This window comes from Balaenoptera borealis (genome assembly GCF_965194805.1).
Source record: "Balaenoptera borealis genome assembly, chromosome: 1".
NCBI lineage: Eukaryota > Metazoa > Chordata > Mammalia > Artiodactyla > Balaenopteridae > Balaenoptera > Balaenoptera borealis.
This window is the reverse complement of record NC_138860.1, coordinates 164,139,443-164,211,531: the sequence shown is the minus strand read 5'-3', so window position 1 is coordinate 164,211,531 and position 72,089 is coordinate 164,139,443. Positions and strand designations below refer to the sequence as shown.

General features: G+C 48.0%; 1 long non-coding RNA gene across 2 annotated transcripts; it reads right to left on the bottom strand.

Moving 5' to 3' along the window:
- Positions 1-35,797: 35,797 nt before the first annotated feature.
- On the bottom strand, positions 35,798-59,019 carry LOC309609503. 2 transcript variants are annotated; one of them, XR_014233436.1, is made up of 3 exons: positions 58,333-59,019; positions 52,733-52,859; positions 35,798-51,187 (listed from the first exon to the last, which is right to left on the bottom strand). It is a non-coding gene; the product is annotated as an uncharacterized lncRNA (long non-coding RNA). The 2 variants fall into 2 exon arrangements; XR_014233437.1 differs by lacking the exon at positions 58,333-59,019 and having other exon boundaries at positions 52,733-55,720.
- Positions 59,020-72,089: the final 13,070 nt, after the last annotated feature.

The following is a 72,089-nucleotide window of genomic DNA, read 5'->3' as shown; positions in this document are numbered from 1 at the left end:
GTTATGTATATCACATTTTTGTTAAGATCACCCTGAAAGGAAAAGCCCATGTAGTTGGGGAGGGGGAGAGAAGATGAGGGACTGTAGATATGACTGAAGGTTTTGTGTCAAAAGAGGCAGCCAAGCTAGAAAAAATGCCCTTATAGACTGAACAGTAAAATAATACATTTTATTTTTTTTAATATTTTATTTATTTATTTATTTATTTGGTTGCGCAGGTTCTTAGCTGCGGCAGGTGGGCTCCTTAGTTGCGGCTCACGAGCTCCTTAGTTGCGGCTTGCCAGCTCCTTAGTTGTGGCATGTGAACTCTTAGTTGCGGCATGCATGTGGGATCTAGTTCCCTGACCAGGGATGGAACCCAGGCCTGCTGCATTGGGAGTGCAGAGCCTTAACCACTGCACCACCAGGGAAGTCCCAAATAATGCATTTTAATGTGTTCAAAAAGGCATGTTTGAGCAGCCAGTCAGGAGACCAAGGTGAAGTGGGTTCTTTAACTTACAGTCATGTGACTGAACAGATGTTGATGTTTAGGGCATTTTATTGGTCTTTGTTCACAATGTTTATAACGATGATGCCTATAAGATGTTCAATGCAAATTTCCTGACGTGAAATAACTGGTTAAGAAAATTTTAACAAGATAATATGAGCTTCTGAGCAAACCACAGTATCGGCTGGAGAAAGTGAACAGATGGAGGTAAAATTCTGCACACTTGCAGAAGTGGCAGGAGCGGGATCAGACACATCCTGAATGAGGCAGAACCATTGCCTCAATTATGGTAATGCTTCCCCTCAAAGGGTCTGCCTCTTGATTCCCTTAGTGTTCTCAGTGGGGAAGCAAAATGGGTAAATTTTGTAATAAGGAGTGGTTTAAATACTTATCTTGTGGAGAGTGCCTTGAAAAGTTTGTCCTAACTCACTAACATACGCCAGTTTTGCAAGGAGAGCTGATGGTCAGTGTTTCTGAGACATCAAAACCTAGTGTGTGCATGCCGCAACTACTGAGCCCACGCAGCACAACTACTGAAGCCCGCATGCTCTAGGGCCCACGTGCCGTAACTACTGAGCCCACATGCTACAACTACTGAAGCCCACACGCCTAGAGCCCATGATCTGCAACAAGAGAAGCCACTGCATTGAGAAGCCCTCTCACTGCAACAAAGAGTAGCCCCCACTCGCCACAACTAGAGAAAGCCCGCACACAGCAATGAAGACCCAATGCAGCCAAAAAAAAAAAAAACCTAGTGTGAAAACATCAATGAGTTGAATGAATTTGTTTTTCCCCCTTCATGATAAAGTGACTTGCAAAACCAGCTTATTGAGCAAGTTTCTTTTTTCAAGGTTGAACGTACTCAATCAAAATCTGTAAGGCCAAACTATGGAGGTACTCTATTAATAATCACACCAAGGCCTGTAATTAATTATGCGGATGCTCAGAACTTCAGGCAAACTGGCTCTCCAAGTTGCTGACATAGCTTTAGGGCAAAGTAATCAAAATGCCCCAACATCTGCAAAAAAGCTTGATCTGATTTTTTCTTCCTTTCTTCGATCATTGTCTTAGTAAGTGAGATTGGACTTCTGCTTCCAGAAAGATGGTGTAGACATACTTTTCCCTATTCCTCCTGCTAAGTATAGCTGAAACCCTGGACATTATATGCAAAACAAACATAAGACTCTGAAAGGTGGCGAGAAGATGACAAGCTGGCTAGGGACTTCAGGACCCAAGGAATGACTCAGATGAGCTCCCTGGATTTTCTTTTTGCCTCATATAACCCACTGGGTGTTGGAGAAGCTGGCAGCCTGGGAATGTCAATGGGTGAAGATAAAAGAAGCCTTGAGAAAAGTCTGCTCTCTTTAGACAAAGGATCAAGAAAGGTCAGCCTAGCAAGACAGAAAACTTCTAGAGAATAACTGCTCTACTCCAACCAAACATCAAAGAAAAAGTTTAGCCCCATTCCCACGCCCACCAGCAAAGGATGAGTGGGGAGCCTAGACTTTCATCCTCATCAGGTGATAATGAGGTGTTCAACCCTCTCCTATCCCCCTCTGGGTGGTGTCAGAAAAGGTCAAGTGGAGAACTAGGACCTTCACCCCCACTAAGTGGTAATGAGGCTTCTCTATGCTGTGTCAGTGGAGATAACATGGGCAGCCTGGACTTCTGCCCCCACCCAGATGTATCAAGGTGCTCCTCCACCTTCCTGCAGAGTTGGTGTCAGAGAGACCTAGTGAAGAGTCAAAACTTTCACCACCATCCAGAATTAATGAGGCTTCTCTACCACCACCATGACCATCACCACCACCACCACACCATCACCACCACCACATCATGTTAGTGGAGGCCACATGGGGAGCAGAAACGAGGCACTTCTACCTCTTCCAGCCGAGGTGGTATCAGTAAAGACCTTGTGGGGAGCCTGAACTCCCACCCCCACATCATGGTAACAAGTAGTCCTTCCCCCACTATGATGTCAATGGATGTTGAATGGGGAGCCCGCACTTTCATCCCCACATGACCATAACAATACAGTACTCTCTTTCCCCCACTAGAGCTGTGTCAGATGAAGCCAGCTAAAATAGATGATTGAAATAAGATCCAGACTCTCATAACAACATACCCAAAATGTCCAGGTTTCAATTAAAAAATCACTCATCATACCAAGAACGAGGAAAATTTCAACTTGAATGAGAAAGATAATCAACAGTTGCCAACACTGAGATAACAGATGTTAGAATCATCTGACAAGGATCTTATAGCAGCCATCATCATAACAATATTTCAACAAACAATTACAAATGCATTTGAAACAAATTTTGTAAAAAAACTCAGCAAGTAAATAGAACACATAAAGAAGAACAAAAAGGAAATTTTAGAACTGAAAAATACAATAACTAAAATTTTTAAATTCAGTGGATTGGCACAATAATGGAATTGAGAGAACAGAGGAAAGAGCCAGTGAACTTGCAAAACAATAGAAATTACCAGATCTGAACAACAGAGAAAATAGACCAAAAATAAATAAATAAAAAAGGAACATAAGCTCAGGGTACTATGGAACTTTAGTAAAAGATCTCACTTTCATGTTATCAGAGTCCTAGAAGGAGAGGGAAAAGTAGGTGGGCTGAAAAAAAATATTCAAAGAAACCATGACTGAAATTTCCTGAATTAGGCAAAAGACACAAACGTACAAATTTAAGAAGCTGTAACCTCAAACAGGAAAAACCCAAAGAAATCCACATCAAGATACATTATAGTCAAATTTCTGTAAACTAAATATAAAAAAAAAAAAAATCTTGAAACAGAGAAAAGAAAAACCTTATCTATAGGGGGAAAAAATTTTGAATGACAGTGATTTCTCATCAGAAACCATGGAGGCCAGAAGAAAATGGCACAATTTTTCGTAGTGCTGAAAGAAAAGAGCTATCACACTAGGAACCTACATCCAGCAAAAATATCCTTCAGAAATGAAGAATATATCAAGATATTATCAGATGAAAGAAAACTAAGAAAATCTGTAGTCAACAAATATACCCTTAAAAAATGACTTGGAGATTAGACAATAAGGAAATACAGAAATGAAACAATAAAATAACGTATCTTGGAACATCGGGGGGAAAAAGAACAATGAAAAGAGTAAAAATATGACATTCTTTTTCTTGAATTTTCTAAGTTACATTTGATGGTGAAGTGAAAGTCGTACAGTGCGAATCACCGAATGTAGAGAAAATTTTTAAGACAATTATATTATATATGGGGGAGAGTGGAGGGATGCAAAGAGAATTATCACTCTCTATGCATCACTCAAACTGACAAATGTTGACACCAGGCGACTGTGATAAGTTATATATACATAATGTGATACCTAGAGCCACCACTTAAAAAAAATTATACAAAGATACACACTCAAAATAGCATAGATGATTCAAAATTAATTCTTAAAAATGTTCAAGTAACACACAGGAGGGCAGGAAAAAGAAAACAAGGAAACAAAAAAACAAGAGAAAACAAACAGAAAACAAAAATAAATAAATAAAATGGCAAACTTAAACCCTAACATATTAATAATTATATTAACTATAAATTATCTAAATATACCAAGTAAAAGATGGAGATTAGCAGGATGGGTTAAAAAAATGATCCAACTGTATGATATCTATAGGAAATTCACTTCAAAAATAACAGTATAGGCGGGTCAAAAGTGAAAGGATGGAAAAAGATATATCATGCAAACTTTAATCGAAAGAAAGTAGAAATGGCTATATCAATAACAGATAAAGTATACTCAGAGCAAAGCAAATTATGAGAGACAGAGATAGACATTATATAATGATAAAAGTGTCAATCCACCAAGAAGATATAGTAATCCTAAATGTGCATGCACTAAAGAAAAGAGTTGCAAAATATGTGGAGTACTACATAAAAGGAATTGTATACCACGATCAAGTGAAGTTTATTCCAGGGGTGCAAGATTTGTTCAATATTTGAAAATCAATCAACGTAATTCACCATATTAACAGGCTAAAAAATGAATACAATAGTCTTTTCAACAAACGATGTTGGAACAATTGGATATTCACAGGCAAAAAAATAAACCTTGACCTAAACTGAGCACCTTACATAAAAAATTAAATCACATGTATCATAGACTTAAAACATGAAACTATAAAAACTTTTAGATGAAAACATAGGAGAAAATCTTCTGGATCTGGGCGTCAGTGAAGAGTTCTTAGACACGACGCAAAAGCATGATCTGTCAAAGAAAAAAGTTAATAAATTGGACTTCATCAAGATTATAAAATTTGCCTTAAAAAGAAAATGTTAAGAGGAAAAAAAGGTAAGCCACAGACCCAGAGAAAATACTTGCAAACAACATATCTGTATGTCAAAGCCTTTCCCAACATCCTTACCAGATAGTAACTTATAAGTTTGGAATATTACTGTTTTCTCAGCATGCATTAAAAAATATTCCTAAACTTCAAATATGAATAAACTAAGGGGGAAAAAAACGTGTCCACACAAAACATGTACACAGTTGTTCATAGTCAAAAACTGGAAACAACCGAAATGTCCTACAATCAGAGAATGATTAAACAAAATGGTACGTCTATACCATGAAATAGTATGCTAAAAAGGAATAAATTATTGATACATGCAACAACTTGGATGGATCTCAAGGACATTATCTAAGTGAAAAGAGCCAATCTCAAAAGTCTCATACTGGAAGATTCCATTTATATAATGTTATTGCAATTACAAAATTATAAAGAAGGAGGATAGGTCAGTGATTGCCAGAGGGTAGAGACGGTCACAAGCAGGGCATGATTATAAAGGGGTAGCATGATGGAGATATTCATGGTGATGGAATAGTTCTGTATCTTGATTGTGGTAATGGTTACACAAAGCTACACATGTGATAAAAATTACACTGAACTATATACACACTCTCTATCAATGTCAATATCCTAGTTTTGATATTTACATAAGGTGTAAACAATGGGGGAAACTGGGTGAAGGGTTCACTAGACCTCTACCATCCTTGCAACTTCCTGCGAATCTTAACTATTCAAAATAAAAAGGGTTTTTTAACATAAATAATACTGATAGTGGATCTGAGACCTTTTCAGACTGCTGTAAGAGTCTAGTAAATTGACCTCTTTGCAAGGTACACCCGTGGACATTTCCATGCATGGCAACCTGAAAATCCTGCCCATGCCACTTCTTTGGCAAAATTCTAGGCATCTTTCTTCAGTAGTTATGCCAATATAGCTCATAAAGCAATAAAAAACATAAACTGTTGCCATTTGTGTCCCTGTGTCTAAGCAAGCCTGAGTGCACATTGTGAGACCAAGGCAGAGAAAATAAATCGCCTGGATCCTTAAATTGATGGAGAGTGTCGATTCATTATCTGTGACATCTATTGGTGGCATCACAAATACAGTACCACTAATACAATTGCAATCTGCTGCCTATATTCTTAAATTGAAAGAAATGCTAAATTTCTGCTCCAGGTTATTTAAAATAAATATTTTTTTCCTGACCAAGTTCACAGGGTCCCTGAATTCTTTCCCCAAGTTAAGAATACCTGAGTATTCTTTCAACTGCCTTCCCACAAGTTTTGATTTGTTCCTATTTTTCATTCCTGTTCAATTCAAACTATTTTTCTATTTCCATTGTGATTTCCTCTTTGACCTGAGGGTTATGTAGAAGAATATTGCTTTGCATCTCCTTCAAACCCACCGTATATCCCTTGCAAATGTGCTTTAGAGGTGAGGTTCTGTAGAGCTTGGAGATAATAGAAGCTCCCTTGGCAAAGCTGACTCAAAAGTGTGCTGGAAGGTTGTCTGAGCTACCGCGGCTAGGACGAAGTGTTTAATGTGCACATTTTATTGCTTTAAAATTTATCATTTTTTTTAAAAAGCAGTAATACAAGCTCAAGCTTCAAATATGCAGTGGCTGGCTGGCAGGAAACCTGGGGCTTGAGCAAAGATTGTCGGGCCAGGAGAGGGTGCCCATGTTTGGTCTGCCCTTTGTGCTGCTACCTGGCTGGCCTCTGTCCTTCTGCTTTCCTTCAAGGTGAGGGGAGCCCCTGAAGGACACCAGGAACACGGCTGGAATCTGCTAGCTGAGCAGGATCTGTGGCCACCCCTAATCAAGCTGCCCTATAACCACTAAAATCAAAGAGACACCTGGGGAGGTGGGAGACACGTGGGGAATCGGGCAGAGAAGACGGGTGTGGATGCCAAAACAGTCTGCAAGGGTTTGGGCACTGACTGTGAACACACCAGGTTGGGAGGGTTTGTCCCCAGTTTGGAAATTCAGGGTGTACTAGTCAGGCTTCAGTTGGGTTATGCAAGATAGATAATGGTTGGAAATTAAATTCAATGGGATTTATTTCCATTACTGAACTCACTGTGGGACAGTGAGTACGTACCACAACTTTCCAGTCCTCGGTTTCCCTACGTGTGCAGAGAGGAGGCTAAAACAGCTACGACGTCCGTGATGCAAACTGCTGAGTAAGTGATGTAGCCACTTTGAGCCTCGGTTCATTCAGACACACATGCTAGGTGATGATGCCTGTCTATGCCCAGGATTGTCGCGATGACCAGGTGATAGTGGGCATGGGAAACTGTGATACTGGGAATCACAGAGATGTGACATGTTTTCCAAGCCACCCCAGCCTGAGAGGTAGGAATAAGCTCACAGTAATAGTGATAAGTTGGCACTTCTTGGCTCTGCCCTCCACCCACTCTAGGAGAATTCCACACCCACACCCACACACACCCCACCTTAAATCCTCCCAAAACCCCCAGGACCTCCCAGGAGCATCTCGTGTATAGTCATACCACTGTGTGGCCTCTGCTACATTATGACTCATTGAAATGATGCCCCCTTTTACTGCCAGCCCCACACATGACAGAGGTGCCATCTACACCCTCTCGGGGCATTGACACTACCCTGTGGGCATCCGCTGTCTGCTCTGAGGATGCCATTATCCAGGGCATCGTTGCTGCATGTAGCAAGGGATGCAGACTCCCCTGCCAGGGGTGCAAAATTTCGGGCTGTGCTCGCTCTCAGGGTCATGCAGGGGCCAACCATGCACTTTCACAAGACCCACTGTGAAGGCCTCCTTAAATTTTACTTCCTAGGTGTCTTGCTTGTGTCACTCTAGTGCCAGTTCTGCCCGTCACAGCCAAAAATGTTGGCCCACGTGATCAGTACCCTGAACGCTCGGCATTTCGCAGCAATCATGGACACAATGGTGACTCTCAGGAACCTGACGTCAGTGACTGACTGTAAGAAGTAAGCCCCAATAGCACAGAGAACTGTATTCAATGTTCTGTGATAAACCATAATGGAAAAGAATATTTTTTTAAAAGAATGTATATATATATATTAACTGAATCACTTTGCTGTACAGCAGAAATTAACACGTTGTGAATCAACTATACTTCAATAAATAAAAAAAAAAAAAAGAAAATTAAAAGAAGTAAGCCCTGGAAGCCACTTTTGTAATGATGCCGCGCCCCCAACCCTAGCTGACTGGGGCAGGGGAGACACCTGATCAAGTAAAACCGGTCAGATCTCTCTCCCAGGAACTTGGAATGAGGATTGTCAAATGCCAGTTGGTTTCTGCAGGTGGCTGGAACTATGCACGTAAACCGGGTGTCTGGGAGGTGTCCTACTACACTCTGGGTATGAGGAAGCACAGCAAGGTGATGTACAGAGAGATGAGAAAGGAACAGAAGTGAGAAGTGGAGGAGCTCCTGATTCTTGGTCCTCTGGGCCCAACTGCATTCCTATCTTTGGCTTCCGGGAGACACCCCGTGGCTTTACAACATCGTTTCCACCCAGGCCAGCCCACGGGGGTTTCTGTTACTTGCAGCCTAAGAAAGTAGAGAAATGGAGTACTTCTCTCTCTCTCTCTTAGTTCAGCCTCCTGGCCCCAGAACTCGAGCCAGGCCCAGGGGCTGTGCTGAGAGCTACTCTAAGAGAAGATGTCCCCGAGCTCAGATCTCCCCGCACAGTCGGCCCATGGCCTCAAACTGATTTTACCGTCTTCTCCTTCTTTTAAATTTATTTATTTATTTTTTATTTTTGGTTGCGTTGGGTCTTCGTTGCTGCATGAGGGCTTCTCATTGCAGTGGCTTCTCTTGTTGCAGAGCACAGGCTCCAGATCGCGGGTTCAGTACCTGTGACGCACGGGCTCCGTTGCTCCGTGGCATGTGGGATCTCCCCGGCCCAGGGGTCGAACTCACGTCACCTGTATTGGCAGGCGGATCCTTAACCACTACGCCACCGGGGAAGCCCTTCTCCTTCTTTTAAGGTGAGTTTTTCCAGGAGGCTCTTGAACGTTTGTGTAGGTAGATCCCCAATCCTCTTTCTTTCTTTCTACTTGCAGTCCCAAATGGGTCTGAATCCCAGGGTAGGGACCACAGCTTAGGCGCTAGCTGGGGCCTGGCCACTGTGCTCCCAGGTTCAAGTGCATTCTCACCCATTAGGATTCTAGGCAGAGTCCCGAATGCCTCTCCCCTTGATGAAATTACCCACTTATACAGCTGCCTGTCTGCCCGCCGGCATGCTGCTGGAATTCCAACAGGCCTGCAACCTGCTCTGAGGGGCCCGGCAGGCGAGACACCAGGCACCAACCATTCACTTAGACTAAGGGAAGCCCAAGCCCAGGCTCCTCCCACCCAGGCTAGGTGAGAAACAAAGAGGGAGGACAGAAGGGGGCAGGGAGAAGTGTCTTTTCCCTTCCCCAGTACCTGGTCTGCCCCTAACTCCCTCACACAAAACACCCCACCCCCTGCAAGTCAGCAGCCCTTTCCCGTGTGGGGCTGGAGAGATGGTGAGAGTAACTGTTACCCAAGTATTTCAATTCTCTATGGCAACTAACAAACCACCCCCTTAACTTAGGGACCCAAGACGTCAGCCATTTTGTCAGGGTTGATGCTGAGGGTTAACTTGACTCAGCTGGGTGGTTCTTCTGCTGGGTGTAATGCGCTCATCTGGGGATTAGGCTGGGCAGGGACACGCAAGCTGGGTCCTTCACATCTCGTGCTCGATGGCAGTGGATGGAAGGCTGGGGTTCTTGTCCCTTTCTGTGAAGTCTCTGGTCTTCTCCTCCGCGTGGTCTTTCTCACATGGTCTCTCTGGCATGGTTACCAGCTCAGGACTCCAAAAAGCACAAAAGGAGAACCTTCAAGACTTCCTAAAGCTTAGGTCAAGACAAGGCACAGCACTCCTTCGCTGTTTTCTCTTTGTTAATTGAGTCACAGGCCAGCCCAGACTCCAGGTGGAAGGGGATATGCAAGGGCACAAGTACGAAGAAGTTTATCAGGCATCATCTCTGGAGACTAGCTGCCCCTCCAAGAAGAACCCCACGATTTGACCTTGGAAGTTTACAAGCCATCTAAAGAGACAAAGACTTGCACAAATACTCAAATGTGGATGCCCTGTCATCACATGTACCTGCTCAGTGGGGACACTTAGATGCTGAGATACCTTCACACACAGAAGAGCATTCACAAACACGCTTGCCTTCACACTAATAGGGCCATGCACACACATACACACACACACCCCGACATCCCATGTTCTATACATCTCTATCCAACCTCTCACTTGTGGGCCTTCAGTTAAGACAGGAGTGATACTGTATATACTCACATTTGCAGCTGAAGGAGCAAACACATTCTGTAACAGACTCAAGATTCAGTTGGGTTGGATGGCTAACAAGATAAACTCCAGTCGGGATAGGTATAGAATGGTCATATAAGTTATCTGCAAATAGGTCACATTTAAGAGTAAAAAAAAACACAAAAACACTCTCTAGGGTTGCTGGGACATGTCACCCTAGAGAGGTATAAAGTCCTGGATGTGGATTTAAAATATCAATTTCACAAGCACAGGAGAGGCTAATGTAAGAGCACCCACAACTGTGACATCCATTCAGGTACACGTTCCGATCAGGAGGCTATTTTAGAAATGTCCCATCTACTCTGCCAACCATCAAAACATATGAATATCTGAGAAAACCTGTACATAGGGGTCCTTGTCAGCAAACACAACCTCGAACTCTCTGCTGCCCTTTCTTTATCAAAAACTTTGCTGAGAGAAATGATATTCATGGTGGACTGCCTGAAAGACAAATTGCCCATCCATTCTTTTAGCTAATCTAAATTCTACCCTTGGGTAAAATTCAGTGTAGTCCATCAGAAAGCCAGGCACGTAACTTAGACTACTTACTCCAGCCTGCCTCTCCTACCCTCCCTCGCTCCTACCCCTGAATCACTTTTTAAATTGTACTTTGGTGCTAGAGCTTTGGAATTATCGCTTTAGTTTGCTTTGGAGCACTATAAGAAATAGCTATATGTAACCTTCTACTGCACTGAATGTGGGCATAGGACCTGGAAATGGTCCATCACTATATCTTACTTATGAAGACCGATGGAGAAATTTTCAGATGTCAGTATCAGAAAAAGTTGGGATTCGGGAATTCCCCGGCAGTCCAGTGGTTAGGACTCCACACATTCACTGCCAAGGGACCGGCAATGCAGCCCAACCCCCCAAAAAAGTTGAGATTCTCCTAAGCAACTGGTTTATTTAAAACTTATGGGCATTGTAAAATTCTTAACAGTTTACATTGTAAACATTTTAACAGTTTGGCTTCCCCTTTTTGCCTTGGCTGTTGGAAAACTCAGAGTGAAATTTAGGGCCCACCTCCAGCAGCTATACAGAACCACATGATGTATATTTCTGCGTATTTCATGGTATTTATGTCACCTTGCCCCAGCTGTCATGAGCATTATATTCGATGCCCCAGTATTTATTCCAGCCCATATGATTAGTAAAAGCCAGCCATGAAAATTCTATTTCCCTTGTGCATGATTTGTTCAGGAGTGGTCAAGGGACCTCTTTCCAGCTAATAAGAAGTAGTGAGGGAAAGTATGCTTGGGGGATCAGGGAAGAGTTTCCACTCTCAAGAAGAGGTGATCTTTCTTCTTCCTTTGGGCATTATGATGTCTGGGTATGATCCCCAGAAGTGCTACCAGTCTGAAGATTAAAAAAAAGAAGAAGATAACAAAACAGAGACAGAAGGAATGTAGGTCCCTGGGTCACCGTCTCTGGACTTCCCGTTACATAAGGTAATAAACGGGGTCATTGTTTAACACTTACAGCCAAAATCAGCCTAAATGACACACCCTGGCTTTGTTCTTTACTCACCTCGTTTCACCCTTGAGCTTGGTCTCTCAGCTCATTTTCTATCATTCTACATTGTAAGTATTTTTGCAGGTCACTGCAAAAGACCTGGATGTCCCATAGTAAACAAATTGTCTCCTCCAGGGCAGAGGGACAGAGAGGAAATGTGTAAAAAGAAACAAATTAATTTCCAATAGTGAAAGGTGTCGTGGAGACAAGCAGGATCAAGGGAGAAGGATGAGGTAATGCAGTTCCTTTAGATGGAATAGTCGAGGAAGGACTTTTTGAGGAAGATGTTTGATCTGAAACGTGAAAGGAAAGAAGGAGGCAGCTATGAGATTCTCTGGAGAAGGAACATTCTAGGTGATGGGACAGCAAGTGCAAAAGCCCTCATGTGGAACAGTTTGATAAGTTGGAATAGTGTTTGTCAAATGAGGAGACAAAACCTATTGGTGGGTTGCAAAATTGACTGAGTGGGTCAAAATGGGTATTTTTCAAATGAAATAAAATGGAACAGAATAGACTAAAAATACATTGCATTGAACCTAGTAAGGATTAATATGTTGTTTAGTTATACTTTTGTTTCAGTTGTATAGAGAAGGATGGTTCACTGGATAGAATATAAAATGAATTTCTTACTGTGAATTGTAGTTTTAAAAAAGAAAAAGAAACCCACTGTGCAGGAAGAACAGAAGAAAAACCAGTGGCTGGGACACAGCGAGCTAAGGAGAGAATCATGACGCTGAGGTTTCTGCAAGAGAAAAAGATCCAGCCCAAAATGAGAGACCTGAGCATTGGGAGGAAAGGCAGGTGATACTGGGATCATGGAAACCAGAGAAGAGAGGCTCCGAGAGGAGGAGTGGAGTGATGGCAAGAAATGGCCATGGGGTCATTTAATGAGCTTGACTAAAGTGATTGCCATGGAGTGACGGGGCCAGAGCCTGAGCGGAGAGGGTTAAAGAGAGTATGAGACGTGAAGAACTGAAGTCAGCAACTGAAGAAACTCTTTTGAGAAATTTTGCCACACAAAAGAGCAAAATAAATGGGGTGGTGGATGAAAGAGGCATGGTGCCACTTGAGAGGGAGTAATTAACCCCCGACCTGGCTTGGTCCTATTCAGGTCCCCTTCAGATCATGTTCCTTTCAGTTCTAGCCCCACATCCCAAGGGACATTGAGAAAGTGAGGAGAATCCTCCAGCATCTCTTTCCTCCAAACCATGTGATCTCCTCAAAGATGTAGGATGGGTGAGTTTTACGATGGAATAGGAAGAAAGGTAATGTTGGAAGAGTGAGCCACTTTTGCTTTAGAGCCACATGAGAGTCCAGGACCAAGACACAGACCAGGTGACCTTGGACAAGTCACACGACACCTCTAAGAGTTAAGCCTTCTCAGTATTAATGGCACGGTCAGACCCATGTTGCAAGAAGAAGTAACGCACAGAAAGGGTTTCACAGTGTGTGAAGCAGTCACTAGGCACACCTTTGTCCCTGATTGTATTACTGCTGGGGCAATGGACATAAGGGGCAAGTATATGGCACAAAAGACACCCCAGAGGCAAGAGGATGAATGAGCAGGCAGCAAAACCAATGTGCATACCCCCGCAATGGACAAAGCTCTCACTCCTTAACCAGACAAAGTGGGTAGCTCAAAGTCAGGATCTTCTCTTGGGTGTGCATCCACACCAACTGCAGAATAAAGCCCAGCTCCTTAGCTTGGCGTCCAAACTCTTCCCAGGCTGGCCCACAGCCTGGCACAACGGTATCATGACAAAGAACACAGCTTTGAGTCATCACCAACAGGTCTTCCCAGCTTTGTAAATTCTGAGTCCCAGAATCCCCGTCAGTACAAGCAGAGGATAATAAACCTCGGGGTCAGGGTGGAGGTGAGGATTAAATAAGATAACTAGGTAAGACATTTGTCACAGTGTCAGGTACACAGTACGTGCTTAATAAATATGTTGTTGTCATGAATGTTTTTGCCACTCCTCCTAAACCAGCCTTCTCACCCTCACCCAAGTCTGCCAGAGCTCTTGGAAATGTTGGCCCTTTGTTCCTGCTCTGTCCTCCCTCCTGGGGTTTCCCTTCTCCCACTTTCCTGCTCAGCAAACTCCTACTCATGCTTTTAGGCCCAGTTCTAATGTCACCTCCTCTGAGAAGTCTTCCATGATTCCCTGGGCAAAATGAATCTGTCAGTATGATGCTCTCAGAGTACTTGGTTTATATCTCCATTATAAGGCTTTTGACATTGTGTTATCAGTAATTGTTTACATGTCATCCTCCCCCTCCCCAACTAGATTCCTCAAGGGTAGGAACTGTACCTTATTTATCTCTGTATCCTCAGTGCCTTGCACAAAAGAAGATGCATAGTGAATGAATCAGTGAAACAGTGCATGGATATGGACAGACGGACAGACGGATGGATGGATGGCTAGATGGACAGTGAGCAATCTTCCTGTCCGCGTCAGCCACACCCTCAACCTTATCCTCAAACGTCTCAGGCTGGCCCAAGACCCAGTGATCACATAGCTCACCTGGACTGAAGAAAAACTATGGACTCAGAAACCCGGGAAGCAGAATTTGAAGCATCCCTCAGAGCCAGAGAAAACCACTCAGGAAGAGCCAGGCTCGGCACAAACCTTCAAGGAGCCTCAATGGGACAAAATGATTTAATTATCAGAGTGTCACCAAACAGATCGTACGCCTCATTTTGGGGTTCTTAATGCTGATAGTAATTAACATGACGAAGATTTTTCTTCTCTCTTCTGTTTATATTTAGTTTAGCCATTCACAATAGAGCTAAAATTATTTCAGCTAATTTTAGGGGCTCTCTCTACATTGCCCCTGCATTTCTTCCCCAGCGCTGCTGCCCAAATGCAATCTTTAACTTCAGAGACAGCCAAATGCAGGACAAATTGGAATCAATGCTGCCTTTGTCTTCGCTAATAAGTGGCTGCCACGCAGAGGAGTGCGGAACCACTAATTGGCTGATCTCAACAGGGAAGACACAATGGTGGCGAGAATGCTGGGGGATTAATTATAGGGCCGCCTCCTGCGAGCCCCAGCTTCCGCTGCTCCTAGCTTGCGGTGCCACAAGGGTGGGCTTCTCCACCCATCTTTAGAAACAGCAAGTTTTCCAGCTGGAACTCTCTGGCACTGGAGATTCAGACCAAACACCCAGCACGCACAAAGGTCAAGGGAGAGAAAGGGGTATAGTGAGCAAGTGGCCACCCACGAAGGAGAAGACCAGAGTGTGTGTGCTGGGCGGGGGGGGGGGTGGGGGGGGGTGGGAAACGAGGGGCACTTCCAGGGGTAGGGAAGATGTGTGTACTAGTTCATGAGGGAGGCATGACTATCCCCCTTCCACGTGAGGAAGTGGAGGTCCAGAGAGGTGCGGGCCGTGCCCCAGGTATGATAGGTTAGCTCTCAAAGGAGGCACAGTGCCCCCAGCGAAGCAGCCAAGCTAAGAGTAAGGACTCCTCTGAGCCTGGATTTGAACTCAACTTCGCCTGTTTGCAAAGCCCATGCTCTTTGCACCACTCTGGAAGTCTTTCCTCCACCATTGGTCTGTGGCCTCTGTGACCTCATTTCATTGTCTTTGGGGTAAAAGAATTACCTCCCAAATGTCCCTGTTGGACTTGAAGATATGGGAAGGGGGAAGGGTAAGCTGTGACAAAGTGAGAGAGTGGCATGGACATATATACACTACCAAACGTAAAATAGATAGCCAGTGGGAAGCAACCGCATAGCACAGGGAGATCAGCTCTGTGCTTTGTGACCACCTAGAGGGGTGGGATAGGGAGGGTGGGAGGGAGAGAGATGCAAGAGGAAAGAGATATGGGAACATACATATATGTATAACTGATTCACTTTGTTATAAAGCAGAAACTAACACACCATTGTAAAGCAATTATACTCCCAAAAAAAAAAAAAAATGTAAAGACATCCACTGAGTGGAGGAGCCCATGCATCATGCATCTGTTAGCCCAGACTTGCTGCTTAAATTAGGCACCTGAAGGGGAGAGCAGGTTCCTGAGGGAATGAGACGCAGGAGTTTTGATATGGGGAAGCGGGCCCAGAGGGAACTCTGGGGTCATCTTGGGAAGGGGGTGGGGAAGCTCCAAAGGGTGGCATCTGGACAGAAAACACCAAGGGGATTGCACCAAAGGCAAACTGGGCCAAATCCAACAGTTCAAAACCAAGTTTGGTGTTCTCGTCCCAAAAGCCACTCTCCCTCCCAATTCTACATCTCTGTTGCTTCACCAGGAAACCTGAGATGGGTCCCTGACTCCTTCCTCTCCTCGACCCTGCCTGATCTTTCTATTCTACCTCCAAAGCCTGCCTTTGCCTCTCCAACCTTTCCATCTTCTTAAGCTTGACTTGACATTTGCCCTGGGTCAAAGTAAAATTGTGCCGGACACTTGCTGAAAATGGCAAGACAGATTTTATTTGGGCAACTGCAGTAGGAGAGAAAGACTTCAGTACAGCTCAACCCCAAATACAGCAGGGGCAACTGGGGATTTATAGCCAGCAGGTAGGGTGAGAGGGTCAATGGATAGAAAATTACCAACAGGAACTTGGTTACATAGCAAAGCTGGGGGGATTCTTGCTAAGGTGATTTGGCAGAATTCTTGCTCCCTGGGCCTAGCAGACCAAAGATGGCAAACCAAGGACTAAGCTAGTGGAGAAGAGGGCTCAGAGGAGCCTGACTAAAGCTGGTCAAGTCCTTATCACTTATCTCTGAGCCCTCTTCCCCCAGGCTCACTCCTCCAGCCCATCCTCCTCCATACACAGTCAAAATTGCCTCTCCAAACTCAGTCTGATCCCAACTCTTTCCCACTTTACAGCCTCCACTGGCCTCCCATCGTCCTCAGGATAACATACAAACTCCTAATGTGATGGGCCACATAAGGCCGGTCAATCATAAACAGAGTCCCTCCCAGAAAACCTGACCCAAAAGGAAAGAGGACTCCTTGGTGGTCATTCCTGATTCCATTTGGGTCCTGGGCCTGGAAGGGTTAAACACATCAGAACAAAACCTCCCCTAGCTGGGACCTCACTATGTTACAGCAGAACTCTTTCGAGTTTCTAAACTCTTCCTTGTGTTTTATCTCCTTGGTTTTCATAACTTCCCTAAGTGAAGAGTGGCAGAGTTTTCTTACCATTTCACAGATGAGGAATCAGGATCAGGGCTGTTAACTGACTTGCCCAGATCACATAGCTAAGAAATGGGTTCAGCCAGCATCCAAACCCAGTCTTTTGGGCAACGTGATGTTGTAATTGCCCCTTTCCCCCACTTGATGATAAGCTTCGGGAGGAAAGGTCCCGTGTTTGTTTGGTTTACCCTTTTGTCCCCATGCTTAGCAGTGCCTGGTATATAGAAACCCTGCATCACTACTATCTGTTGAGGGCTTATTTTGTACTGGTCTTGTGCTGAGTGTGTTGAAAGGTCATTCTTTGCCTAACACTATTATTAATCCCATTTTACAGATGAAAAAACTGAGGCCCTCAAGCACTTAAAAAACTCACTCAAAGTTGCACAGTTAATAAAGTGATGGAGCAGGGATTTTCACCTAGGTCTTCTTGGCTGCCAAGCCCATGGTTTTCATCTGTACTCTGTACTGACGGCTTAATAACTGCCATGTAAATAAATGAAGGACTTGGATTCTTGAATTCTTTCTAGCATGCTGTGCTTTCATCTGAGCACCTCACCTTCTCACTTTCCCCCACACCTGACCTCTGGGCTCAGCTGAATGTAGACACTTTGCAGGCAAAAAAAAAGATTTCCCAAATATTAATGCTTATAGCCAACGTCCTTTGGTAAAGATAATTTCAATGTTTTAAGATATTAATGTTCGGGACTTCCCTGGTGGCGCAGTGGTTAAGAATCTGCCTGCCAATGCAGGAGACACGGGTTTGAGCCCTGGCCTGGGAAGATCCTACATGCCGCGGAGCAACTAAGCCCGTGTGCCACAACTACTGAGCCTGTGCTCTAGAGCCCGTGAGCCACAACTACTGAGTCCGTGTGCTGCAACTACTGAAGCCCGTGCGCCTAGAGCCCATGCTCCGCAAGCCCCCGCTTGCCACAACTAGAGAAAGCCCGCGCACAGCAACGAAGACCCAACACAGCCAATAAATTAATAAATAAATAAATTTATTTTAAAAAAAAAAAGATATTAATGTTCTTTTGACTGGTCTCCTTTCTAACCACTTCTGAGTAAACACATCTATCTAGGTCTGATTGATTCTTGCAGTTGGGCTATATTAACCTAAACTAGGACATTCTGAGTCACATACTGAAGAGGAGAAATGGTTCGGGGTAGGTATATGTGAGTGTGTGTTAATATTTTTTTTAGTTTCCTTTCGTGCTCAACTCCAGAGAAATATTTGAAATTCAAATAATGAGGTATTCATAGTGAGTTGGCTTTCCTTATGCCCAGGGTAAAAATCAAATAAAATGCTAGACCTTTTTTTCCTGCCATTATATGGTGCTGACTTTCCTTTCTCATTATGTTTACCTCCAAAATTTGAATGAGAGTAAAATTTAAAAGGAATTACGACAATTCTTCAGTACATTTGCAAACCAATTAAGAGGAGTCAAATTATGCTCCTGCTTTTTGCAGGGAGCCAGTCTTCCCCAGCTCCCAGGAACGCTGCAGCCCACAGCTGCCTGGCAAACAAAGAACAGCTGTCAAGTCTAGAAGCGGGTTTGACATTTCAGCGCTCACCTCCAGCGGCCAATGCCACAACCACCCCCTCCCCCACTGAATCAACCCCTCACTGGGCAGCTCCGCTTACCTGCCAGGAGCTGGGTCTCCCACAGGGTGTTAATGGTGCCAAAAAGCACACACTGTCTTTGGAGTCAGAGACCTGGCTGTGCAGTCCCCATTCTGCTGCCTCCTGGCTGTGTGACCTTGACAAATCACTTCACCTCTCTGAGCCTCCCTTTCTTGGGCTGCAAAGTGGAAACAATAATGCCTCTCCAGGGGCTTCCCTGGTGGCGCAGTGGTTGAGAATCTGCCTGCCAATGCAGGGGACACGGGTTCGAGCCCCGGTCTGGGAAGATCCCACATGCCACGGAGCAACTGGGCCCGTGAGCCACATCTACTGAGCCTGCGCGTCTGGAGCCTGTTCTCCGCAACAAGAGAGGCCGCGATAGTGAGAGGTCCGTGCACTGTGATGAAGAGTGGCCCCCGCTTGCCGCAACTAGAGAAAGCCCTCACACAGAAACGAAGACCCAACACAGCCAAAAATAAATAAATAAATAAATAATTTTAAAAAAAATAAAAATAAAAATAATGCGTCTCCCAAGGTTGCCCTGAGAACGTGATCTAGAGAGATACGCCTCCCACCTGCCTGGCGCACACTGGACCAGTGGGGTTTACCTTCCTTTGTCGGAGCTCAGAGGGAAGGGGGAAGGTGAGATCATCTATTTATTGATTATCCCAGGCCCCTGATGTGGTTTTTGTCTCAGGCGCCCAGGTCTTACAGGCGAGGAGGTTCCAGCAAGACCTAGAAGTTAGGATACTACCTCCTCCAAGAAGCCCTGCCAGATTGCACCTATATCATCTCCTCTCTCTCTCTTTTTTTTTTTTAATATGAACCATTTTTAAAGTCTTTGTTGAACTTGTTACAATATTGCTTCTGTTTTATGGTTTAGTTTTTCGGCCGCGAGGCATGAGGGATCTTAGCTCCCAGAGCAGGAATACAACCCGCACCCCCCTGCATTGGAAGGCGAAGTCTTAAACACTGGACCACCAGGGAAGTCCCATTTCCTCTCTTCTTAATTCCCGCTGAATTACAGGAATCTTACTCTCTGCTTTGTATTTCGTACCATATGCCTACGTCTTCCCTCTCCACAATGAAGCAATTCCACTAGGGCAGGGACAAAAATATGATGCCTCTTTTAGCCTACCAGAATTTGTTATGGTTTCAGTCAACTTTCTGGCCAGCAGGGCTTTACTCGTGCTGCCCCTTCCATCTGAAGCACCCCTGACTCCACTTTAAAATGGATTAGAATATATGCCTGGACCAGCTATGGGTTCGCCCCTGCAGATTCAGGTGTGGAGAAAATGTCCCACGTTCTGTTTTTCTTTGACTCAGTCTAAACTCAGCCCCGAGCTGAAGCTCAGGGGCTGACCTGGGGGTCTGCCCATCTCTGGACAAGCAGAAGCAATTTATTCCTGAGGACCCAATGTGCCTCCTGCGAGGAGACTTGAACTCAGTCTACCCTGTCCCCATCCCCCCGCCCCCCAACCACCGCCGGCAAGGCTGCCATTCCTGGAGGAGGAGGGAGGCCCCAGAGTAGTGGGGTTTGGACTCTGTGACTTGGAGAGGGAGGTGGCTTCCAGGAAGAGACTAGAACCCACGCATGCTTGTGTGCAGGAGAGCACGGATGGGGTAAGCCTGACGAATGAAGGTCTGGGATGGGGCGGCAGAGCCCTAAGGAGAAGGCAACAACTTAAGCCCAAGCGCTAGAGCAGGGCCTGGCTGACCACGTCCAGGGTCCGGGCCCTGAGGAGAGGCCAGCTTGGGAGGGAAAAAAAGGTTAGAGCACAAAGGACGGGATGCTGCAGGCCACTGGGCCGGCCCCTCCCTTCTCTGTACTTCAGCTTCCCATTCAATGAGATGATTTTGCATAGGTGACCTCCAGGCGTCCTTGTAACTCTAACATTCCTGGATCCAAGAGGGTGGGTACAGCATAAATGAAGGTGTGACTAGTAGGGCCAAGACACTTCCCATTCTCCACCCAAGCAGCCAGATGACCTTGAAAGCATCTTCATGCCCTCACACTCCCAAGGGCTGGGTGCAAAGCATGGTCCAACTGCTTTGCTGCTACTGAGAACACGTGTGCTAGATACTGTGCCAAGGGCTTTGCAAGTATCCCTTGTCAAGGGAGGTGGGCAGTTAAGCTCTGATGGGCCCAGAAATGCCCAGGCATGGCCCCTCTTCTCTTCACAGAGGCTCCGGGCTGATGGGAAGGAAAACAGGTGAAAGACAGGACTGGCCCACCAGGCCCTCTTCTCTGAGTATATGGCAGTCCTTCCTTCACCGGGGCCCAGGTGAAGGGAGGCTCCTGCCCGCCAGCCTCCTGCCCTAGTGTGTTGGGAGCCTGGTCCCCGGGCCCCAGCGAAGGCGGGCCCAGGTCCCCAGGGACGCCCCGGCCAGGTGTGCAGTGCTGTGCTAAGCAACCTGCCAGCCCCAACAGATGGCAGAGCGGAATCGCCATCCGTCACAGCCGTAAGTGGCCAACTCCCCTCCCGGAGCCCCAGACAAATGGCTCCGCTCCTCCCTCCCTCCCCCGGTCCCTCCATCCACCACCCCTGCCAGGCAGCGGGGTGGAGCCATTTACTCAGCGAGTCCCGCATGCAGAATGTGGGGCAGGCAGAGCTGAGCAGCACACGGAGACACATCCATCATCGCTGAGAGCCAGCAGTCCCCTCCACACGGCAGTGCAGAGGGTGCCAGCCGCGTGTGTGTGTGTGTGTGTGTTGTGTGCGCACGCTATCTGCCCAGCAGACCCCAGTGGGCCTCATCCTCACAAGGAAGGGCATGTTTTTGCCCCTCACCAATGGCCTGTCTGCCTGCCTCTGCCCCGGCTTAAGCCCCAGGGAGCAAGACGAGCAGACAACTTGAGGCTCTGGGATGGGCTGGACTTCAGCTTCTGTGCCCATTTGTCCACAGGTTAGGCCCTGTGGCGGGGTATGGGTCAGGCCAAGGGACTACCAAACAGCAAGTCATGTGCCAGGCCTCTTGGCGGGTCATATGGGCGAGAACATGGGTCAGATCACGAGTCACACCGCTTAGGCTACGAGTCCCCAGTTGACAGCCAGAAATTAAAGCCATTGAATGGATTAGGTGACTTGGAATCTCCATCCAAAGGCTCTGCCCTGAGGAGGAGGGAAGCGTGGATGGGAGGTGGTGCCGAATCCCACTTCTCAGCCCTGGAACCCTGGGCTAACGACTGAACCTTCCAAAACCTCAGTTAACAAACTGGACAAACTGAGTGATACCTATCCTGAGGGCTTTGTGTCCACCAGGCACTTAGCTGAGGGCCTGGGCAGGAGAAAGTACTCAGTACATGGCAGTGATGAGCCCCAGGGCACCAAGCGACTAGGGTGCTGGCTAAGCACCTGTGAGGCGGGGAGGGGAGCGGTCAGTGCAGCGGGCAAAAGGGGGGCTTTGGTACCCCCCAGTGAGGGGAGAGGTAGGAGGCCATGTGGGGCAAGAGAGGGGCAGAGCAACAGACATGAGCAACTGAGCCATTGAAAGAACCTGCTAAAGACCCTTAGGCTGGCCCTCTCCTAGTTACCGTGCTCCTGAGTGGCACGTGTGAGGACATATTAAAGCACCTGGGTCAATTCTGTGAATGACCCAAAACAAGACAGGGAGCTCATTCATCTGAATGGCACATCCCAGGCTCACCGCTGATGGGTCAGCACTAAGACAGCCCCTTAATTAGAATAAATCAAACATCCTGCCCCTACTTTCAAACATCAGAGTCTCCAGCACAAAAGATGGAGGGACCTGAATTGGCAGAAGTTCTTGTAAACATGAGCTGACAAAGTCCTACACGTCCTTCAAGGCCCAGATCATCCCTCACCTCCCAGGCGAAGCCTTCCACGGACACCCCCTTCACACATGCTTCCTCCTAGTGCCTGACATGCTGCATCCCACTCCCATTCTCTCTCCTTCACCGTAGGTAGTCTGCTCCTTCTCCTGAGACTGGAACTAGGTCTGATTCACCTCTTACTCATACCCCTAGAGACTAGCAAAATGCCTAACACAAGTAGGGAATGAGTGAGTTAATAAATGAATGAATTCACTGCAGTTTTAGGGGGTCCCAAGCTCTAAATTAGCCAAGAGAGTTATATGGCTCCTTTAAAAATGTGACCTTAGTTAGGCTGCATCAAGAGAAGTATTGTCACCAGAGCAATGGAAGAGAGTGTCCCTCTCTGATCTATGCTACTCAGAAAGAATGCCCAGAAGAGGGAGATGAGAATTGAGGTAGAGTCTAAAAAATATGTGCCATGACGAAAACAGAAATATAGATCAATGGAACAGGATAGAAAGGCCAGAGATAAACCCACGCATATATGGTCACCTTATTTTTGATAAAGGAGGCAAGAATATACAATGGAGAAAAGACAGCCTCTTCAATAAGTGGTGCTGGGAAAACTGGACAGCTTCATGTAAAAGGATGAAATTAGAACACTCCCTAACACCATACACAAAAATAAACTAAAAATGGATTAAAGACGTAAATGTAAAACCAGACACTATAAAACTCTTAGAGGAAAACATAGGCAGAACACTCTATGACATAAATCACAGCAAGATCCTTTTTGACCCACCTCCTAGAGAAATGGAAAGAAAAACAAAAGTAAACAAATGGGACCTAATGAAACTTAAAAGCTTTTGCACAGCAAAGGAAACCATAAACAAGACGAAAAGACAACCCTCAGAATGGGAGAAAATATTTACAAATGAAGCAACTGATGAAGGATTAATCTCCAAAATTTACAAGCAGCTCATGCAGCTCAATATCAAAAAAACAAACAACCCAAACCCAAAATGGGCAGAAGACCTAAATAGACATTTCTCCAAAGAAGATATACAGATTGCCAACAAACACATGAAAGAATGCTCAACGTCATTAATCATTAGAGAAATGCAAATCAAAACTACACTGAGATATCATCTCACACCGGTCAGAATGGCCACCATCAAAAAATCTACAAACAATAAATGCTGGAGAGGGTGTGGAGAAAAGGGAACCCTCTTGCACTGTTGGTGGGAATGTAAATTGATAAAGCCACTGTGGAGAACAGTATGGAGGTTCCTTAAAAAAACTAAAAATAGAACTACCATACAACCCAGCAATTCCACTACTGGGCATATACCCTGAGAAAACCATAATTCAAAAAGAGTCATGTACCACAATGTCCATTGCAGCTCTATTTACAATAGCCACTACATGGAAGCAACCTAAGTGTCCATTGACAGATGAATGGATAAAGAAGATGTGGCACATACATACAATGGAATATTACTCAGCCATAAAAGGAAACGAAATTGAGTTATTTGTAGTGAGGTGGATGGACCTAGAGTCTGTCATACAGAGTGAAGTAAGTCAGAAAGAGAAAAACAAACACCATACGCTAACACATATATATGGAATCTAAAAAAAAAAAAAAAAAAGGTTCTGAAGAACCTAAGGGCAGGACAGGAATAAAGACGCAGACGTAGAGAATGGACTTGAGGACATGGGGAGGGGGAAGGGTAAGCTGGGACAAAGTGCTAGAGTGGCATGGACACGTATACACTACCAAATGTTAAATAGATAGAGAGTGGGAAGCAGCCGCATAGCACAGGGAGATCAGCTCGGTGCTTTGTGACCACCTAAAGGGGGGGGATAGGGAGGATGGGAGGGAGACGCAAGAGGGAGGAGATATGGGTATATACGTATATGTATAGCTGATTCACTTTGTTATAAAGCAGAAACTAACACACCATTGTAAAGCAATTATACTCCAATAAAGTTGTTAAAATAAATAAACAAATAAAAATTTAAAAAATAAAAAAAATTTGCCGTGAAAGTATTCAAGAAATCCAGGGAGAGGAGCCTCAGAGTTCACAAGGGCTGTCTGCAAATACCTGGTAGGTCGTCAGCCCTTTCCTCGACTGCCCTGCCTCATCCCAGCCAATGGAGATATCAGACCTTCCGACATCCCCCTGGGAAGGGCAGAGCAGCAGGTGGAGTCTCCAGGCCCAACGAGTAGCTTGTGGACCAGAGAGTTATCCTGACCCACAGGCAGGCAACTTGGCATGGCTGGGTCAAGCAAGAGAACTGGCAGATCTCCCTAAACAAATAAATCTACATTCCAAATGTAACTTCATTTCAACTTTATATCCCAAACTTTCGTGTTTACTTCAGGGAGAAAGTGCTTATTTTGTCGTTTCCAGGACAATGCAGTTCATAATTTTTTCACATCTTTCCGTGCAGGTGACAGCTTGCTTACGAAACCTAACTCACTGCCATGCAGGGCTCCAAGCTGCACTTTAATACATGCACCAATAACACATCACAATAAGGTTAGAGACAGACACTCCTTCCCTCCGCCCCAAATAGGCATTTTCTGGATCCAGCCATCCAAGAAGAGAGCCATGCCGAGTAGACACCTCCAGCGAGTCCTCTGAAAACCAGCAGTAAGACAGGGCTCCCTGTGTAATTTCCTCTTGGACCGAGCACCGCCTCCTCAGCCCCCTCCCCAACTTAACTGCAGGAAGAATTGTTATGCTAATTAGCATTGTTCACAGAGTTAACAGAGCACAGGGTCTAAATTTAGATCCCCTGTTTCTGAGGGCTCTGAACTCACTGGGAGCTGGCAAAGATGCTGGTGGGAGGGCAGGTCCCTGGAATAGAGGCTGTAGGATGGTGGAGGGGAGAGGCGAGCAGGGCTCCCCCCACCCATCTTCAGGCCTACCGGCATCTTTAATTGGCAATGGACAGCCTGTGGCTCTTGGCAGGGAGGGCTCTGAGAAGGGAAAATTCTGCCAAGGGAATATTGAGCAGAAGAGAAGGGAAACCCATGTGTGCCAGACCAGGTACTCAGGTTACCGCTGGGGAGCCCAGCGTGGTGAAGGAGATCTGGCTTTTGTCCATGTCTGACCCTTTGGCTTACAAGCTGAGTGACCTCAGGGAAGTTGCTGTGCCTCTCTGGGCCCCAGTGTCTTCATCTGTGGTGGGAATCAAAATACCTACTTTGCAGGGCTGCTGTGAGGGTTAAAGGGGTAATGATGCAAAGCCCCGAGAACAACTCCTGGCCTGAAGGTAACAACTGCTGGCCGGGATAATGGTGATGAAGGAGGAGGATTTGGAGGGCATCACCACCACCAGCACCACCCTGGGAGGAAAGAGTTATTAGTCTTGTTTCATGAATAAAGAAACTACAGCTCAGAGAGGTTAGGGAGGCTGCCTGCGGTCAGGAGATGTCAAAGAGATGGTTCTCAAACCAGAACCTGTCTGACTGTGCCTGTCCCAGAGCCCTGAGCCAGGCTGGGGGGAATGGCAGTTCGGCCCAACTCTGGCCCGCCCTCCTGTGTACCCACATGGCCTCACGGGAGTGAAAGACCAAGATGGATTCAACAAAGGCAAGAAAAGGCCAGGCTGGGTCAGTCCCGCCTCCTACCTCTCCATCCCTATCACCTCAGGGGTGAGCAGAGGGGGCCTGGCCACCAGTACACCTGGGTCCCCGTGTACAGGTGCGCCACCCCTTGTCATAGAGAGTCTGTAGAGCATGATGGGTAGGAGTGTGAACTCAGCCCAGGCTGGAATCCCAGCTCTGTGTGACCTTGGGCAACCTCTCTGGGCTTCAGTCTCCTCATCTGTAAAATAGGGATAAAAACAGCACTGAATTCCCAGGGCTGTTGTGTGAATTTAATGAGTTACTCTGTGCGAGGCACTCAGAACAGAGCACGGCATATATTAGAGGTCATATTATCCTAGTTGTTCTGAGATTCTGGAAATCTGGAGGCCAGCTCTCTCTAGGACCCTTGCCTTGAGATCCCACCTTGAGGTTCCTAAGCCACTTTTCACTGCCAGCTCCCGATGGGTGGGACTTCGATGAGATGTCTAAGATTAAGGAATGTGACACCCTCCTTTCCTCTGAGAAGGGAGAGGATCTTGGATCTGAAGTCATATTCCTCTTCCCTGCAGTTCCCCAGGCTCCGAAGACACCCTGGGCCCCGTGGGGCTTCCCTGAATTCCCAAAGGATGCTCAGCACCAGGGCCTGGGTTTGTAGTCTGGGAGCAAAGCTAAGTCTCAGCCTCACTCAAAACTCAGCGGAAGAATGCCTGCCGGCTGTGCAGACCTGTGAGGCCTGTGTGCATGTGTCTGTGGAGAAGATCTGGATCCACGGCGGTCAGATACGGGGTCAAATCCCCGCACAGATTCCTGCTAGCTATGGGCCTCCAGCAAATCTCTGGGCCTCTTGGAGACTCAACATCCTCACTTTAAAGTGAAAAGGAAAATCCCTCCAGGGCAGGCTGTTTATGCAGATTAAGCAAGATAATATGATGTTGCTGATTAAGGTGGAAAATGCCCTCACTGTTACCCCAGAGTGTGGTGCCAGGTGTGATCTACGGATGACATAACTCCGGCAGGTCCAGCTGCGTGGGGATGAATGTAGGGGCTTGCATTCTGGGGCCTCCCCAACCTGGGTGGCTTCACTGTCGTTGACTACACTTTAGTCCCATGAACACTGGGGTTTGCCAGTATCCACCATCCGTCCCTCTCCTTCTCACCCCACAGTGATCTGACCCACCACCAGGCCCTCGGGTACCACCTCTAAGTTGAGAGCTTGCTCTCCAAGCACTGTCTCTAGTCCAGTCCTCTCTCCTAAGCTCCAGACCCATCTATCCAACACCCACTCAGACATCCTGCCCTGGGCATCCCATTGGCGTTTCCAACCCAGCAGGCCCTGAGCTAGACCTATCATCCCCTCTTTGCTCCCTTGAATCTGTCCCTCCTCCCGGTTCTCCATCTTCAGAGAACAACCCCAGTTGCCAAAACCAGAAGTGGGAGTCATCCTGGATTCTTCCCTGCCTACCCCATGCATCCAATCAATCATCAAGTCCTCCTAATTCCACCTCCTAAATAGCTCTTGAATCCAACCCAGCCCTCTTGGCCCTGGTCCAGGTGTCCTCATCTCACCTGGACTAGGATACAGCCTCCATCCCATTCTCCTGGCACTTGCTTTGTCTCCTCCAACTTGTGATTGGCAGGTTCTTTCTACACACCAAATCTGCCAGGGCCCTCCCCTGCTTTAACAACCCCAAGGGCTTCCTACAGCCACGGGTCTGAATCCAAACTCCTGAGTGGGCCCTACAAGGCCTCTACCATCTAAACTCCAGGATCTGGCACATTCTGTCCCTGAGCTATAGGAGGGCATGGAGGATATAGGCATATTCAGAGGAGTCACACACGGGATGGATATTTGACTTACTGTGCTCCAACTGTGTGCCAGGATCTGTGCTCAGTACTTGACATGCATTTCCTCACTTGACCTTTACCACAACCCTTGGAGACAGAACTATCATTATGTGGTGGGCAGAATGATGGCCCTCAAAGCTGTCCACATCCCAACTCCCAGAACCTATGAATATGTCACCTTACTTGACAAAAGAGACTTTTCAGATGTGATCAAGTTAAAGATCCTGAGACGGAGAGATTATCCTGATTATCTGGATGGGCCCAGTGTCATCACAGGGTCCTTATAAGAGGGCAGGAGGGTCAGAGTCAGAGAAGAAGATGTGATGACAGAGACCAGAGCCATGTGTTGTGAAGATTGAAGAAGGGGCCACAAGCCAAGGGATGCAGGTGGCTTCCAGAAAGGCAAGGGTGTTCCTGGAGTTTCCAGAAGGAACACGGGCCCTGAGACCCCTGAATTTAACTCCTTAAGACCCATTTTGAGCTTCTGACCTCCAGAACTGTATGATAACAGATCTGTGTTGTTTTAAGCCTCGAAGTAATTTGTGACTGGCAGCCATAGGGAACTAATACAATTCATCTCCTTTTTACAGATAGGAAAACTGAGACACAGAGGCATCGGTTACTACTCAGAGTTAAACAGTGAGTAGGTAGCAGAACTGGGTTCAAACTCAAGCCTCTGGCGCCAGACTCCTGGGATGGGAATCTTGTGCAAAGGAGGATAGAGGAAACTGGGTCTGACGAAAATCCTGGAATGAGTTCCCTGTCCTCAGGGGTGTTCAAAAGAGGCTGAACAGTTATTTACCGAAGTGTCCTAAGGGAGATTTCTCTGTCTTTATTATCTGGAGCATGTTAGCTCCAGGACAGTGGTTTGCAAACCACTTAGTAGCAGAACCCTTCTACCAGAAGAGAGCTTCCTGGGATTCCTAAATAATACAGTCCAGATCAAAGAGAAGCTCCCCTGGCTGGACGGGGCCGGGGTGTGGGGCACGGGGGGCAGGGTCTACCTACAGGGCTGCACCTTCCTGCAGGTGCTGCAGTGTTTCTGCGGGACCCTGGGGTTTCATGGCACAGTGTTTGAAAGCACTGACCTGCAGGCTTTCTGAGGTTCCTCCAGATCTGAGGTCCCGGAAACCTGAGAATTTCTAGGGAGACACACGACAGGGAATACGTGATATCTCTCCAAGCCCCTGCAGTGGGGGGCGGGGGCCAGGGAAGGTTTAAGAGCCTGTCACAGACACTACTAATGATTTTTAGTTACTTAATTCGCCTAGAGTGTTGACAGGTCCCCATAACTTAGGGTTTATTTGCTTTCTCTTGAATGTCACATATAATTCTTGTCGAAATGTTTATTTGCCTAATGCATCTTTTAGTGCCCAGGTAATTTATTCCCCCTATTTGTCAGTCAGGAGGAAGGACGGCTACTTTTAGCCTCTGGCTGGATTGTAGAAAGTAATACAGTGGTCCCCAATCTTCCATCTCCATGACATGACGGGGTGCCTTGGCTGACGCACACCTTTCCCTGAGAAAAGCAAAGTCCACTCCCCTTCACGGTCTCCTGCCCCTCCTGCACAGTCTGCAGGCTCACTTCCATCCGGAAACAGGAGTTTTGTTTTCTGTAAAAAGAGCAACCAATGAGGAAGTGAATTGTATCATCACACGTCCTTGGGGGAGGCAAAAAACAATTCTCTGGATTCAATGTCATTTCCAAATTGAATCAATTGCATGAGTGGTGAGGGAATTCAATTCAACCAACATTAATTGAGCGCCTACTATGTGCTGGGCCCTCTGCCGGGCTGGGGATTCAGCAATAAATAAGCCTGTGTCCGTGCCCTGGGACACAAGCGTGCAAACCAATAAATGCAATGCAATCGAGCTGTAATAGGGAAGCAGACAGAGTGCTGGGCGAACATGGGGGCGGGGGGGAGTGGACCTGTTGGAGAGGAGCTGCACTGCCCTGGGAGCCGGCAAAGATGGCAAGGCGGCAGGGGACGCAGCCTCACGTTGTCTAAGGGAGCCCATTAAAAGGAAAGGCAGATTGGTATGGAGTGTGCTGTGAGGGGTGTCAGGGGTCATGGGCTGGAGAGGCGGAGGCCGGATCATGGCAGGCCTTGGATGCTGTCCAAGTGACTTTGATGTCACTCATTGGCAACAGAGAGCCCATTGACAGTTTGTGTTTGGAGATCACTGTGGCCTCAGTGTGCTAGTGAACCAGGAGGAGGCTGGTGCCAGGCATGTTGGGCCACCTCGGGGGTCTTTGCAATAATACAGGAGAGAGCCACTGAGCTCATCCAAGGCGTGTGGATAGAGGGGGATGAGGGAGAAGCAGGCATTGGAGAGATTCAGCCTCCTTTCGACGTGGAAGTGAGGGATGGGAAGGGGGTCACAGATGCCATCCCTAAACGGGGAGTGGGCAAGAGGAGCCAGCTCTGGACGTGTCAGGCCTCAGTGACCTAGAGTTGCTATAGGAGGGAGGATGGCCCGCTGCTTGCTGGAAAGGAAAGTCAGGGAAGGCCCGTCTGTGCCTGGCTTGCCGGCACAGATGGGCCTTCCTGTCTGCAGAGACCTGGGGTCCCCAGGCTGGGCTCGGCAGCTGTTCTCCCCACCCCAGCACGACTGCTCTGGCCCTACAGAGGGGTGCTGGCCACTCCATACCCTGTCTGCCCACCTGCTTGGTGATAGAAGCACACCTGGGGCAGGAATGATTCTTCTGAGAACTTCCCTGATGCTTTGCAGTCCTTTCAGAGGTGGGGGAGGGAGTCACATTGGGGCCCCAAACCTCCCAAGGGACAGGAGAGAAATGGGGGCACAAGGAGAGATCGTGGGTTCTCAGAAATCTAGAGACGGGCTGGGCTGGGAGGTGAGTTATGAGGGGGCCCAAAAGGCCATCTCAGAAGTTCCCCCAGGACCCCTTATCCACTCCAGACCCAGATGTCCCCACAGTCTGAGAAAGCGGGCTGAAATCAGTGTATAGAAGCCCAGGAGTAGAAACAGGGCCACCCTCCCAGGGTGGAGAAGGGACTGCCAGCTTCCAGAAACTTCTGGAGAAGCTGGAGCACATCAGAGTCTCGGTGGGGTCACCCGCGCATGGGCAGGGCTGTGCGTGGGCAAGACAGGAATGTGAGTGCAGGAAACAGTCACTGCTGACGCATTCATGGGACGCCCTACAGGGAAGGATGAGACTTGCATGGCTTGGGTTCACAGCTTAGACTTCAGAATCAAGCCAGGCCTGAGTTCATATCCCAACCCTGCTAGTGACAGAGACGTCCTTGAGAAAATCACTTAACCACTCTGGGTCTCAGTTTCTGCTTCTTTTTTTCCTTCAGTTTTATTGAGATATAACTAACAGACAGCACTATAAGTTTATTCTGTACGGCATAATGATTGGACTTACATATATTGTTAAATGATTACCACAACAAATTTAGTGAACATCCATTACATCATTCTGTTTCTTAACCTAAATAGAGATGATAATAATAGTGCCCACCTTGTATAAGTGTTAGGAAAGTTAAGCGAGGTAATAACATGAAGCACGTAGCACAGCATCTGATACTTAGTACGCACTCGCTAAGTTGGTGCCTCTTTTTTTTTTTTTTTTTTGGACCATCATCACCTTTATAAAAGGAGCTCCAAAAGCCAGAGTGTGTGCTTTCCCCAGCCCTGTCCAGAGAACACCTGAATCTGGCAGAATCCATCGTGTATTCTAATCCTGGAAGGAATGTCCTTACTATAAATTAACACACCAGACCCCGGCAGGCATGAGACTGCCCGAGACTCTCACCACATACCTCCTGGTGACCCACATAGGCAGAGCCAAGGTCACACCGTCAAACCGTTGTGATGCCACCGGTCCCTAACAGGGGCAGCCCCATTGCAGGAACCAGCTATCCCAGGACCACCCTCCAGCTCTTTCTTCTTTAGGTTCAGCTCTAGCCAGGAAGAAAGGGCCCCCCTCCCCTCCTGGGGAGCCTTATCACCAGTGAGGGTCTGCTCCCTAGACCTCCTCCACAGGGATCAGCTCAGGACCTGATTGGGAGACCCACAGCCTTTCCCTGAGGGACTGACAGAGGAGCCCCCTTCCCAGGGCCCAGGGCTGCAGGCCCCTCTCCCTAATTCTGTGTTCACAAGCTCCCATTTCCTGAACACCTACTAGGAGTCACCCCAGTGAACACAGCAGCCAACTCTCCACATTTGTGCCAAGGAACTGAAACTCTCAGATAACAAAGAACCCAAAAGTCGTTGCTAATCATATTTGCATAATATGATTTTTTTCAGCAGATTTACCTTCCTAATTACTCTTGTCTCTAGCCAATATTAAAGTGATTTTGCATTCCCTGAGCATACTGGTGATGAGTGAGGTTGCTCCAGAAGTGGGTGGGGAGCCAAAGTAAGTCATCCTGGAGGCTGAGGTTTTGCCACTAAGTGGATAATTCCAAGTGAGGAATTAATAAGGCCCACCTACATTCCTAGTGGGGAAGAAAAGTAACAACTGACATTTGTACGGGATTTTGCAGCTCGCAAAGGGCTTCCACAAGCATCACCTCATTTGATCTTCACAATAATGCTGAGGTCACATGTCCTAGGACATTTAGGAGTAAATCCAGGACTTCAATCCAGATCTCCTAGATCCAAAGCCCTTTAGGGATGGTCTCCCTAAGAGACCCTCTTCTTAATTGCACATCCTCTACCTCAGATGTAGATACTAAAGCAAAGTCATGGCCCGATTTGTCCACACCTCCCTAGATCTGTGCTCCTGGTGTGCCCCCTCGCACGTTGACTCTAGAATTGGCCACAGGACTTGCTTTCACCAGGAGGACAACATAGGAAACACGTCACAAGCAGAAACTTGAAAAGTGCTTGCTCCTTGCCTATCGCCCCATGCTGTCCTTGGATTCCTTCAACTACCATGTGAACAACCCAGATTAGCCTATTGGAAGATGAAAAATACGTGGTTCAGTTACCCTCATCACCTGAACCAACAGCTGCCCAACCACCAGATGTGTATGTGAGGCCATTTGAATCCATTCAGGCGCAGCTGACATAAGTGATTCAGCTGAGATTAGCCTAGCCAAACCCAGATCATAGACTTGTCCTGCTGCCACTAAGTGCCAGGATTTGCTGCACCGCAAAAACTGATACAGGTAGCACTAATTCTCATTGTAGGAAAACTGTTGGCAGGGAGTGTTTCCATACATAGTCAGGCCCACCCTCTCTCCCTGTTCTGCCATTTTTGAGCTTTGATCCAGCCTGGGTGATTTCTTCACCCCAAAGACCTGGACTTGCTCAGTTCTGAATTTCTGTTCTCAGAACATATGGAAGGCATATTCCTTGATCCACCACCTCACATCCATAAACTCCCTTCCCTGGTAAATCCCAATTACTGACCTCACCCACTCTTTGCCCCTAGAAAAACCCCACATGAAGTCAGCTGGAATTTCAGAGACAGTTGCCCAAGAAAACTAAGTCAGAGGTTGGAAGGCTCATAGGCAAATCTAGACAGCCACCAAGGTCAGCTTTAACTAAGCCCAGGCACACAGGGTTCTAAATCTTCCCCCTGGTCTTATGAGGTAGCTGTGCTTGAGGCTGGACATGGATCCTTATCTCCAGACAGTGTTGGCCCCAGTCATGCTTCTGTAATCAGCCCCGTTCTTTCTGGGAGGTAAAGAACATGCATCGTGGAGTAAGAGGGCTTGGCACATAGTAAGTGCTATATAAGCACCAGCTCCCACTACTTCTACCGCTACATCTCCTGCTATCATTACTGGGATTGTCATTCTTGTTCTTGTTTTCCATGTCTCAGAGGGAGGACCCTGGAAGGGAGAGATCAAGCTCCTGTCCTTGGCTTCAAGACCTCAATTTAGCCTCGTGGAGGCCCCTTTAGCCTGTGCAGAGTTCTCAGGTTCAGGTCCCGCCAAATGCCATTCTCTTCCCTGCCTCCCTTTTCCTGGACCTAAGCCCAGCAGGTGGTCTCTGAAGGTTTCTCTTTCTGACTCATTAGCCCTAAAGCTGTTCTGAAATTCACACACAAGACTGATTCTAATTCTGGGGCAACGACAGGCTTTCTTACCATAGTTCCACCCTAGATGTCCTGTCATCCTTTCACTTGAAGGTCAGTGAGGTGACTTGATGCTATAAACCTGGAGTCGGAGGGACCTGGATCCAAATCCTGGCTGAAGCACCTACTAATTGTGTAGTCCTGGGCAATTAATCGCTTAACCTCTGAGTTTAGATTTCTTCATCTTTAAGATGGGTTCTTGGGCTTCCCTGGTGGCGCAGTGGTTGAGAATCTGCCTGCCAATGCAGGGGACACAGGTTCGAGCCCTGGTCTGGGAAGATCCCACATGCCGCGGAGCAACTGGGCCCGTGAGCCACAACTACTGAGCCTGCGTGTCTGGAGCCTGTGCTCCGCAACAAGAGAGGCTGCGACAGTGAGAGGCCCGTGCACCGCGATGAAGAGTGGCCCCCGCTTGCCGCAACTAGAGAAAGCCCTTGCACAGAAACGAAGACCCAACACAGCCAAAAATAAATAATTAAATAAATAAAAAATAAAAATAAAGGAATTCCTTTAAAAAAAAGATGGGTTCTTGATACATGCCCCCTAAACGTTGTTGTGAATATACAAATGAGATCATGTACATATATTAGTTAGAGTAATAGAAGGTGCTGTAACAAATAAGCCCTAATATTTCAGTAACTTAACACAACAGAAGTGTATTTGTCATTCACATAATAGTTGAATGAGATTGTTTCTGTTTAGTTGGTGGCTTGGGGGCCCAGGCTACTTCTAGCTAGTGGCTTTGCCGTCCCCTAGAGGCACGAAGTTCTCTGCATCCAGCCAATGGACAGGAAAGAGAATATGGAGAAAACACACCGTATTCTTACCCACTTTGGACCAGAAGGAACAGGTATTATCTCTCCTCACATTCCATTGATGAGACCAAGACAGGGTCCTCATCTAGATGTAAGAAGGATTAGGAATAGAAACAGTCCCTGGCTGGGTAGCACTTCCCAGTGACAACTCTACAGTATGGAGGGGGTGTAGGGGAGATACAAGCCTATGGTGGACAGACACGCTGTCATGTCTGCTTATGTCTACAAGCGCTTACAAAAATATCTTGGATGCACGGTACGTAGTTAGAACAGCTACTTCTACTACTGCTTGCCACCATGACCACCCCACTGCTATTATTGTTATTTTTATTAATAGTTGCTCTATAAAATAGAGATAATAATACAGATCTTGTGAGTTGTGATGAGCATTAAATAACAATGTGAAAGCATGAATGCTACTACCTGTCTCTTCCTCCACCCACATCTAAGTCCCCAACTACCCCTAGAGTACTTCTTATGGTCAGGCCCTCCTAGGCTGAGCTCCTGCTGGGGAGACACATGAGGGGCTCAGCGCCCTTATAAATTGGAAGCCAGCCCCTCTCACAGGCTCCACCCCCACCAAGGTTTTCTAGACCACTTGTCCCTCTCCCTCACCCTCCTAAGAACCACTACAGATAGTTCCCCAGGTCAGGCTGACCATGATGTATTCATGGTCAGAACAGAATGTTCTCTGCCCACTTCTCTCTGGGGGCAAAATGGACTCAAAGTAAGAAAAACTGGGGTTTCACACATTACTTCCCTTTCCCCCAGGACTATTTCTTTTCCAATATAAATGACATTTCAGGTAGCTATTTTCCAAGTCCCCCGTCCCACCATCCAACTCGCTCAAATTCTATTAATTTCCACTCCATCCCCCCTTTTCTCTGGACTGTTTACTATGAAAAGGATTTTATTTACAGGAGCAGGTCTCCAGAAGTTTGGGGCCACCCATTTAAACATAGCTCTTCCTAAGATCAGGTTATTAAAAGTCAGAGTGGGCTTTCTGGAAAGGCTGTGGGGCAGTTTGCATGATCTTATATTTTCATCACTTTACAAAAGAGAAAAGAAAGAGGCCCGTGTGGGACATACAGATGCAAGGGGAAGAGGGCAGGAGGAGAAATCCAAAGAGAATGATGGATGAGGTCAGATAGGTTTCATCAAACATGCATTCCATTCCACCCTCTTTCTCCAGAATGATGTAGTAGATTTGAATTCTTGTTCTACCTCTCTGGCTGTGTGATTTTCAGTAAATCATTCAACTTCCCTTAATCTCAGTTTCTTAATCTAAAAAATGGAGTCCCAATGCCCACTTCACAGAATTATTGAGACAATTAAACAAACTTAACACATGCAGTACAGCAAGCATAGTGCATGATGCTTACTAAAGTAGCCAATAAATAATAATTCTGTATGCTTTCCTCCTTCCAAAAGAAATGCAGATTAAACTTTCTGAGTCTGAGGTTAGCTGGAATTTTTCCAATTTTTTTTTAAAGCATTTTTTCTGAGTATAAAAGTAACACGTCATTAATATATCTTTATGTAACAGAACCTTTGCAACACTGCTGAAGCTGAGTCAGGGCCACAGGGTAGGAAAGAATGGCCACAGAAGAAAAAAAAATCTTGCTGTATAAACTTCATATCAAGTTGCCAGTATTGAATTTTTTAATCTACAATACAGCAATTTTATATGGTTCAACCTAAATCAAATAATAATGATAATAATAATAATAGTAAATGCTTATACAGTGCTTACTATGTATTAAGCATCTTAGTGTTCATTAAATCCTCACAACATCTCTGCAGGGTAGGTACTACTATAAATCCATTTTACAGCTAAAGAAATTTCAGCACAGAGAGGTTAGGTGACTTGCCTGAGATCACACAGCTAGTGAGTGGCAGAGCTGTCATTTGAACCCAGGTAGTCTAGCTTCAGGGGCCATGATTTAAGCTACTAGATTTTACTGCATTCTGTGTGAACTTCTGAGAGGCCTCCTGAGGAGGATCCCACATATCCATTCTGCTCTCAGATAAACGGGGAGGAAGGAGGCTGCAAAGCCGGGTCACCAGGGATGCCCCAAGGAAGGAGATAGCGGCTATCAACCAGCAGACAGCCTGCAGTCCTGAGCCCACCCTAGGAAGGGTGATGATGCACCCTCCAGAACTACAAAGCAGGTATTGGCAGGCGTCCAGCCCCGTCCTCTCTGTTGAGCATCTCATTTCTCTGTCCATTGTGGCATGACCCTCATAAAACTATTCATTTCTTAATTCTGACGGCAGAAAGGAATTTAATCATGTTGCTTGACTATGACGACAGCCTCCCGCTAAGCCAGCTGCCTCCCGAGGGTCATTGGGAGACAACGCCCTGTTAATATTTAGCTCCAACAGCAAACATTATGGCTTTCAATTTAGAAGATTATGCTTCTGGTTATTATGTATCATATGTGCACGTGCACACTCGCTGGGTGGCTCATCTCATCAGTGCGGGAGCATTTTGCCAGGGTTATAAAAAATGCCATTTTCTCTGTGAGCCCTTTCCACTCAGTGATCCAGTGAAGTAACATCGGGATCAAAACCATTCTGAAAAATAATTGATCTATTCAGCAGCTAGCAGGCCTGCATTCCAACCGCCCAAAAGAGCCATTTTCAGGGGAAGTCAGGGGCCAACGTGGGAGGGGGCTGCAGGAAGGGATCAGTGTACTGCTGCCCTGGTCTGTGGAGCTCGAATCCGGGAGGGATGCTTGGAGCTGTCCGAGGTGCTGAACACAAGCCGTCCCAGAATTGCCAGGGAGTGGGAATGAATGCAGGCTAGAGGGACTGGCTGACTGTCTGGGGAGCTGTGCCTATTCTAGGGTCTTGGATTATTACATTTTCCTTCTTTCCAGGGCTCCCAATCCTCTCTATAATTCTGGATCCAATCCTCAGGTGCCTTCTCCCCTGCTTGCTCTCTCTGGCGGCTGCCTTCCTCCTGGGGAACACGCTCTTACTAGCTATGTCATGATTTTTCTTTTTTTTTTTTTTCTTTTCTTTTTTGTTTGGACTCTTCCTTAAGATAGCACAGAGTCTCTGGTGGGTCCAAGAAGCTCAATATTTCAGAAATACAGACCATCTCTATTCCCTTTACCCATGCTTCCTCTCCTCATTTTCTCTTCCTGTCTCATCATCATCTCCACCCTCTACCTTGGTCCTTCCCTCTTGCCTACCCACTTCTTGACACCCATTCAATCTCTTTTTCACTCCCTCCTCTCCTCTCTCCCCCCCCCCTCTCTCTCCCCCCTTTCTCTCTCTCCAGCTGTCTCCCTCATGGTCTGTCTCAGTCTTTCCATCTCTGTATCTCTCTCCATTACACTTCCTCTTTCCCCCTCTCTTTTCCTCTCCCACCATTTTCTCTTCCTCCCTATTTCCCTCCCTCACTCTAACTAGCTCCCTCCTTCTCTTCCTGCTTTGTCACTTTCTCTCTGTCTCTCTCTCTCTTTGCCTCCCTCTCTTCCCCTCTTTCCTAGCCATCCCCTCCCTCCAACCCTCCTTCTATATCTCCCCATTTCTCTATGTGTCATTTCTCTTCCTCTGTCTCTCCCTCCCTTTCTCTCCCTCCCTCTCTGTTCCCTTCCTCCCTCTCTCCATCTCCCTTCCCCCTCCCATCCTCTCTTTCTCTGCACACAGATCTCCTCTCTAGGAGCCCCCAGCTGCCTGGTGGATTTATTTCAGCAGCTATTAGGGATCAGCACCTGCCCTGATACTTGGTGGGGAAGATGAGTTTGAGATAAGATGGGCTGTTTCAATCTCAGCACATCTGTAATTGCATTACCATTAAATTGCACCATTTTCCAAAGGTGAGAGCCCAGAGCCCTTGTGCTAGAGTCTTCTGTAAATCCACTGCCAAGTCCTGCGTGATGTGGAGGCCCCAGGCAGAGAGGAGAGTAGACCCAGCTTGATTTGACCATTGTATTAATCCCTCTTGTCTTCAGGGTTTCTTGTTTTCCATTTTGTTTCGAAGGTAAAAGAACCCTGGGAATCATTATTTCCAACCATCTCATCTCACAGATAAAGAAACTGAAGCTCAGAGAAAGGAAGGAAATTGCCCAAGGTCACTCAAGCATGAGCCACTGAGTCTGCAGATGTCCCACATTCTGCAGCCTTCCTGCAAGTTAGGACTATAGCAGGGGAAATGAGGGGAGGGGAAAAAACAGGAGCCAGAATTTTCAGTTTCCAGGAGGAGTGACCTTGGTCCAATATGCAACGATCTGTCAGATCTATTGGGTGGGATACAAAAATGGCACATGGGGCAGAGAATAGCAACATCATGACTTCTTGTGGTCGGTCAGGTTTGGCCAGGGATACAGAAAACAGGATTCAGCCCTGAGGAGAGGACAAAGCTGGCAAAAGCTGGATGGGGATTGGGAGCATTAGTGCTCCAGACAGATGGGCTGATATGCAGGGCAGGACTGTATTTCCAGCTAGGACCTGGGAGACACAACCAGGAAATCAATGCAGAAGGCAGTACATAAACCCAGGCAATAACACAGGGGCTGGCAGCAGGGACTGCAGTCCAGGGGCCTACTGGGCTTGTGACTGTGTGAAAGGAGAAACTGGGAAGGATGGAGCCTGGAAGAATGGAGATCAGGATGGGCTGGAGCCTGGAAGCAGGGGAGGCAGGACACACGTACTGGCTGGGGGTGGATTCAGAGGGAGATTCAACACTATGGGTTGGGCATCGGGAAGGGCTCCAGACAGGAAGTTATGAGAGAAAAGCAGATGAGTCTGGGGAAGGGTCAGTACAGGCACAAAACACTGAGCAGAAGAGCTCCAGGAGGCCAGAGAGGGTATTACCTGGCACAGAAGTCTGTCCCCTTGGGCTCTGCTATCCCTTGTTGGTGCCTTGTTTCCTGCCTCTTAAGGAAAATAGATGCAGGATCAAGCACAGCCCAGGCTCGTCCTGCACTAGAGGACCATTCGCAATGCCCACATACTGTTGACTAGCCTGAGGAAGGACATGTTTGGGGCTGGGGAGTGGGGAAGGCAGGGAGATTATCACCACAGTGGCCTCTGATGGGCCTTGGAGCCCAGTGTTGCCCACTCCCCAACTCCTGGCACCAATGGCAGTAGGAACCAAAACAGGCAGGCTGAGCAGATGCAGGTCCCCAGCACATCATCTCTAGCTCCAGGGCTGGGAGGCCAGCAAGCAAACAAACAAACAGCTAGTAAATGTGTCCCTGTGCCCTAGAGTCATCCTGCTGCAGTGGCTACACCTGCTTTGGCAAAGCAGTTACTTTGAAGCCCAGCCTGATGCAGAGAGAGTGTGCCGCACCCAGGGACGAAACAGGGGGGTTTAATGATGTGAAATAACTCCATGTGTAATCTGGGTGCACTACAAGGGCTGCTGAGAGCCTCTAAAAGCTTCCCTGAGCCGGCCCGTCTCTGAGGCTGGCCCATTATGTTGTTTGTTGCCTTGTGATCAGGATGAAGTCAGCCCCTTCCAGCCCTGGATCTATCCACACTACTCCTTTCTCCCAACTCCAAGCACCCATGGGGTCCCCACCATGTGTCAGCGGGCACAAGGCCAGCTGCCCCAACAATTATTAGATAAATCAATCAGGATAAATGAGCTTAGTGATGTACGATGCCCTTGCTCCACTGCGTGCCTTCTAGACTATTAGTTCGCCAGAGAAGATTAATTACGGGAGTGCCATGCTAATGCTCTTTTAATGGAATCTGTTATTTAAGTTTAAGAAGAGCGGGTATTGAATGTACAGGAGTTAGATACCTGTTATGTATATCTTAAATCAGGGGCAATGAATGGAGCTAACCTCAGGATAGACCTGTTGAAACAGAAGGAGAGCCAGTAATCACTCTGAACACTGCAGAAGGTTGCACCAAGTCCTGGAAGGTTTTCCTGGAATTGATTGCATGTGTTTGTGGAATTAACTTTTCACTCTACTTGAAGAGGCATTATTATGTTGGTGGAAACAGTAGAAAAATAGAGGAGGTGTTGCTGAAGGGGAGAGGCTGGGTGACTTTAAATAAGTCATGGAGTGGGGTGTAGACAGAAGGAGCTCATTTGATTTGGGGTCATATTAATAGAGGTATAATATCATGAGCAAAGGAGGTTTAGTCTTGACCTAGACAGTCACATATAAAGCAAACAGTGGCTAGAATGATGAAAGTCCAAAAACTGTATCCTATGAAAGTTGCAGGTAGCTCCTGGCAGATGAGGATGGGGAAAATCAAAGCTAGCAATCATTCATTCTCTAAAGCAGTGGTTCTTAGCCCTGGCTGCTTCTCAGAATCATCTGGGGGAAACTTCAGAAAACACCAATACCCAGACCTCCTCCCCAGAAATTCTGTTCCAACTGGTCTGAGGTGGACCCAGGCATTAGTGTTTTTTCAAAGCTCCCCAGGTGGTCCCAATGTGCAGCCAAGGTTGAGAACCACTACTGTAAAGGATGCCACAGGTAGGAGGGATGGCACTTATAATGCGCAACTCCAGAGAACAGAACACACATGAGCGGATGGAAGTTCTTGTCCTAATACATTGGAATCCCATGGTGGGTGAACCAGCAGAGGATGGCGATGGAGTGAGCAGCGGGGACGGTGCTGGGCCAAGGTCTGGCTCTTGGGTAGAGGACGTTAGCAGCTGAGACACAGTGCTGAGCAGGTAGGACCATCAGAGAGCCACGCAGAGGTGGAGTTAATTTGCAACCCACACTTGTTTACTGAAGCTTCATAAAGGAGAACACAGAGGAGTCAACAATGTCACCAGGATTCCCGCCCCCGCAGAGCCCAGTGGGGGTTGCAGACAGTGCAACAGGTGTCTCTGGATAGAAGCAACACTCAGAACTGGCTGGAAGGGTCGGAGCATTACAGGCCAAGGCTGAGGACATTCAGGTCCCCGATCACTTGCCAGGTGCCCAGGAGGGGCATGGTCCTGCCCCGAGGAAGGAGGGATCTGGCAGGAACTGGGCAGAAGACCCAGGACTCCACCCTCCTGGACAAAAGTTCAGGGCTGGGTTTCTGTCCTGGAAGAATCGGTCAGAACCAGAAGCCCCTCTGACCGGGAATAGTGGCAGCATTGTGGGGTGAAGGGAATGAATATTCCCTAAACACCTACTAAAGGCCAGGCCCCATGCAGGGGCTCCAGGTCTATCATCCCGTTACTCCTAACAATGGCCCTGCAATCACGGGAAGTTATGAACAAATTACGGATGTGAAAACTGAGGCTCAGAGAGCTTGGTCACAGCCAGGGTCTGGCTGCAAAGCTCTTTCCATGGCCCCAGGCTGAGGGACCATGCTGCCCTGTGGTGGGCTGGATGTTCTCAGGACTGAAGCCAGAAAGGCAGGCACTCTGGCGGAGGGTGAGCAACACCAATCTCCTGCCAGGCCAGGTCCTCACCCACCCCTAGAATGGACGAAACAGAATCTGAGGGTCTTCAGAGCCCCAAGAAGTCAGAGTGGGGGGTACAGGATGCTATGTGACATGGAGGCTGGGCTAGGAGCGTGGCGCTGTGTGGTGCTGCTTTCTCTAAGCCAGAGATTCTGAAAAACCTCCATGGGTACCAAATGGGAAGAGCAGCCTCTGGGCTGTCCCCTGAGGGCTGTGCTGTGCCCTGCAGGGTGATGGGGTGATGGATGTAAGAGGTTTGGAAATATTACAGACCCCAAGTAGGGCAAAGTCACCTTGCCCCCTGCAATGAAGCATGATTCCCTAACACCTACACACACTCACACACACACACACACACACACACACACAAATACATACATATACACATAGACAAAGATATGTGCACATGCTCATTTACACACAACCTACAGATTACGCCATGTTTATTTCCCTGTTCTCATCCCCAAGCCTTTGGTAAAGTCTTGTTTAAATATTCCGGACCAGTCTCAACTAGGCCAAAGTCTTTCTATGCTTGGGCCAGAATAACAAGTCAGGAGTGGGGTGCCCTTCAATGCATATAGAAGGCGTATGATAAATATTTGGTGAAGGAAAGGATAGATGGATGAATGAATGAATGACCTTGCCCTGCAACTGCAATCTGAACAATTCATATATATAGAGCACTTTACAGTGAACAGTGAGCTTTAATACATTTTATCTCAGATAATCCTGGGACAGGTATTATTCCCACTTGACAGATGAGACATCTGAAGCTCAGAGAGGTCAAGTCACTGTCCCAAAGATACACAGCTAGCAAATAGAACAGGAGCTGTAGAGCAGAGAGCCAGGTGAGGCCTGCACTTATAGCATCTCAAGAATTATTTAAGTCCCCAGTGACCCATCAGGAAGTTCTCCTAGCCTCCCCTTTACCCACTCCCTGCCTTCTTTTCTCCATAGCACTTCTCACTACCTGACTTTATTACCCAAGTATTCGTGTATCTGTTACGGTCAGTCTCTCCCACTAGTAAGCGTGCTCCAGGAGGGCAGGGCTCTCTCCCTCTTGTTGACCATCACATGCCCAGTGCACAGAAGATTGCCTGGGACACAAATGACCCACCGAGCAACAATTCGTGCCTGGCTGAGGGATTGCTCTGGGGGACATATTGGGGACGTGGGGGGTATTCCTGGTGACATGCTGACTCCTCCATGTCCTCCTTTGCAAAGTTTCAGTAAACAAATGTGAGGTTGGTTACCAATTATTTCTGCCATTTTTCATACAATGGAGTTAACAGCTCGGTGAGCTGCAATGTATCAATTGTGTAAATTTCAAGGACATTTTCATGTTTCAATCTCCTTATGTATTTCTAGTTGACCAAACTTGTTCAAATTACCATTAGCTGCAAACCCATCACCTGGCTCACTGGGCAGGAAAGCAGTGGCTTGGGTTCAACTCCTCGAGGGCCCTGGAGGGAAGAGGGGAGAGGTCTGGGGCTGGCAACAGGTGGAAAGGACCTGCTGTTAAAAGTCAATCAGGGCTTCCCTGGTGGTGCAGTGGTTGAGAATCTGCCTGCCAATGCAGGGGACACGGGTTCAAGCCCTGGTCTGGGAAGATCCCACATGCCGCGGAGCAACTAGGCCTGTGAGCCACAACTACTGAGCCTGTGCGTCTGGAGCCTGTGCTCCGCAACAAGAGAGGCCGCGACAGTGAGAGGCCCGCGCACCGCGATGAAGGGTGGCCCCCGCTCGTCGCAACTAGAGAAAGCCCTCGCACAGAAACAAAGACCCAACACAGCCAAAAATAAATAAATAAAATTAAAAAAAAAAAGTCAATCAGCTTCTGGGACTCCCTGATGGTCCAGTGGTTAGGGCTCTGCGCTTCCACTGCAGGGAGCACAGGTTCGATCCCTGGTCGGGGAACTGAGATCCTATATGCCATGTGCCACGGCAAAAAAAAAAAAAAAGAGGGAAAAAAATGTCAATCAGCTTCTTTAATCTGTAGACCTCATTCCTTATTTTCCACCTGGGCCTCTAACCACTTTCCATCCGACTTCTGTATCCGGTTAGATTCTTCTCTCGAGGGACCTTAGGCCATTTCCTGCTACTTTTCCACCCAAACCAATCACTGATAGAACCTCTCCTTAACTACAGTCACACTTCAGATTCAAAGCCATGCAGTAGACACAGGGAAGGAGAGATGCTGAGAGAGTGGGGGCTCTACTAGGGAAAGTTATAATCCAGTGGGAGTCGGGGGAGAAGGGAAACACTGAAAGCATTTTAGGGCTGCAACAAAAACTTGCCCATCGTTCTGTTACTAGTACCTGGCACAGAGACTGGCACATAGTAGGAACTACACAATATTTCTTGAATAAACAAATGAGCACATATAATATAAAGACCATGCATAGGCTTGGGACCAGATAACTGGCTTCATATCCTAGTTCTACCATTTTGTGATCTTGAGCCAATCACCCCCCTGAGTGGCAGTTTCTTCATCTTTAACACAAGCAGGGCATTCAGAGTGAGAAGGTGTCACATGAACCCTCCCCTGGACCACCGCAATTTTTCAGAGGGAGAGAAGACCTTCTAACTGTCAAGAAAGTATAATAACTGTCCAAAGTACACAGGGGAACCACGTCAATCGTGAAACAGAAGTCACAGTTCTGTTTATTTTACGATGATGTAAACTTCACAATTCTTCCTTCCAGATAAAAAACATCAATCTTCTACGGCTACACCCAAGAAATCTGTAAACCTCAAACATTGTAGTTCCACCCTGCCTAAAGTCTATGAGATAGAGACAATGCCAGTGGAGTCTTCGTGACTGTCAGCGCAGCTGGGGGCGGGCGCTCCCTTCCCTGCAAACAAGGAGGAGGCATTCAGGGAAATGCAGCTCACAGGTGATAGGGGAAAAGCTTCCTGGGGGAGGAGGCATATGAATGAGCCCAGGGAAACAGACAGGATTTGACGACAAGGGTATGCAGCTGGGTGATCTCCCTTGGTGTTGGGCCAATGAGAACTGGGGATAGTTGTTGGAGTCTGTCCTGTCAGCCTCAGCTCAGCCTGGCTTTGAGAATAAAAACAACACCAATTATAACAGTAGTCAATTTATTGAGCATAAACTATGTGCTAGGCACCATGTTAATTACTTACATGCAGGATCTCATTTAATCTTTATGACTTTCCGACAAAATAGATATTATTATATTCTGAGATGGCTCCCAATGATCCCTATCTCCTAGTATTCATTCCCTTGTAATAATCCCCCTGCTTTGAGTGTGTAGCAAATTGCTTCTAATGAATAGAATAGGGCAAACATGATGGCATGTCTGAGACTAGGTTATTAAAGGCTGAGACTTCTGTCTCATTTGCACTCTCTCTGGCTCTATGTGATGAAGCAAGCTGGAAAGGCCCATGTGGAAAGACACTGAAGTCAGTCTCCAGCCAACCACCAATGGGGAACTGAGACCCTCAGTGTGACAGCCCTTGAGGAACTGAGTCTTGCCAACAACCCGTGCATGAGTTAGGAAGGGAGTTCTTCCCCAGCACAGCCTTCAGATGAAACTACAGCCCAGTGATACCTTGACTACAGCCTGTGGGAGACCCTGAGAAGAGGACTCAGCTAAGTCATGCCCAGATTCCTGACCCACAGAAACTGCAAGATAATAAATGTGTATTGTTTTCAGCTACTAAATTTAAGGGAATATTTGTTACACAGCAACAGATAACTAATACAATTATTATTCCCATTTTATAGATGAGGGAACCAAGGCTCAGAGAAATCATCAAGTTTGCCTGGGCCACACAGTGAGTAAGTGGAGGACCCCAGATTAGAACCAAAGTTGATCTGACCTCAAAACCTGAGTTCTTATCCACCAAGCACCCCTGCCTCCTCTCTAGGGCCCAATAATGCAGAAGTCAAGTGGCCTTCCTGACACAGGGTCCATCATCCCCCTCATCCACCTGTCCAAGGCTCTCCTGTTCAGGGATTTGGCTTTATTGGGTTTTGAGGCTTCAGTCACTTCTTGGCGAGACCCAGTTGAGGCACACTGATCCCATGACTTCTGGTGCTACCTTGGATGGACACCCTGACCCTGACCCTGGAGAAAGTGATCATGTACAAGAAACAATGGCAAAGAAGAGGTGAAGGAAGGAGGTGTTGGCAGTGGTGCGAGAGCGAAAGGCCATGTCCTTTTTAAAGCAGCTGCTTCACTTTCCTCAGCAACCCCAACCCACCCCTCAGTCCCAAGCATTCCCTGGTACCCACTCCACTCACCTTCCCTACCCCCACCCTCATCAGCAGTTCCTCAAGGCCCTCAGAGCCATCTCAGCCCCCAGTGCCACCCACCTATGCCAGATTGCTGATGGCTAAGGTCTGAGCAGGCGAGGACCACATTTGCCTGGCTCTTGGCTCTTCCCCAGGGCCCAGCACAGAGGAGCTGGACCAGTGGAGTCCTGTGCTGGTCAAGAACCCGCAGAGCTGGAGTCGGCCAGACTTGGTTCCAGTCCCTGCTCCACCATTTATGCTCTGTGTGACCTTGAGTAACCTCTTCAGTCTCAGTTTTCTCATCTACAAAATGGAAACAATAACAAAAATAATAAAGTTCTTAATCTAGTGCCTGCCATGCTATCAACACTTAACAAATGTTACCCATTAATACCATTGCCATTAAATTATTTCCTTATGGGCTTCCCTGGTGGCGCAGTGGTTGAGAATCTGCCTGCCAATGCAGGGGACACGGGTTCGAGCCCTGGTCTGGGAAGATCCCACATGCCGCGGAGCAACTGGGCCCGTGAGCCACAACTACTGAGCCTGCGCGTCTGGAGCCTGTGCTCCGCAACAAGAGAGGCCGCGACAGTGAGAGGCCCGCGCACCGCAATGAAGAGTGGCCCCCACTTGCCGCAGCTAGAGAAAGCCCTCGCACAGAAACGAAGACCCAACACAGCCATAAATAAATAAATAAAGAATAAATAAGTAATAAAAAAGTCTAAAAAAAAATTATTTCCTTATTTGTAAAACTGGAATAGCTCCATATTTCATGGAACTATTTGTAGGCTATAAAACCATTATTGCATAGACCACTAAGAAAGAAGAATACTATCACTTTTAACCCCATCAATCACGTTTCCCATTTCTAAGAGTACATATCAGAATCAATGAAATACAGAAAGAGCGTGGACCGCCCAGAGCTGTGTGGGGACCAGATAGGTTAATAATGGGATAATAGCAAGGTGCTCAATAAATGTTTATTGACTAAATGGAGGTTGGACTCCCACCCAGGACCCAAGACTCCCAGTCCAGTGCTCTTCTGCCCTGCAGTCTCCCCAACACTGCCCCTCTGCAGTACCCACGAGGCAACAGGACTGAAGGCAAGGAGGTGGCTTCCATCAGCCCCCTTGCTGCACAATCTCTCGGTTCCAAGACCCCCAGCCCTGCAGAGCAGCCGTCCTGCTTACAGCCAAGGGGAGCCTCGCTCTGACCATCCTGGAGGGCCCTCCTCTCCTTGCAGCCATAGTCCCAGGCAGCAGCCTGGTGGCCAGCCCACCACGCCTGAGTGTGGGACAGCACTCAGGACTCCATGCCCGAAGAGCTGCATCCCCATCCTGGCTCCCTCCTCCTGGAATTGCCCTCCCTGTGCCTCAGCTTCCTCATCTGCAGAATGGGGATGATGGTTCCTCCTTCTCAGACTGCTCTGAGAAGCCTGTAGGACAGCGTCCGTGAAAACCCTCCACTTGCTCAGACGAGTTTGTTTCACCAGAAAGAAGTCCCCTAGACCTTTCTGTTGCCCATCTGACCTCCTTCTAAGCCTAAGAAAGTTCAGCATCTTGTCCTTCCCAGGGCCTGTCAACCTCCCAAGGCCAATGTCTGCTTGGCACTCAGAGCCAGGAAATGGGGCATCAGACAGAGGCCTTTCCTTACAGACCACCAGAAGCTAGGATTGCACTGGCCCCTCTTGATGCTTCCTTAGAAAGTTCTTCCCAAGATCTGCCCTGCATCCTTTGGGCATCAGGAGTCCAGGCCCCAGGCTGAACAAGTCCCAGTAATTAAAGGCAGCTGGATCACTCTCCCCTGCCCCTGAGATGTCTGGGTGAGGGGAGTGACTAAGGGAGGGGGACAGATAAACGGCAGCACAGCCTCCAATTTACAGCTGTGCATCCCTTGGGCAGGACAGGCAATCACAAAGCTCATAACTTGTCCAATTTTCAGAAATATGAGTCCAGGCTTCTCTGTGTCCATGTCTCTCTCCCAAGCACCTCTGTCTAGGAGTATCTGTCCCTTCCTGCCACCTCCCACCCTGGTGACCAGGACTGAGATCGCCTAGTGATGGGCCGCTGAGGCAGAGTGAGCTCAGGCATCCCACCCCAGCCCAGAGAGTCTGGCTCACCAAGGACCAGCTCACAGCAGCTGCTGGGGAAGAGCAGTATCCCCTCCCTCAGGCATGATGAGCTCCTTATCTCTCTCTGCAAATTAGGAGCACTTCATGGTAATCTAGCCCTGCTCCCGGCCTCGGCAGACTCTCCAAGATAAAAGAGATGGATCTGAGTCATTGAACATTTAAGTTCCCCCATCAACCCATCCCTCCAGCAGTCACGCCTATGAAAGGGGGGTTGGATAATGCTGCATGTTGTCTGAGCCTTCCCCTGTGTCCAGGCACCCAGAAGTCATGACCAGCCTCCCCACAGGTCATATGGGGGCCGCCCCTGAACAGGGCTCACACCCTAGAGAATGCACCAATAATATTAACACCCACCATTTATGGAGACTTCAGATGGTCTAGGCACTGGGCCATGAATAACCTCATACAAGCCTCAGGACAGCCCTGTGAGGTGGGAGCTTTAGTCCCATTTTTTAGACAAAAGGCCAAGAAGTACAGTGCCTCGGCCAAGGTCGCAGTGCTGGCCAGTGGCAGGAATGCACTGCAAATCCACCCCCATCTAACCACGTTGCTAAGGTTCCTGGGGAGAGTCAGTGTATGTCACTGCAGCTGCACACATATACTCCCAGAATACACCCACTCACATACTCGTGTGTCTGGGATTCAAAATCTGATTTTTTTTTTTTTCCCTCAAATGGACCCAGAAGGAATGCGAGACAGACCGCAAAGTACAGCCTCAAACTATAAGGCGGAAGATCAATTTGTAATGGAGGAAGCCACTATCTGATCTCCCGCAGGTGCCTGGGAGGACCAGGCAGCCAAGGACGAGGCACCAGCAGCCACTGCAGAGCATTGCTCTGCCTGCTGCACTGGCTCCCTGCTCAGGAGGCAGGACCCGCACAGCCCTGCGCTGTTTCCAGATTGCTGTTGCCAACAGGTTCCTGCTTCCGTTTCTCTCTTCCTGGCGGTGGCTCCCTCGCAGATGCTGAATTCCAAATGCAGCGAAAAATAAATATTTTAAGACTCTGGGGCCTGAGTCACTGGAGTTGGTGGCAGCTAATGCTTTGCAGCTGGCCCTGCCCACGGGCCTCTTAGCATGCAATTAAGATGCAAAATAACATCCCTTAAAAGCTCCCCTCCAGGCTTCTTTGCTTCTCCCTTCAAGGCCCTAGTGGATTAAGAAGATTCAGGAACAGTGGGGAGGAGCTTCTCCAAACACCCTTATTGGCAAGAGTTCCAGGCTGGGTGCATGGGCTTAGCTCAGAGCCAGCCTAGGATTGAGACTCTAGTCCTCAGCTGTCCCCTCCTCCTGGCTCCCTGCAAGCCACCTCTATACCAGAGCACACACAAGATTGAAAAAGTAAACCAGACTGTATTCCTAATTAGAACCCTTCAGTGATGCCCCATTGACCTTAGCTTATATTCCAAACCACTGACAGTGACCTCCAAATCAGACCGCTTGATCTTCTCCCTCCCACCCCTGAATCTGATCTTATCTCCCTCTACTCATCCTCTTCAGCCACAAGGGCCTGTTTCAATTCCCCAGAACAAGCCAAGATTTTTCCTGCCTCAGGGCCTTTGCACTTGCTGTTCCACTTTCTCCTGATCTGTGCATGGCTGGCTCCTACTTAACCTTAAATATCACCTCTTCAAAGAAGCCCTTTTAGACCATCCCAAGTAATAAGAAGAACTTACTATGGGCCAACACTGCACCAGGTACTTTATAACAACCCAGGGAGTACGAAAACTGAGGCATGAACTGTTAACTTGTCCAGGGCCAAATAGGATTTGAACCCAGCTATTCTAGCTTCAGAGTCTGGGTCCTTAACCATTGTGCTCTATACTATCTCTGACTAAAGTGGCTTCTTCCCCTCTATCTTTATTTGATTATCTTGTGTGTCACCCCAGTTGGATGTCACTAGTCCATGAAAACAAGAGCCTCTTCTATCTTATTCTCTCCTGTTTCCCCAGGACCACAGCAGTACCTGGCCAAGGTGGTTGCTTAATACATATCTATTGAATGAATGAATAACCAACGAATGAATGAATAAAGTGTTCCAGTTGACTCCACCTCCTCCTGCCCTTTCTCTGGAGGGCTTTGGAGTCAGGCAAATGACACAGGCAAACAGAGCTTTGCCCGCTGCATGGCATATGGTAGGTCTTCAAAGCCTGGGCGCTAAAGTGACTCCTTAGGAAAAGACAGGTTAGCATTTGTGGCAGTTTCCCTAATCTAGACATTCTCTTGCTGCAGCTGGTTCCCAAAGTACAAGGGAGACAAAATAGCAAGTAGAGTTTGTAGTTCCTGAATTGTGATGGGCAGCAGAGAACAGGTAAGACAAAAATGCAGAGGGAGCGCCACACGTGCTAAAGAGAATGTACCAACAGGCCATCAAGCAAGGAAACTGCAGAGATCTCTGAGTCCGTACAGGGGCAGGAGGGAAGAAGGAGGGGGCCCCACTTAGCACATTCCCTAGGACTGTTGTGGAACGATGTCGTCACCTATTAGGACTGTTACATGATAAGAACATGTGTGAGGGCAAAGCTCTGGTGTCCGTAGGTGACCGTGAGATAAACATGGGCCAGCAGAGTGAGGTGACTGCGGAAGAAATTTCATTCACTCTTAGGCTATATCAGTAGGAGTATGAGGTACAGATTAAAGGTCATTGCTTCCCTGCCCCTGCTCTGGCCAGACTTCCCTGGAATGTTGCATGTGGTTCTCACTACATTTCAGGGGGGAACTTACCAACTTTGAATGTCCACAGGATATAGCCCCAGGCCCACTGAAGGAACTGTGGCCACCCACCCAGGAGGAGGTAAACGCAGAAGACCTTGACCTTTGTTTGCAATCCCTGAAGGCTACCTGGAGATGGAGCTCAACCTGGTAGAGAAAAGAGAATTTGAGTTACAGGGTGTGTATGGTAAAGGAACCTCACCCTATGGGTAGTAACATTCCTGTCCTTAGCAGGGTTCAAGCCACTTTTGTTTGTGGGCAGTGGCAGAGGGGATGGTGGGTCTTTGAAGGTTTAGCCTGAAGACATGAGCCTTGGAACTCAGAGTGTGTCCACAGGCCGGTAACATCTTATTGCCTGGGAGCTTGTTAGAAATGGAGAATCTCAGCCCCCAGCCCTGCAAAATCAGAATCTCTGTTTTAACAAGATCCTTGGTGAGAGGCACTGGGTTAGAGGGCTGGGAGGAGGAGCAAGGCATGTGGAAAAGAGAATGGCTCGGTCACCTGTTTGGAGGACACTAGCTGAGCACCTCCCTGATGTCAGGCCCCAGCAGCCCCCCTGGAGGGTGGTCCAGTCTGTGGCGGAGACAACAAGAAGGGGCCCCAGAGTGCTGAGATCAGGGCGGTACAATGGGGGTGGTCAGCTCCGGGGGAGGGGGAGATGGGGGGAGCTACCAGAAAAGGCTTGAAAGTAACAGGCGACCTTGCTCAAGGTCACAGAGCAAAGACGTAACAGACACAGAACTCCAGGGCGCCTGGCCCCCAGCTCACCTGGTTGCGCTGTGTGTGTGAGTGTGAGCTGCGTGTGCATGGTTGGCGAGTCTGCTGGGTGTGAGTGTGTGTGCCTGTGTGTGAGTGTGCACGTCTGTGAGCTGGGACATCTGTGCTCCTGCGTCTGTGTGTGAGTTGCGTGTAAACGGGTGGGGGCGGGGAGCGGCCGTGCGTCTGTGAGTGTCTGAGTGCAGGAGAGTTTCCGCAGGCCGGGGCCCAGCCCCGCTGACCAGCACCCCCAAGTCCACGGCCCTTCGGCCACATACAGCAGGGTCTCCCGCCTTGCAGTTCACGCAGCCCCAGCCTGGGCTGGCTGCTATGGCTGGCCCTGGGGAAGCAGGGTCCTCTGGGGCTGTCAGCTGCCAGGCTGGGGGCCAGGACACCAGGGTCCTTGTTCCTGACTAACCGCCCTCTGTCCATGTGGCCTCAGGCAGTTCACAGGACATCTCTGTTCCCCAGCTTCCACTCCTAAGTGAAAGTGGACAGGAACCACTGTGGCTGTCCTTTCCATCCCCTCCCACCGCCACTGCAGCCCCACCACGGGGGAGGGCTCGCTAGCAAAAGCAACCAGTCCCCAGGTCCCACTCTGGTGCAAGAGAGCCCTCAGCACCTCTGCCCTTCGGCTTCTAGCTCAGAGTCCTGACCCAGCTTCATCCCCGTGTGCCTGGCCTCTGACTCAGTTTATCCTAAAAACCCTCTCCCTTCCCCACCTCACCCCGTATGAGCCATCCAGGCTTGGACGTGTGACAAGAGCTCCTCAGATGAACTTGACCAGGAAGGCGCCTCCACCCAAACAGATAGCCTGGGCTCAGGGTTCCAGCCAACTCAGGGATGGGGAGGTGAGCTAGGGGGCAATGGGACAGCACCTCTTTCTATCTCCAGAATGTGGACTCTGGATTCCAGAAGATCAGCTCTACTTCTTACCTTGGTCAAGCACTCATACTCTCCAAGAGTCAGTCCACACATCTGTAAAATGGGTATGTGATAGCAGCTTCCAGCATCATGCACGGACTCTGTGTCAGTGGGTCAGCGGGGTCTTCTCTGATGCTACCTAGGTAGAGGATGAGCCTGAGGGTCAGGATGGGTCAGGAGAGGAAGGGTCAGGACCAGTCGTGGGTGAGATAGCCCTGGAAATGCCCAGTGCTGCTGGGCAGTTGGCCCTTGTGAGTCCACGAAGGCTGCTAGTGGGAGTCAAGAGTCAAGAGGTGTTGCTCATGGATCTGGGATTCCAGAGCCTCAGCTTCCCTGGGGGGACAGGGGTCCCCAGGGAGACACGGGTCAGGAGCCACAGAGCTCCGGCCAGCAACTTGGGTAGAGTCTGGGGGCAGCAGCTGGTTAAAAGGGAAAGAAAGAGGATGGGCAAGTTCAGGGGCAGAATCTAAAGGCCTCTCCCAGCTGAGGCCCTGTCAGCCTTCTCTTCAGGTGTGCCAGGTGGCGCTCAGGGACAGCTCACAGCCCAGAGCAGTCAGACTATGAAAATGTCACTCAGAGACATCGGGATTGGTGACCTGCACGGTCTGCTGCCCATAGGCCTCCGAGAGGGCCAAGAGTGAGCATAAGACTGAGTGGCCTCAACAGCCCAAGAGCCAGCCCCTGGGGCCCCCTTGGGGGTGGGAGTGAGGTGCTCAGGAAGTCAGCTCTGAGTCTCACAAGCTGCACAACACCGGGCGTGTGACTTGTCTCTTCCGAGCTGCATTGCCCCATCTGGCAGAGGGGGTCCTAAGCCAGCTTTCCGGGGCCACTCGGGTGACGAAATGACATGATGAACAGCAAGTGCTTTGCAAAATCTCCAGTGCTCCAGGCATGCTCAGGGTCTACCTAGCATCCTTCAGCAGTCCCTTTATTCTTCTTCCATGGCACACATCACAATTTGCTAGTGTATATTTATTTGTATGGTTAGTAAATGTGCTGACCTTGTAGCCAAGCAGCCCAGGTTCAGAAGCCAGTTCTACTACTTCTTAGCTGGTCTAGGGCCAGCCATTTAACCTTGAGGTGCCTCTATTTTCCCGTCTGTAAAATGGGGAGAATAGGAGCACCACCAAAGGGCTGCAGTGAGGATTAAATGAGGTAATAAGAGCTCCATCAGCATTGGCTACAATCATTCCTGCCAGTATTGTGATTAACATTGCCCACCTCCTCCCACCATGCACACATGCCCATGCACATGCACGCATACACAGGTACACACACACACACACACACACAGGCACACTCACACACTGGGCAGTAAGAGTGGGCAAGCAGTCTGCTTGGCTCACTGAGGTAGCTCAGAGCCTTATACACAGCACTTTCCCAATAAACACTAGTTGGCTGAGAGACAGGTAAATATTTGAGTTCGGCAGCTCAGCCAGCTCAACTTGACTCTGCTTCATGCCCCTCCTCAAAGCTCGGGCTCCTGACTAAGGCTGCTCCCCCACCGCCTCCCCGCCCCCCTCCAGCCTCTGCTGTGTCTTACAGGGAAACAAGGGTGAATTTCAGCACAAAGCAGAATCTACACTTTCCCCTCCCTCAGTGTGTGACCTTGAACAGCTCCTTTTGTAGCTCTCTGAGCCTCAGTTTCGTTGGTTGCACAATGAGGGTAATTACTTTCATTCACCAGCACATGGGCTGGAACAAAATAGGCCCCAATACAAATGAACTTATCTCCAAAAAAAAATAGAGTTACAGATGTAGAAAACAAACTTATGCTTACCAGGGGGTAAGGGGGGTGGGGGGATAAACTGGGAGATTGGGATGGACATATACATACTACTATGTATAAAATAGATAACTAATAAGGACCTACTGTATAGCACAGGGAACTCTACTCAATACTCTGTAATGGCATATATGGGAAAAGACTCTTAAAAAGAGTGGATATATGAATATGTAAAACTGATTCACTTTGCTGTACACCTGAAACTAACACAACATTGTAAATCAACTATACTCCAATAAAAATTAAAAAAAAAAAATTAGGTCCCAAAACTATTCCCAGGGACATTGCCTCTCCCAATCCCACCCCTACTGGATTTCACCTCTTCCTGTCTCAGATCTGACCACAGCCCCTCCCAAGGCCATTTCCCTACTCTTGACCCCAAGGTCAAGGCCATGGTCCACATCTTTTCTACTCAACTCCTGCTCCAACTGGATGATGCTCCTCAATAATCCCAGCCTACAAGCTCCCTTGAAAACAAAGATTGTGGCTCCTGCATCATGTCTCTTCCCAGACCCTTCATCCCTTTCTCAGCACCCGGGAGGCTCATCTAAGATGGGCTGGTGCTTGTGGCATGCACTTAAGGTTGGGTACACTTCAGTGCATGCACAGGGGAACACAGACTGATGTGTGAGCACCCACAATAAGGACAAAGGTTCACAAACGTGGCTACCTACACATGCACTCAGATTTGCCAGATGTGCACACACACCAAGTATGGATTGAGATGGGCCGCACCACCCAAGAATGCAGCTGAGTGACCCAGGTAAATAGGTCTCCATCAGGGAAGATCACCAATGCCCCCACCTTCCCCTCATTCTCAAGAAGAATCCAGAAAAGCAATGTAGGAACAAGGGCTTCAAGGCTGGAGGTGGGCCAGGCATACCAGTCTTTCTTTTAATGTGAGGCACAGCCAGTCTTTCTGGCCCCCAGGCCCAGGCCACCATGTTCTCAGAACATCAGAGGGGCCAAGCCTCACCCCCCAAAGAAGCTGCCTCTCCCACAGCAAGAGGAGCTGCCTGGGGGCCTGCTGCCCCCCAGCAATGTGTGTTGCCCTCTAGAGTCTTCCTTAGCATCTCCAGACCCCACTGGCTTCCCAGCCGCACCTCCAGCTCCCCTCTGCCTCCCACACTTGGGGGTGGGGGCCAGGGATTGGGCAGAGCGGGGGCGGGGGGTGACTAGGAGCTGAAGGAGAGACAAGACAAGGGAGGAGGCCCGGGCTGGGCACTGCTAGGCTGGGGCGGCAGAGCTGGGCTCCAGCTCCAGGTGGGTCAACAGCTCTTTAAGTGGCCTCAGGCTTGTCCCTTCCCTCCTCGGGCCTCAGTTTCCCCACCTGTAAAAGGTCAAACATTCACACACATGTCTGTGTGACTACAGACGCTCACAGCCATTTCTCTAGCTGCGAGTGTCCAGGGCTAGGACCTCATGGGGAGTGATGGGAGGTCTTCTAACCAGGAAGTGGCCGCCCAAGGCTGGGCCAAGGTGGAAACCACTGCTCAGGCTGTCTCCTCCACCACAGCCCGGAAGCTGGCCCTACCCTGGGGTTGAATGCCAGCTCCTCCACTCTCTCACTGTGGGACTTGGAGCAGGCGCTCAATCTTTCTTCCTCCATACAACGGATGCAGACAAAACACTTGGCACGGTTCCTGGGTCAAAGCGCGTCCCCAACGGATGGTAACGGTGATTAGCTACTATCGCCTGCCCAAGAGGACGAGAGATGGCTTCACCAGGGACCAGACCCTCCACATGTGCTTCTCTTGTGCTCCATTTTAACTGAATGGAATCTGCCGGAAGCTGAGTGGGGGGACAACTATTTCTCTGAATTGGAAGAATTTGGGTCACACAGTGAAAACCCTGGCAACCAGCTCCAAAGGATGGGGGTGTGGGAGCGCCTGTCTGCCACATCCCACCCACCTGCATGGTGGTCTCCTGGACAGCAGGATGAGCGCACCCCCAGCCCAGGCCCCAGCACCCTGCTGGAGGCCGGCCCGAGCTGTCCCCCCTACCTCCACCAAGGAAGGGGCAGCCCTCGGGATGGGGACTTTACCCACTGCCAGCATCTCTTCACATTTAGACTCACAAAGCCCCTCCTTCACCCAAGTCGAGGCCAAAGGGTACTCCCCCATCCTGGATACTGGGACCCACAATGCTGCAGCTGCACCCGCAGCCCCTGAATCCCCACCACCATTCTCCAGGATCTGCCACGGGCTCCCTGATTGCTAATTTAGACTTTCCTGCCATCCCACGCAGGGGAATCAGGGGAAATCAAATTACTGAGTTATTCACTCTTTTTGTGCAGCTGATGGGCTGATTAGCTGTCAATCACGGCCCACATTAACATCTGACACTGTGTGCATAACAATTACCAGTCACATTAAGGAAATCTTTCCTTTTCTCTCTAAAGGGAGAGGGGAGGGGAGAGACAGGAGAGAGGAGGAGGCAGAAGGAGGCCCTGAAGAGAGGAGGGAATTCAATCAGCATAATTAGCTCAATCAGAGAACATCACTTCACCAGCTGAGCAGAGCTGCCGCCACTGCCAAAGGCCCCCAGATGCCCAGCTGCTCCGGAGCCTCTGCCCACCCACCCTGCCCTGCAGTAAGCGCCTGGTCTCTGCCTGCAGCCACAGCTCTGGCCAAGGCAGGCCACCCTTCCTGTCAGTAAGCCACTTGGCCCCACCCACAGGTGCTCCCTGCTCCAATCAGGTAGGCCTGTTCCTGCCTGCTTCTCTGGGATTGGCTCTGACTGAAGAAGGGGAATATAAGGTTCCAAGGATGAGGCAGAGTTGGGAGTTGGGGGTGAGGTGGATGGAAGGGATAGCCACCTGTTGGAATCCAAATTTATGGTTATTTTGCGGAAGAGACTTCCTTACATTTTGTAAACCATCTGCTGTTCTTCCTGCTCCTTCCCTAGAGCCCCCATCTGCATCCTCTGGCCCTCAGCAATCCTGAATTGTCTGACCTTCTCTAGGCTGAACTATTTGTTCTTTTCACTTGATTTTCCAAGATAGTTTCAAGCCCCCTTTTCCTATCCTAACTTCCACTTCTGAACCCTCTCCAGTTTGTCACTATCCCTGAAACTAATCAGTATTCCTGGTATATTATAACCAATGGGGCTTTCCTGGGGACTCAGTTTCCCCATCTGTAAAATAGGATGCCCCTACGGGCCCTCCAGACTCACTTTTTGAGGGCCTCTCAGTCTGAGGAACCCCACTTCGGGTGCTGCAGCTGCCCCACCACCACAGGGCTGGGTGCTTCGAGCTATTTCCTCTGTCTGGACGTGGGGAAGGTTGGTGCAGATTCAGCCATACACTCCCATTCAGCCTCCTCAGGGCATCCTTGTGACTGAAGCAAAATAAACTGATAACATCCTCGGAAAGAGCTGAGCTTGGCCCCGGCCCACAGACCAATGATCAAGAGGTTGTGTTTATGGAGGTGCCCAAGAAGGTAGCCTTCTTACTTGTTTGCTTTCTTATCAACCAGGCACAGATCTCAAGAAGGCTGACCTCAGCCTCCTTAGCTGCTCTGATTCGGTGAGCGAGTCGGAGACAGATCAAGGGATGGAATTACAACCACATTGATGATGACCATCAGGCAGGAGGGAGAGCTGAGGCCCAGGAGCTGTTGGTGGACTCAGGGAGGTCCAGGCAGAGGGAGGCCTGGGCTGCACAGTGGCTGTCGCCATCCCTGGAATGTTCCAGAGGGTGAAGACACTCAGCCCAGTTCTCTGCGCCTCTGAATTTCCTCACCTAGTATATTAGTTTGCTCTGGCTGCCATATCAAAATACCACACCCGGATGGTTTTACCAACAGAGATGTATTTATTTTCTCACAGTTCTGGAGGCTGGAAGTCCAAGATCAAGGTGTCAGCCAGTTTGGTTTCGCCTGAGGCCTCTCCTTAGCTGCAGATGGCTGTCTTCTCTCTGTGTCCTGTCATGGCCCTTCCCCTGTGTGCGCACATCCCTGATGAATCCCTGTGTGTCCAATCTCCTCTTCTTATAAGGACACCGGTCAGATTGGATTAGGACCCACCCTAATGCCTCATTTTAATTTAATCACCTCTTTAAAGGCCTTATCTCCAAATACGGTCCCATTCTGAGTTACTAGGGGTGGGAGCTTCAACAGATGAGTTCTGTGGGAGGAGGGGGAGGAAGGCACAGTTCAGCCCAGAACACCCAGAGAATCAACAACAAAATCATTGTCGTTGATGTTGATGTAACTGGCCAACACCCATGTAGCACTTACTTCATGCCGGGTGTGGATCTAAGTGTTTTACTCATTCTCATGAAGTCCTCAGGGAGCCGCGTAGGTCCTATGAGGCAGATGTTACTATTGTTCCAACTTCACAGATGTGAAAACCAACGTATAGGGAGGTTCGGTAACCTGCCAACTAGTAAACCGTAGAGCCAGGATTCAAATTCAGGCAGCTGGCTCCAGAGTCCACACTCTCAGCAACTGTATTCTATGCCTGGCTACACGGTCCTTAGAGGCTCACAGGCAGTGCAGGCGGTCTCTCCCGGCAGCAGGAAGCAAGCTGTCCCTGGCCTCCACCCCAGCAGCCTCCACAGTCGGGCCAACTCAGGCAACCTCCAGCCCAGGCCTGGTACCCAGCCGTCTTCAGCCCGGAGAGCCCAGGCACCGCCCCCAGCACTCAGGAGGGTCTCCCACGTGGAGCATCACGGAGCACGTCTGAACCTAAGAGCTGCCAACACTTACCAAGCCCTCTGTGATGTTCTGGACCCCATGCTAAGTGCTTTGCAGACATTATGTCATTCAACCCTTGCATCAGCTTGTAATCCAGAGCCCGGTATTAAGCCCATGCTCTCCCTTCTCCCAGCAAGATCTCCCAAACTGACCTCAGCTAAGCCCACCCAGGGTCACTTCTGGGCTACCATAACTAGCTTTCTTAGGCATGTTAACTAATTTACTCACTCATTCAAAAAATTATTTAACATACACGCACTGCTATATATAAAGTAGATAACCGAAAAGGACCTGCTGTATAGCACAGGGAACTCTACTCAATACTCTGTAATAACCTATATGGGAAAAGAATCTGAAAAAGAATGAATATATGTATATGTATAACTGAATCACTTTGCTCTACATCTGAAACGAATACAACATTGTATTGAATAAATCAACTACACCAATAAAATTAAAAGTAATAAAATAAAATTATGAGTGAGTGCCTCGTATGACCCAGTCGCTGTTCTGGGTGTCAGGTATGAGTGGGAAAGCGATAGAAAGGATTCCTGCCTTTGTGAAACTTATAATCTAGTAGGTGGACACTTCAGATATAGAGGTTGGGGAAGGCCTCGCTGAGGAAGGGAACTAGTATCTGAAGGAGCCAGTAGTGAGGGGGAAGGGCAGGCAAGGCAGAGAAGACAGTAAGTGTAAAGGCACGTTCAAGGGACAAAATGAAGACCACCTGGGCTGGAGTGGAGGGACCAGGGAGACTGCTAGGAGATAATATTGATGAGGTTTGCACCTGAGTCTACCTTCACATCATCATCAACGGTGAGGTGACAATTCCTCCCAATGTCTAATCCAAATCCTCCTAACTGCCATGTAAACCTCATTGCCTTTCTCTTCCACAAAATAACCATAAATTTGGATTCCAACAGGTGGCGACCCCTTCCATCCACCTCACCCCCAACTCCCAACTCTGCCTCATCCTTGGAGTCTTATATTCCCCTTCTTCAGTCAGAGCCAATCCCAGAGAAGCAGTCAGGAACAGGCCTACCTGATTGGAGCAGGGAGCACCTGTGGGTGGGGCCAAGTGGCTTACTGACAGGAAGGGTGGCCTGCCTTGGCCAGAGCTGTGGCTGCAGGCAGAGACCATGAGCTTACTGCAGGGCAGGGTGGGTGGGCAGAGGCTCCGGAGCAGCTGGGCATCTGGGTGCCTTTGGCAGTGGCGGCAGCTCTGCTCAGCTGGTGAAGTGATGTTCTCTGATTGAGATTGTCTTCGGTGAAGCCCAAACTAAAACTAGAGAACACTCACAGCAATCCCTCTCTGACAAAGCATCATCCCACCCAAAAAAAAACAGGACCCTCCACTCTCCCCCCACACATTTCCAGGTGGCATTTAAAAGGGTGAAAGGGGATGGGCTGGGAGCCTCTACCAGCTTGAGAAAATCTTTCTGATGTTTTCAGCTGCCTTCCTCCATAGGCTGTCAGAGTGTGACAAGGAGCATTTCTCACCAAAGTTTCCCTCGTGTTACTGCCTAAACTCACTCATAAATCCTTGCCTGAACCAGAAGCAAGGTCCTATGTTTAATGTAAGAGAGGCAGAGAGGCTCGTAGAGAACCCTCCACCCCCTGCACTCTATTCTCCTCTCCCTTTCTTCCCAGCTCCCAGCTGCAGAAGGTGGAAGAAACATTGCCACGAGTCAGGATGTCTGGATTCTCAGGTCTGCATCCCCAACTACCAGCTGTGTCTCATGGCCAAGAGAGATGAATCCACAAACAAGTGCAATGCATGCTATAGTCAATTAATGACTGAGGAGCCAGGGAAGACCGTGGTTAGAGGGGATGGGAAAGCTCCATTCATTTATTCATTCAACAGCTATTTACTGAACACGTACTCTATGCCAAGTACTAGGCTAGGCACTTGAATCGGTTAGGGTCTGGATAAGAAAACAGAAACCATTTTAGGTGTTTCACACAGTGGGAATTTAATGCAGGGGATTAGTTACACAGGTGATATAAGAGTTGAGAGGTCAAATTTGCACCATCCAAAAATTTGCAATGGCAGGAAGCCTCTAGAATCCATAGGAATGAAAGAACAGTGAGAGGAGATGGTTTTATGAGATCCCAGAAACCATATTTTACCTACAGAGAGCTAGACCGCATGAAAGGCTGCACAGAAGAATCTGGAACCTCAGAGGGGCCACTGTCTGGCAGAAGATGTAGTTGCTGCCAGAGATGGCTGCTCCTGGCAGAGAAAAAGGTGAGAAATGCCCCCCAGCTTCTCCCTTCCAACCTCCGGTCTACTGCCAATGCCTCTGATTGGTCAAACCCAGCCAAAAGGCAGCTTGCCAAGGAGCCTAGAAAACACAGCCTGCAGGAGTAAGCAATCCCCTTCCCCCAATGATAAGAAGAGAAGAGGAAGAACAAGGGATGGACCTGAGGGCAAATAGTCAAATAAGTGGCACAGTTCTAAAACCTTCACAGAGAAGGGACATTTGATGTGGGTTTTAAAGCATGAATAGTATCTTTGCAAGCAGAAAAGAGAGAAAAGTAGAGGCAAAAGCAAGTTCAAAGACAGAGAATGTGGCTTATTCAGCTAACAGCAAAATATTCTGCTTGGCTGCCAGGACGAGCATATGAGCAGAAGCAACAAGAAATTGGGCACCATCCTGAAGGGTCTTGAAGGCTGAGCTCAAGGGGCTGGATTTTATCCTGTAGGCAGTGGGGACCCCATTGGATCTCAGTCATGAGCAACTCATTAGCAAAAAGGAGGGACCACAGGTTGGGAAAAGAGGCAGTGAGGAGCCTTTGCAATGATGGCCCTAGTGAGTGATGATGAAGTCTGAACTAGGGCTGTCTCCACAGACACTGGGGGGAGAGTGTGGATTTAAGAGAATTTTAGGCTGTAGAGGCAACAGGACTTGGTGGCTGACTGGCTATGGAGGAGAGAGAGAGGGGGAGAAAGAGAAACAAAATCTAATGTATGGTGTAGTTTCTGGGTCTCTCTCCCTGCCTTCTTCCTCTTCCTCTTCTTCTTTCCACAGGGCTACCTGTGGCAGAGCCTCCACTTATCGCCTAATATCCAGTTTCTCTTTTTTCCATTGCATTAGAATCCCCAGTTTTTGGCAGGACAAAAGGCATCCCAGAATAAAGACTACATTTCCCAGCGTCCTCTGCAGTCAGATATGGTCATATGACTGAGTTCTAGCTAATGAGATCAGTGGAAGTGCCATGTGGTTGCTTTGGGGAGCCTCCCTTAAAGGTAGCTGGCGTGTGTCCTTTGACACCCTCTTTGTCTCCCTTCTTCATCCTGCTGCCTGGACAGTAGGTATGATGGATGGAGTTTTGGCCACTGTTATAGACCAGGGAACTAGAAATAGCCTGGGTCCCTGAGGGCTTGATGGAGCAGACTTGGCACCAGCCTTGCATTGCCTACATCAGACTTGTAGGTGAAAGAGAAATAAACATCCTCTCGTTAAACCACTGTTATTTTGAGTTTGTCACAACCAGACTTAATCCTAAATGTTACAATACTCCATCTCTCTAGAAATAATTTAAATATCTTATTTACTCCTCAACTATCCAATGATGTAGATAATATTTATGTACCCAATTTACAGATAAGGAGACTGAGGCTTGATGAGGTTGAGTCACTTGTCCAAGGTCACACAACAAGCGGGTGGTGCAGGTGAGATCTGTACCCTGGAAGGTTGACTCCAAATGCTCTGACTTCCCCAGAGGCTCCCCCTTTTCCCTTCCCAGATGTTTTTTATCTTCCCTCCTGTTTCCCTCCACCTGACACATGCTTCTAGCAATAATAATGGCCTCAATAATAAGAACCATAATAATAAGAGCACAGAGGTTTGTTCTTTTGTAGAAATGAACAACTTCCCATTATTTCTGCCAACAAATGAGTCTTAATTGCACAGTGGTATCATTAGGCAGCATTTGGGAAAACATAGAAGGTCCCCAAAATGTCAAGAATATAATTTGTTCAACAAAACATCTGAAAGAGAAAGAAATCAGTAGATGCTTATTAAAAAAAAAAAGAAAAAAACAAACCACTGGGCTGAGTTTTATAATTTGTCCTTTTAACTCCCCTCTTTGTAAAAGGCGAATTACACCTTGGTGGCTTCTGGGCTCTGCCTCACTGAACAGTCACTGAGCTGCCTATGACACTTCCAGCTGAAATGCTCCCTGCTATCAGCTGGAGGGAGGGGGTTATTTCACTGAGAGAAAAAGAAGGGTTATTTGGGTTATTTCTCTACTTCTACTCTTGCCCCTCTACAGTCTAATCAGCAGAGAAAAGCCAGATGAGGCATTAAGCGGCTAAGTCAGATCACGTGACTCCTCGGCTCAAAAACCGTCAGTAGCTTCCCATCCTATTTAGAATAAAAAAGCAAATTTTCATCATGGCCTACCAGACCCTGCGTGACTGGTCCTTGCCCATCTCTCCGGCCTCGTTGCCAAATCTCTACTCTTCACTTATGATGTTGCTGCCACAATACACCAATATGTTCCTGCCTCAGGGCCTTTGCACTTGCTGCTCCTGCATCGGCACACTCCCCCACCACCCCCACCCCGCAGATACCCATGTGACCTCATTCAGCTCTCTACTAAGAGTTACCTCCTCAAAGAGGCTGTCGCTGCCCACCAGAAAAAGCATCCCTTATTGCTATTCACCTCCTTGTTCTGCCTTTTTCCATTGAACTGATCACTACCTGTCATTATAATATGAATGTATGTGTATTTCTTTATTGGCTTGTTCCCCAAGTAGAATGTAAGCTCCATGAGGGCAGGGACTATATCTGGTTTATTCAATATCTAGCCTCCATGCCTAAAACAATACATGACACATGGTGGGTTCTCAATAAATATTTGTTGGAGGAAGGGAAGGAGAGAAAGAGAAGGAAAGGAAGGCAAGAAGGAAGGAAGAGGGAGCAAAGAGGGAAGAAGGGAAGCAGGAATACAGGGATGCTGGGAGGGAGGGAGGGGAAGGCTGACCAGTACTTGCAGAGGAAGGCATCAGAGAAGATGGGAAAAAATTATTCTTGCGAACCAACCAAAATGAAATTCATTAAGAGGGATTGGAGTTAGACATAGAAAGTATTTTTTTGACAGTGCGAGACGTAAGGTACTGGATCTAGATGGGGTGGTGGGTTAGGAGGAGATTTGCAATTAGGATGTGGGTTCCCAGAGCGAGGGTCAGAGTGAGGGAAGCTGTCTGATTTTGCCCCGACCCACGTAGGGAGGGCCCAGCCAAAGCTGCACCCTTCTTTCCCTCTTCCTGCCTTTCTGTGGGAGCAAATGGAACAGAAGGGATCTGGGAGCTTGGGGAGGGGAGGGGGAAGAAGGGAGGTAGTTCTTTTCTCTTAACTTCCCCACAAAGTTACAGAATAAATCTCAAGTGTGAATCATCCCTCTTTACAATCAAGCAGTTATTTAAAATGGGAAAAGGAAAAGTGACACAGAGAAAGAGAGAAAGCAGGAGATTATCACCCGCCAGCTCTCTCCCAAATTCCCAGCAATCAGCCTGTGAGCTGTGTCTAATCTCACGATGAGTTGCTTTCCTGATTGAGGGAGCTAATTGCAGGGCTGACACAGCTTCCCAGGAAAGTACTTGTAGACAAAAATGCCAAGTGCTACCACCACCAACAAAAATACATCCAAGCGCATCCATAAAGGCTCAGGACCCAAAAGGCCTGTGCTGACAGAGACCATGCCTCACCCAGCAAAGGAAGACGATGCTCTGAGGCCAGTCAAACCACCAGGAAATCCTCAGGGAGAAATTGGCAGAGGACAGAAACAGCAAGTCCACAGCAGTGGAGGGACAAATAGCCAATAAACCTAGGAAGAAAGGTTCAACCTCATTAGTAGTCAAAGAAATGCCAATTATAACAACCATTTTTGTGGGTCAAATTAGAAAAGGTTTTGAAAAAAAAAAATGTGCATGTTAGCTTGGGTCTGTAGGGAAACAGAGACAAGACCCTGGGCAGATTTCTTTGCTCTGGAGGGTTCATCATCAAGACACCTAAGTGGAATGGGTCACAAGGGAACCATCTTTTCGGCCACTGTGGGCACAGAGCCCAGTGGAAATAGAAAGAAATAGCTCAGCCTGCTCTGGGATGCAGCTAAGCTCCAGCCACTGCTTTCTGGTTGTCCATGCCCACCTGCTTGGCACCCAGAGAGAGGACTCGATGGGCACTCCACCCAAAAAGGAGCCTCTACCCTGGACTCCCATACCTTAGGGGTCATGCTCAGATCTAGCTAAGGTCTAGCTATTTCCCCAATCCCAAATCTAATCCACTGCGGCAGAAGTGCCCAGTTTCATTTCACCCAGACAGACATCAGAGTCAGAGCAACTTAGGCAAGAAAGAACAAGTTCTGGAGATGGTGTCCAAGGCAAGCAACTTGCAGGTTCATAGCCTGCCTGACAAAATAATAATAATCAGTTCTGGCAGAGTTGTGGTAAGATGCACTTTCCTCTGTGCTGTTGGTGAGAATGGAAATTGATGCGATCTTTCTGGAGGACAGTTTGACCAAAACCTTCAAAATGTTCATTCCCTTTGCCCTTCTTGGAATCAGGAGTGGGAAGAAATGCTTCAGCTACTCCCCCATACAAGTCATCCCCTGCCTGATCCCTTTAGGACTCCACACTGCCCCCCAAAGAAGGAGAAGCTGCCATCTGATTGATCAGAGTTGGGTGGGTGTTGACCAGTCCCATGTCCTTTGGCAGATGAGGTCACTGTGCATTAAAGTCAGCATCCCGGGGCTTCCCTGGTGGCGCAGTGGTTGAGAATCTGCCTGCCAATGCAGGGGACACGGGTTCGAGCCCTGGTCTGGGAAGATCCCACATGCCGCGGAGCAACTGGGCCCGTGAGCCACAATTACTGAGCCTGCGCGTCTGGAGCCTGTGCTCCACAACAAGAGAGGCCGCGATAGTGAGAGGCCCGCGCACCGCGATGAAGAGTGGCCCCCCGCTCGCCGCAACTAGAGAAAGCCCTCACACAGAAACGAAGACCCAACACAGCCATAAATAAATAAACAAATAAATAAAGTCAGCATCCCTGTGGCGAGCTCTTGATGGTACTTCCTGCTTCTATCCTGGGGGATGGAATTAGTGGGCTCACCTAAAGATGCTGTTCTCAAGGCTTAACTCCAAGGAGAAGGGAAGTACTTGGCCTCACTCGAGACTCAAGCTTCAGCTACGCATCCTGTGATGGTGAATTTTGTGTGTCAATCTGACCGGATCATGAGGTGCCCAGAGACTGAGCTCAACATTACTTTGAATGTGTCTGTCACGGTGTTTTGGATGAAAATAGCATTTGAATTGGTGGACTCTGTAAAATAGTTTGCCCTCCCCCATGCGGGTGGACATCATCCAACTCACTGAGGGCCTGAATTAAAACGAAAGGTGGAGGAAGGAAGAATTCAGCTCTTCCTGCCTGATTGCTTGAGCTGGGACGTCGATCTTTCCCTGCCCTCGGATCTGCTGTCTCTCAGGCCTTTGGACTCATACTGAATTTCACCAACAGCTTTCCTGGGTCTTCAGCTTGCACATGGCAGATTGTAGAACTTCTCAGCCTCCATAATTGCATGAGTCAATTCCTTATAATAAATCTCTTCCTATATATATATCCTATCGGTTCTGTTTCCCTAGAGAACCCTGACTAATACACACCCCACTCCGCCTTGCACCAGAGTCCTGAATTTGGGACTTCGGGTACTTTCATAGCTATGAACAAAATGGTACTTGATTCCAGTTTTGCTGTCGTTTCTGGTGTTATGCTTCTTTAAATCCTCAAATGCAGGTGATAGTGGTTGGGGAGGCCGGATTCTGGCATTTCTGAATTTCTGGCAGAAATACCTTCTGATGTCATAGAAATTCCACCCCAATTTCTTTTTCTTTTTTTTAAATGAAAGGTAACCTACACACAGAAAAGCATATAAAGTGTATTTGTTTTCATTATACAGCTTGATAAATTTTTTACTTTTCTCTACACCCATGTACCTCCACCAAGATCAAGATAAGGAATAATTCTAGAACCCCATAAGCTTCCTTCATGCACTTTTGGAGTCTGTATCTCCCCACACAAGTAACCACCATTCTGATTTTAATAAACATTGATTCATTTTGCCTGTTCTTGAACTTCATATAGACAAAATTACACAGAATTTTTTTTCTGGCTTTTCTCACTCAACTTAATACCCATGAGATTCATCCATATGTTTGCATGTACCAGAAGTTTATTCCTTTTTGTTGCTGTATAATATTCCATTGTATGAAAGTACCACAATTTACTTATTCAGTTAACTATTGATAAGTATTTAGATTATTTCTAGCTTGTGGCTACGATGGAATGGAACTGCTATGAGTATTCTTGTATTTTTTTTTTATAGACACACACACTCATTTCTCTTGAGTATAAACGTAGAAGTAAAATTTCTGGGTCATAGTGTATGTTTGTGTTTACCTTCAGGAGAAACCATTTTCCAAAGTAGTTGTACCATTTTCAACTGCACCAGCAATGTATGAGAGGTCCAGTTGCTCCTTATCTTTGCCAACACTTGATGCTGTTAGTCTTTTTAATTTTATCCATCTGGTGTATCACGTAATCTCATTGTGGTTTGAATGTGCATTTCTATGGTGGGTAATGATATTGTACTGCTTTTCATGTGCTTATGGCTATCTGCATATCTTGTGAAGTGTCTCTTCAAATTGTTTGGCTGTTTTTTCTAACTCTAAATTTCTAAAGGAATCAATACTAAGGAAATAATCAGAGGAGCAGACAAAACTTCATCCATGAAGATGTACAGCACAGCATTGCTTATAATATCAAAAAACTAGAAACAACCTAAATGTTTCACATAGAAAATTAGTTAAGAAAATTATGATATGCATGTATTCAAATTCAAAAGATGTCATTTTAAAAGATGCTTATAGTAAATGTTAATAAAAGGAGAAAATGCTTATAATGTAATGTTTTGATAGTGACTTTTTTTAATGTAAGCATTAGTGGAAAAACTGGAAGGAAAAACACCAAAGTGTTACTGCTGGTTATTTCTCAAAGGTAAGATTATGGGTGATCACTATTTTCTCCCTCTTACTTTCTTTGTTTCCCAAATGTTCTACTTTTATAAATTACTTGTATAATCAGAAACACAATAAAATCCTTCTTTTTAAACTGCTAAGACTATTAAGTCTGACTGAAATGGAATGTCACAGACAAACCATTGCCTCCACAAAAACCAGTCCTGTGACTTTCACCATCTTTGGGCAAAATTTTCAAAGCCCGAATGCCTTACAAACACTTTCTCAAGAGGAAATTGTTTGGTTTACTCCACACAATGTAAAGGTACCTTTGTGTCTATGTTCCGATTAGTTCTCTATCAAAGGATGCCAGTGGATGGCTTGAATTTGAATAGGCCTAAATGGGGCTCGGTAATGGGCATTTCAGAACAGGTAGAATCATCTGCAAAAGAACACATTTCTGAGTCTAGGCAAAGGAGAGAAAGGCCACGAGCTCCTTGAGGGCCAGGAACTCTAAGCCTGTCCTGCTCACTATTGTGTCCCCAAGGCCTGGCATCGGACCTGGGCTCCATAAGTATTTGTTAGATAAATGAGTGAATACATTTAACTACAAAGTACTTATTCCCCCTTACAAACACACCAGACCTTGTATACACAAAGGAGTGTTTCCCTCACAAAAGTATCCCCTTGGGAGACTAAATAGTTCTTACACGGCACTCCCATGGCATAAAACATTAGAAATTAGTTTTGTAGAATTGCTTCCAGAGTCTATAATGTATTCCTTTGAATAGTCTCAGGATGGCCAATCACGAAGAGTCAAAGGAAGACCTTCTAGAAGCGGGGCATGTTAGAGGTAAAGCAGGAGCCAGGCTCTATCTCTTCCTCTTGGAAACAAACCATGGAGCCCCACTATCTGCCAGGCACTCTGATTCTCCCTAAAGGTTTTGTCCCTAAAGCTAGCGGAGACTCAGCTTCTCTCCTACCTACAGCCATCACTCTCTTGGACACTGAAGAGACCCCGGACCAGGCAGGACCATTCAGAGAGCCTGGTCCAAACACAATGGACCTGTAGCCTCACCTCCTCCAGGCTTCTGCACAACCAGATTAATCCTCCTAAAGCTCATTTCCATCCTGCCACTTGCCCGCCTCCAAACCTTTGATGGCTTCAGAGCAGAGGCCAAGCCTCCCAGGCTGACCCCTCTGGGGTCATCCTCACCTCCCATCACTCCCTTGTGTGGACCTCCCCAGGGGAGGAGGGCTGCATCCTGAGATTCTCTGCAGGTTCCCATCCGTCCTATATGCTGGGCTGGGAGAAACAGCACGATGTTGGAAGGCATGGCAACCCAGGAGAGGGTTCATCTGCAGCTCCTTCACACTAGACTGAGTGGCGAGGATTTGGAACAGTGTTCTGATCAAGTCGTGAAGCTCTGGACCAGTTCTTCTCAACCCTGCCTACACGTTAGAATCACCTGGGAAGCTGTGACAGAGTGGCCAGCTGGCTACCGAGACTTACGACTCCCTCCTAGGGTGGCTAGGAAGTGGCATCCCTGCCAAGGACTAAATTTTCCAGTTTCCCTTGCATGTAGATGGGACCATTGACGGAGCTCTAGCCAATGGAATGTGGGTGGGAGTCGTGCACATCACTTCTAGAGCTGGCCCATAAAAACCCTCCCAAGCAATCCTCCACTCCCTCGTCCCCCATCGGCTGACTAGATGTTGAAACCCAGATGACCCTGGACACCATGCACTGAGGATGCCAGAGCCTCCCTCACCTGGGTCCTAAACGACCACAGGGAACTTAACCACCCCCAGGCAGAATGGACTTTACATAAGCAAGAAATCCTCCTCCTGCACTAGGCCATTAAGATGCAAAGGTCTGGGCTTCCCCGGTGGCGCAGTGGTTAAGATCCACCTGCCAATGCAGGGGACACGGGTTCGAGCCCTGGTCCGGGAAGATCCCACATGCCCCGGAGCTACTAAGCCTGTGCGCCACAACTACTGAGCCTGCACTCTGGATCCCGTGTGCCACAACTACTGAGCCCACACACTGCAACTACTGAAGCCCTCGCGCCACAACTACTGAAACCCTCGAGCCTAGAGCCCGTGCTCCACAACAAGAGAAGCCACCGCAATGAGAAGCCCGCGCACCGCAACGAAGAGTAGCCCCCGCTCCAGCAACTAGAGAAAGCCCACACGCAGCAACAAAGACTCAACGCAGCCAAAAATAAATAAATAAAATAATTTTTTTTTAAAAGATGTAAAGGTTTGTCTGTTACAGATCTAAGGTTACCTTAATTAACATAGGACTTTTTGGAAAATGGTGTGTTTGAGCCCCAACCCCAGATTCTGACTTCACTGGTCCAGGGTGGAGCCAGGCTCTGGTGTGTTTTAAAAGCTCCCCCAGGTGATTCTAATGTCAAGGTTGAGAAGCAGGCTTTAGGCTCGTAAGTATTGATAGATCTTCCTGCAGTTCATTCAACACATCATGGAGCCCCACTGTGTGCCAGGCATTCTGCTTCTCGCTGAAAGTTTTGCCCCTAAAGCTGGCAGAGACTCAGCTTCTCTCCCACCCATGACCATGGCCCAGAATTCTGCTGTCTCAGACTTGAAGGCAAGTGGAGATCTTTCTCAGCCAGTGCCTGCCTGGGGGCCTGGCAGGCCTCTTTGGTTCCTAAAGGAGCCCTACCTCTCTCCTCCGCTACCCACCCTAAAACCCTGCCTGCCCCCTGGACCAGAGCGTAGAGGACAGAGTATGGAGTTTCCTGCAGGAAAGAGGATGAAGAGTTTCCTCCGGGCAGCCCATGGTGCTACCCCAAAACACACCAGTGCGTTCGTATAGTCACACCAAACATCAGCTGCTCCCTCCTCTGGGACAGCCGGCCCTCAGGCTGGCAACTGGGACACAGAGATGGTTAGGATGCAGCCCCAACCTTGAAGGAGCCTGCCGTCCAGTTGAAGGCACAGACTATGGTATTGGGATAGGGGTCATCCAAAGCCATCCTGAGTCCCCCTACCCTCGAGGCAGCTGGTGTGGTGAAAAGGGCACTGAAGTCACTGGCTCCAATGCTGCCTCTAGCACTTTCCGCAGACGGCTTCAATACAGCATGGCGAGAGCTACAACGGTGGCTGTTCAGGGCCCTGTGGGATCCCAGATGAGGGAGTTGGCTCTTGAAGGAAAAGTAGGAGTTAGCCGGACAGACAAGAGGGACGAGCGATACAGGCTGAAGTCACAGAGGCAAGAGAGTGTGGGGAAGGTTTTAGAAAGAAGTTTGGTCTGGTTGGAGAGAAAGGAGCAAGGAGGGTGGGGCAGGAAACAAAGCTGGGGTGTGGTGGGTGATGGGCTGATTTGGACAGAGCCTAGAATCCGAGGTTCAGGGGCTTGGACTGCGTCCTATAGGCCCTCAGGGGCCCTTAAAGGGCTCTGAGCAAAGCATGATGTAGTCAGACTCATGGTTCACAAAGGGGCTCTGGGATGGGGGTGGGTACCAATTGGAAGGAGAGAGTTCGGATGTAGGAGCCCAATTGGGGAGTTATTAGTCATCCAGACAGAGGTGATGAGGACAGCGGCCATCATGATGGACAAAAGGGGTCACCCTAAGGATCCCCAGGCTCCTTCCCCCTAGGAGGCAGCAGGGTAGCTTGGAGAGAGCACCAAATTTGGAGTCTTCACTTGTTGTATCCTTGGTCTGAGATACTCTTCCTCCATCTCTTTATTCTTACCCTTTCACTCTGTTCAAACACCACTTCCTCAGAGAGACTGTCTCAGACCATCAAAGCGGATGCCTCAGTTTCTCCCCATCTCATCCCCTGTGATTTCCTTTATTTTAATTTCACGATCTGTGATTCTATTGTTTATTCATTGTTCAC